This window comes from Oryctolagus cuniculus, chromosome 6, assembly GCF_051225735.1.
Source record: "Oryctolagus cuniculus isolate XC-2025 breed Fujian yellow rabbit chromosome 6, ASM5122573v1, whole genome shotgun sequence".
Lineage (NCBI taxonomy): Eukaryota > Metazoa > Chordata > Mammalia > Lagomorpha > Leporidae > Oryctolagus > Oryctolagus cuniculus.
The window spans coordinates 159,241,832-159,310,812 of record NC_142872.1 but is presented as its reverse complement, the minus strand read 5'-3'; the positions used below and the strand labels follow the sequence as shown (position 1 = coordinate 159,310,812).

At 58.6% G+C, this 68,981-nt stretch overlaps 1 protein-coding gene across 1 annotated transcript; it reads left to right on the top strand.

Annotated features, from left to right (window-relative positions):
• The first annotated feature begins 21,722 nt into the window (after positions 1-21,722).
• NDRG1 (N-myc downstream regulated 1) lies at positions 21,723-66,782 on the top strand. The gene is made up of 16 exons (XM_002710623.6): positions 21,723-21,880; positions 33,336-33,419; positions 34,669-34,704; positions 44,995-45,100; positions 47,133-47,253; positions 48,939-49,001; positions 49,790-49,850; positions 51,086-51,172; positions 53,003-53,059; positions 54,957-55,060; positions 56,259-56,315; positions 57,464-57,515; positions 58,567-58,614; positions 60,372-60,407; positions 62,468-62,519; positions 64,981-66,782. Exons 2-16 carry the CDS (start codon positions 33,357-33,359, stop codon positions 65,220-65,222), a joined length of 1,185 nt encoding a protein of 394 aa, XP_002710669.2. The 5' UTR covers positions 21,723-21,880; positions 33,336-33,356; the 3' UTR covers positions 65,223-66,782.
• The last annotated feature ends 2,199 nt before the right edge of the window (positions 66,783-68,981 follow it).

Below are 68,981 nucleotides of genomic sequence, written 5' to 3'. Positions count from 1 at the left end.
GGCAGTCACCCAGCTTATCAGCAAAGTGGAGTTTGGGCCAGAAAAAGCATCAGCTGGGACAAAGCTGGAAACATACAATTTAAGGAATACACTTTATGATGAAAATCAAACAGTTACAAGCATTAATGATCCAGTATAGTAGTGGCATTCACAAACCATGAATTATGGGAACCCACAAGAGAACCAGACATAAAGGCTTGGGTTTGTAGGAGAATTCGGTTCATCTGCCTTTGCTCTCAGGGCAAGACAGACCACAGTGGAAGCTGCAGAAGAAGTAGGTTAGAAGCTGTATTTGACTTCTATACTGACAACCCAAGATACACTTTCCTCTTCCTACAGTTATTGGAATGCCTGAAACTGAACATACTATTCCCCCAAAAAACTTTAATAAGCTCCAAAGTGTAAAAATAAAACATATTCTGACCCGCTGTAATAAAACTAGAAATTAATAAATTAAAGCTGGAAACAGAAAAGACTTTTCTCTTAGAAACTCTAAAAGTCCTTCTCTTTCAAAGGACTCTTAGGTCAAAAACCAAATACAAACCCAAATTACAAGATTGTCTAGAGAACAATGCATCGGGTTAAATGGAAGATAAACCGTGTTCTGGGGAAATAGGAGGTTCTAAATAATGATTACAAAATTAAAGAAAATAAATTAAGCACTAAACTCAAAAAAAGAAAGAACATTAAAATGACAAGAAGCAGGGTCAGCATTGTGGCTTAGTAGGTAAAGCTGCCACCTGCAGTACCAGCATCCCATGTGGGCGCCGGTTCTAGTCCCAGATGCTCCTTTTTCGATCCAGCTCTCTGCTATGGCCTGGGATAGCAGTGGAAGATGGCCCAAGTCCTTGGGCCCCTGCACCCACGTAGGAGACCCAGAAGAGGCTCCTGGTTCCTGGCTTCAGATCCACACAGCTTCAGCTGTTGCAGCCATTTGGGGAGTGAACCAGTAGATGGAAGCCTTCTCTCTCTCTCTCTCTCTCTTTTCTGTAACTGTGCCTTTCAAATAAATAAATCTTAAAAAAAAAAAAACTCACTAACAGGCATTAATGTAAAAATTTTAAATAAATAAAATACTAGCAATATACAGCAGCATATTAAGAGAATGAAATATTGCAGCCAGATGGACTTTATCTAAGAATTCAAGAACATGTTCAGTATTATGAAATCTTCTAACATAATTTATTACATTAATCAATCTCAGAAAATGTCATAAGATTATTTCTGTAAAAAGAAAACCATTTGACAAAATCAACAATAATTTGGATTTTTGAAAATAGTTTTCTGTATTTATTTGAAAAGCAAAGTGACATAGAGAGACAGACAGACAGCGATTTCTTCCTTCTACTGGCTTCACTCCCCACTGTCCACAATAGCTGGGGCTGGGGAGCCAGGAACTGCATCCGGGTCTCCCACATGGGTGGCAGGGGCTCAGGCACTCAGGCCCTCATCCGCTGCTTTCTCAGGTGCATTTTAGAAAGAGAAATTTTTGAAAGGAAGAAGCAAAATGATGATTGTGAATAAAATATGATTGCATACTCAGAAAATCAAACCATTCACATGAATAACCACCATATTTTTTGAAGATTTTTATTTATTTTATTTGAAAGGCAGAGTTAGAGAGAGAGGGGACGAGACACACACACAGAGAAAGAGATTCCATCTGCTGGTGCACTCCCCAAATGGCCACAATAGCTGGAGCTGGGCCGATCCGAAGCCAGGAGCCAGGAGCCAGGAGCCAGGAGCCAAGGAGTTTCTTATGGTTCTCCCTCGTGGGTGCAGTGGCCCAAGCACTCAGGCTATTTCCCAGGCACATTAGCAGGGAGCTGGATCAGAAGTGGAGCAGTCAGGAATTGAACCTGTGCCCATAATGTGAGGAGTCAAGTTAATAGTCATGGTGGTTATGGTGGCAATGGAGGTTGCAAAATGCTTGCTTTCCCCAAAGTTATCTTTAGCAAGGTCAAAAGTGCCTGCCTGCCCACTGCTTGGGAGCTTCCAATCTCAGGAGAATAGCAAGGGAGTGGCGATTCCATCCTTCTGAGTTCACAGTTTACTGTAAAGCAAGTTAGGTGCCCCACCCTTCTGACGGCTCTTGTTTTATCATGAACAAGCCAGACAGTATAAATTAGATTGCAAAGCAGGTCTTTAATGCGTTTGTCCCTGCCTCCTACTGATTGACAGGGTTTTTTTCCCCAAAATTGTGCTTAAAAACCCACTGCCACCAGCCACTTTGGGTTTTGCCTCTCTTGGAGCCCCCCACCCAGGCCACTCTGGCTGGGGGTCTCTGACTTAAATAAGTCTTGCTTTTAAATACATCTTGTTTTTCTCTCTGCCTTGTCGACTTGGAAATTCTCCTTCCACGTGAGACAAAGAACCGAGGTCATCTCTCCAGCACCGGTGACAGCAGCAGCACAGGCAGGACAGAGGTGGAGAAAAGATTACCTAGGTGCTTCTGCAGTTTGTAATTTGTAATCTTATTTGCCCTTTCTGGCTTGCTCCAGATCAAACAGAAGAGCCATAGGGAAGGGTGGGACAGGGAACTGGGCTCTCAGGAGGCTGCAATCACCACTCCCATGCCATTCTCATGATAAAGTTGGAAGCTCAAGGCGTGAGACAGGTATTTTTGTTTTGCTAAAGGCAGCTTTTGGGGAGAAACTGCAGTGGGATCATCACTGTGATCTTGCTAAAGATAACTTGGCACCCTCTCAGGGGGACTCCCTTTCCCTCCTTTTCCACCTGGCCCACCTCACTGCCCACTAACCCACACTCACGCTGTCCTCTCCTCTGGGGTCCCAGCACTCCCTGTCATTTGGAAATGAATTCCTACATTCAGTTCCCACAGAGTGCTACACCTAATGTGACTTTTTTTTTTTTTTAACTGAATGTATGACCCTGATGGGCAAAGCAGTGGAATAAAACCCTAGTAGCAACAGTACCAAAATGACAAAATTTTTACAGCCAAAAAACTATAAAAGACATAAGCAAGACCTTTTATATAGACCTATTATAGCTTTGAAAAAATAAAAAGATCAAACTTGTCCTTGGTTAGGTAGGTTCAATAACATGACAATGGCAATTCTCTCCAAGTTAATTTTTAAATTTAGGGTAATCACATTACAAAAAAAAGAAACATGTTTTGTTTTTAGTTTTAGAAGTAGACTAGATGATTCTAAAGCTTATAACAAATAAGGAAAAATCTAAAAAAAAAAGAACAATGAGAGAGGTCTTGGCTTATCAGATATTGAAGTATGGCATGAAGTTCAATGGTTAATCATTAATTAAACTAATGTGACATTGATACATAAATAGTTCTATGGAACAGGATAGAAGTGATGAATAGAATCAAATGCATTCTGTAATTTAGTGCAAATTCCTAAGTCAGGAGAGAAAAGACCAAGTAAAAGCCTAAACACATCTTACTTCATACCCTAAAATAAATTCCAAAGGGATAAAATATATAAATGTAAAATTTTAAAACATGAAAGTACCAGAATAAAATGTAAAGAAGACCTGTTTAATTAAGCCTCAAAACCCAACATTCATAAAAGAACTGAAATCTTGGGGCCAGAACTGTGGCATAGTGGGCTGGGCCTCCTCCTTCAGTGCCGGCATCCCATAGGGGCACTGGTTCACTCCCGGCAGCTCCTCTTTCAATCCAGCTCTCTGCTGTGGCCTGGGAAAGCAGTAGAAGATGGTCCAAGTCCTTGGGCCCCTGCACCCACGTGGGAGACCCGGAAGAAGCTCCTGGCTCCTGGCTTCGGATGGGTCTATCTCTTGTTGTTGTGGCCATTTGGGGAGTGAACCAGCAGAGCAAAGACCTCTCTCTCTTTCTCACTGCCTCTGCCTCACTGTAACTCTGCCTTTCAAATAAATAAACAAAACTTTAAAAAAAAAAAAAGCCTATACCCTTGGACCAACACGCTGACTTCCGAGAGTTTGTGTGCTGCAAATCCGCTTGGTTAGGAAGTCACATGAGCTGTCACAGCACTGTTTGTGCTACAAAGTTGGAAACGTGCAGAATGAGCGTCGAGAGAAGACTAACAAACAAACCCAGGACATTCATTCAACCGGACCTATGCAGACACCAAAACGAAAAAGCCTTCGTTGTGTGTTTGTTCTAAGAGCTTCGGGACCTGTTGGGACCTGAAGCCAGGTGCAGGGGGCCTCTACCGTCCACTAAGGTGTGCGTGACGGAAGTGGAGTTTGTTTTCTGCAGGTGTCTTAGGAAGGATGCAATAAACATGGCTGCCGTGGTGGTGGGTGGGAGATGGGAACAGGAAAAAGAGATTCGTGTGAGAGTAAGACATCTTGCCTGGGTACCTTTTCAACTGGCTTTGTTTGTAAGCTGTGAGAATGTGTTTCCTGTCCCATTCGCACAGAAGCCTCTGGGACTTTTCTTGGTGGGGAAGACAGAGGGGCAGGTGCTCCTGTGCCCCCAGTGACGAGCCTGCGTCCGAGGCCGTGGGTCCCGACCTTCGTGGTGGTGCTGAGCTGGCAGCGGGCACTGCCTCTGCATGCAGACAAGTCTTTCTCAAGGCGAGTACGTGAGGGACGTGCTGTTGGTGCAGATAACAGGGTTGGAGCAAAATACAGCCTTTCCCAACCACCAGAGGAGCCACCCAACCAACTGTGCTGACAACCACGGCGGCGTCCCAGAGTCACAACCAGCAGGGCCCCAGCAGGCTGCCTGCCCAGCCGGGCTAGGGCTGTCGTCTGTCAGGGGGTCCCTCCCCGCTCCCTCCTGGGAACACCTCGTGGCCAGTGAACTGATGACCGCATGAGCTGGGAGATTAGACCCAGGGGTGGCTGCCAGCTCTGAAACAGTGCACAGAAACTCCAGGGGAAGTCACCCAAGACCCCAGAAACTCAGTTTGCTAGTCTGTAAAATGGGTTTGCTTGTGCCTAACATGTAGAATTGTTGGCCGGGCAGGAAATCACATAAGCGCAGTGCTGAGTATTCTGTCCCCAGTTCTGGGCGACGGCGGGGAGTCCATGTGTCTCCATGTTTCACCCCCAGCTCTGACCCAGGAGAACTCTAAGAGTTATTACCTGGCTTTGCTAAGTCTGACCTGGCTTCCCCAGGTAATTGGTTACGCCCACATGGACTGGGTTTAAGCAGATGGCAAGAAGGGGCCAGCACCCCGGGTTCTAGTCCCGGCAGGGGCGCTGGATTCTGTCCCAGTTGCTCCTCTTCCAGTCCAGCTCTCTGCTGTGGCCCGGGAAGGCAGTGGAGGATGGCCCAAGTGCTTGGGCCCTGCACCCACATGGGAGACCGGGAGGAAGCACCTGGCTCCTGGCTTCAGATCAGCACAGCACTGGCTGTAGAGGCCATTAGGGGAGTGAACCAATGGAAGGAAGACCTTTCTCTCTGTCTCTCTCTCACTGTCTAACTCTGCCTGTCAAAAATAATAATAATAAAGAAGAAGGTGCCAGGTCTGGGGTGGTGACCCCCCTGACCCTGTGGGTGCTGTCACCCCTGAGGTCTACACCCAGGACAGACATCGCCAGTTGCTGTGACATGGGGAACTCTTCTCCATGCCCTACGGACCACCAGGCAAGGGAGGTGAAATCCATGCATCAGTTCTCGACAAGTGTCCCGAAGTGTCAGCCCAAGCTTGCCACCTGATTTCTCAGATTCCATCAGAAAGGAGAATGTAAATCACTTTAATATTTAATTTGGAAACGGCAAAGCAGACTGCCGATTCCAAATCGCTTATTTCCCAGGAGAACGGTTCTCCGTGGCGAGCGGGGAGCCAGGCAGCAGCCGTGGTCTCCTGCAAGGCCCTGCCCGTGTGCAGTGGCTGTCACCTGCCCAGCTCACCTGTGGCAGGTGTGTCTGTCCCCACGCAGGTCCAAGCACATTTACTTGGCAGGGGTCCCCTGTGGTGGCCCTGGGGGGAGGAAAGGGACAGAGGATATTAATTAAACACCTGCTGCTTGTGGGGAATCTTATTTCCTCTCTTCCTCTTGGGGGCCTTCTGAGGTAGCCATTACACTTCCTGTGGTACAGATGGCACATTTAACACTCAGAGTTTAAGTGGCTTCTTTCCAAGGTCCCAGAGCTAATAACTGAGTAAATGAACATAGTTCCTTTTTACCTTTTTTTAAAGATGTATTTATTTATTTGAAAATCAGAGTTACACACAGAGAGAAGGAGAGGCAGAGAGAGAGAGAGAGAGAGAGAGAGAGAGAGAGAGAGGTCTTCCATCTGATGGTTCACTCCCCAGTTGGCCACAACGGCCAGAGCTGTGCTGATCCGAAGCCAGGAGCCAGGAGCCTCTTCCAGGTCTCCCACATGGGTGCAGGGGCCCAAGGACTTGGGCCATCTTCTACTGCTTTCCCAGGCCATAGCAGAGAGCTGGGTGGGAAGTGGAGCAGCCAGGACTCAAACTGGCACCCATATGGGATGCCGGCACTGCAGGCGGTGGCTTTACCCACTACGCCACAGCGCAGGCCCCCTTTAAATTTTCAATTGATTTATTTGAAAGGCAGAGAGAGCGAGAGCGAGAGCGAGAGGTCTTCCATCTCCTGCTTCGTTCCCCGGGTGCCTGCAGGACAGGCTGCAGCTGAGAGCCTGGAACTCAGTCTGGTTCTGGCACTCGGACGCAGGAACCCAAGTTCTTGAGCTCCCCTGTTGCCTCGCAGGGTGCACATTCGCACGGAGCTGGAATGGAAGCGGAGACAGGACTCGAACCCAAGCACTGCAGAGGAGAGAGCAGGCATTCCAAGAGGTGCCTGGACCGCTGTGCCGCACGCTCCTCCTTCCTGCCTTTGGAAACCACAGACGTGAGACAGAACAGACCCCCGTACTACTCGGCTTTCTGTCAGCGGAGCAAAACACTTGAGAGACGCTCCCTGGGAAGCTGGAGATTTGGAGATTCAGTCCCAGACTGGGCGGCCCCATCGGTTTTGGCGAGGTTAGAGGGTGGTGCTGGTAGAGCTTGGGGGTGGGGGAGCCCTGGGGGAGCCGAGAAGGAGGGGCAGTGCCTGGGCCCCTCTCAGCCTTTAGAATGGAGCCTCCTCGGCTCTTATGGCCCTCGCACTAGGTCCCCCTCCTCAACACGGCTGTAGGATTAAGACTCCACCCTCTTGGTGCCATTAATTTATGACTTTGAAGCGCAAATGTCTGTATGAGTTTGGGAACCAGATCTCCTCCAAATCCTTGCACTTGCAGCCTAAACCCGAAGTTCTGTTTGCTCCTGTAACTTCAAGTGTTGGAAAATATCTGGGGGCAGAAAGCAGCAGGAATGTTGATTTGGATGTGCACGGTTGCATGGGTATAGCCTGTTTTGTTCTGATGGCTTTAGCACCGTGGAGCAGTCAGCTCAGGTCCCTATGGGCCACTCACATTTCCAGAAAATTCTCCAGTCTGGCAATCTGTGCCTGCCACTCCTGGCAGCCCTCTGTCCCCATGCGTGCAGGCTCACTGCTGGCTTAAACACCTGTGCCACGGCGCCCACCCCTACTCGCTCATTCTCAAATAAACATGAGTGGCTTCCTTGGAGTCCCCCTGGTTCCCTATCCTAGGCAGTCAGGGGCAGTAAGACCCTCAGCATCCGTCCGTGCAGGTGCAGGCGGTGTCCAGCCTCTGACTTGGGGGGGGGGGGGGTGCTGTGACGTCTGACACCACATCCCTCCCTGAGCCTCATGTTTTCCGTGTGGAGCTCCGGACCCCAAAGCCAGTCTGGACTCAGTTACCAGGCCTGTGACCAGTGTCCCCTGAATTGAGTAGGTTGTTGATAAACACCTTGGCTTCCATTTCTAACTCTTGGGGACAACAATCACTGACTTAGGGTATCCTTTATAAAAACTGTATTCATTTATTTGAGAGACAGACACACTAGCACACACGTGTGCACATGCATGCACACACACACACAGACTCTTTATTTTGCTGGTAAACTCCCCAAATGGCCACAACAGCTAGGGACAGGCCAGGCAAAAGCCAAGAGAGAGAAACCCCATCCAGGTTTCCAATGCGAGTGACAGGAGCCCTATGACTTGGGCCGTCACCACTGCCTCCCAGGGACTGCATCAGCAGGAAGCTGGAATCAGGAGCTGGAGCCGGGAGTGAACCCAGGCATCTGATGTGGCGCGTGGGTGTTCTAACCGGGGCCTTAAGCACCAAGCTGAATGCCCACCCCAGGGTTCTCCTTCACCAGGCAGTGCCTAGCCAGGCGCCTGGGAGAGAGGAGGTTCTTTGTTGTGTATCTCTTGTTTGCCTGTGGCTCTGCTGAAGGGGACAGGAGAGCCCCTGGCCACCAATAGAGGGTCATCTAGGGGGACTGGTGGGCACCAAGCGCACTGCCACTCAGTCACCACAGCCCCTGCCCTGGGCATCCTGTCCAGCCTCGCAGTAGGTCTCTCACCAGGCGGGGTATTCGCCCAGAGGTAGCACAGGGATGTAAGGGTCACCAGCCTGGGACCAAACCCCGACTCTGCCACCTGCTAGCTAGGGTTGGGGCTGAATTGTGTCCCCAGATTCCTTATGGCAGAGTCCTAGCCCACAGCATCTCCAAATGGGACCGCATTCGGGTCTTTAAAGAGGAAACCAAGTTACCCCGAGGTCTCTAGGATGATCTAATCCTAGATGGCTGTGTCCTTACAGGAAGAGAAGATCCGGCCACAGGCAAATTCAGAGGCCAGAGCAGGTGAAGACGCAGGGAGGAGACGGCCTCGCAAGCTCCGGAGGAAACCCACCTGGCTGAGCGTGTGACCTGGCACCCCCAGCCTGGGAGAAAACACATTTCTGTGATCCCAGCCACTGGCCCACACGCTGGGTGCCACTTTTCCCCGTTAAACACCCTCTTTCCCCGTTTGTAAAATCGGGATTACAGTACCATCTCCCTCGTAAGGACTCTCTGAGGTTGCAATTATGGGAGCAGTTGCAACAGGGCGGCACTGAGAGCCGTGGGAGCAGTAGCTGCTGTGTTGTTGATTGCCACCTGTCTGCTCTCTGCACGGCCCCGGAGCTCAGTGCCCTTGCCATCCGCGCCAGGGGGCTGGGTGCTTCACTCATAGGAGGGACTGTTGCTGGACAAACACAGGACCACCAGACTGATGAATGAATGAACGAATGCTGCCTCAAAGTGTATTGGGAGAAAACAGGGCTGCGATGTCATAAAGTAAAAACACACTTCCAGTTGATGTCTTGTTGCTATCTAATCGTAAATGTTTAAAGACAAAAGTAAAACTGCTGGTGGCAGGAATGTGCATGTGTCAGAGTGAAAGTGAGGGCTTTTTTGTTGGGGGTGGGGACAATGGTGCTAGCCCGCACCCCGCCCAGCAGGTGAGCTGGGCCAGAGACGCCTGGCCCCCTGCCAGAGGCTCACCTGTATTTTGGAGGCGGCCACAGCCTGTGTGTGGAACGTGGTGGACGAGCGGAACGTGACTGAGCATGTGGGCAAGTGTGTGCATGGTGGTGGAATCCTGGGAGGCGCTACCAGACACGCCTGCAGAGCCCGGCCGCCTGGGAGAACAGAGCCCTGCAGGGCTGCAGCCTGAAGCCAGCACACAGCCCCAGGTCGGCAGTGCTGGGGTTGTCCTCCAGGGCGGGGACTGCTAACAGGGCTGGGCCCCCACCTGCCCCAGGGCGAGACTCCTGGGCCTGGCCCTTCCCCCCACCCTCCCCCAGGGGCCTCTCTGCAAGTCACTGAAAGGGGCCGAGCAGGTCCCTGGATAAAGACCTATGTGGAATAACAGTCTGTTGTCTGCTCCACGAAATTTCAGAAGTGCAGGGAGGCACAAATGGGTGCTGTTGGGTATCTGCTGCTGGCCACTGCTGGGCAGTCAGTCCTTGGACCAGAAGGGCCTGTCCATCTGCAAACACCCCCACATCCATCTTGTTCCCTTTGGTCTCCTGAGCGCCTACCCCAGCTTGCCTTCCAGTTTTCCAGTCCCGAGTCCACTGGTTTCCTGGGGAAGATGAGGCGTGTTGGAGGTCAAGGGCAGCCTGACGCCTGGCAGTGGGCCCATCCGTCCTGGCCACTGAGCTCTGGGTGTCCAGGATACTGGTGACCAGGAGTTGGTTCTCAAAGAAGAGAGGAAGCCCCACAAACTGCAAATGAGGCTTCCACGTGACACGATCACTCCTGAGAACCTCCAGGGTCACCACAGGTCGGGGTGGCCACGCCATGGACAAGGAATGGGATCCTGGAGGGGCCCTTGTTTGGGTCTCGAAGGACAAAGCAGCCACGCACCTGTCTGCACACGGCCTTCTCTCCCCTTCTCTTGGCCCACGCTTTTTCTAGGCCTATTCCTCTAGGCTGACTTGAAAATCACTACAATGTCCCCCAAAATGGAAGTCCGTCTCCATCTGTTGTCCAGCAGAGTAGAGAAATATCTTCCCGGTGTTTCCTGGGGCATCATTGTCATGTGTTAGTTAAATTGTCCAGGCAGAACTTTCTAGACTCACAGATCAATAGAACTTTCTCTACTCGTGGAAACGTGTGCTGGTCAACCCAGTAGCCATTGGTTGTGGGGGTCATTGAAATGTGGCTGATTTTTCATTTCGTTTCATCTGAACTAATTTAAAGCAAGCCTCATGAGGCTACTCACTGTTATGTGACAATTAGGCCACACAGTTTTAGACACCCACCGGGGAGGTGTCTCCCTCTCCGCCCCACCGCCACCCTGTTCTACTCCTGTGTGCCTGAAGCCTGCTCTCTCTATGAGGGACCATGAGCTTTGCGCCCTGGCCTCTGTCTCCTTCAGGGATGCAGGCGTCCGGCTGCAGGTGTGTGGGTGGGGACCACAGACCACAGGTCAGGTGTGCAAGAGCTATCTGCTATGGTTTGTTGTTACAGAAGCTCAAGTCAAGGTTGAATTTCTCAAGGCAATGTCGGTAGCAGGGGCCTGGCGGGCAGTGTCTGAGTCACCGGGGCAGGGCCTTCCGAATGGATTAACATTCTTGTAGGCCTGTGTCCATCACTGTGAGAGCCGAGGCAGCCCCAGGACCTTGCTCTGTGCAGCCGCCTGACCTTGGCCTTCCAGCTTCTGGAATCTATAAGCCCAAACCAGCTGCACCTTATACATGCCCCAGCCTTGGGAGTTTGATAGAGCCACAGAAGACAGCCCCAAACAGTATCTGTTTCTTTATTTTCTTTAAGTCAGTGGAGACCTGCAGACCCCATTTTGCCTGCTAAGTGGAAAGTTCCATCTTGGTCATAAAGGGGGCATCCAGCTCCCGACACCTGTGTCGGGTTTCCAGGGCTAAGCATGGAGCCGCCAGGCTTTGGGGGTAACCCGGGCTTCCTTCCGGGCAGGATGCTGCCTGGGCACCAGGATCTCCTGAGAGGGGACAGGTTGAGGACACAGCAGCTTGTCCTTACCTCCTGGTGTCAGGGACAGGGCCTCTGTTGCTAACAGAACCCCAAACCCTGCCCCACCCCGGCGGAGGATTCTCCCCGCCTCTTCACCTTCCAGTTTCTCGGCTTCCCTTTGGTGTTCTTGGCACAGAGGGTACATGCCTTAGGTTTCACCCAAACAAAACCCAGTAAGGGCCGAGCCTCCCTTTGGGCCTGGCGATGCTAATCTCTGGGTGGAGACGGCTCCAGCAGGCCAGGGTTCTTCCCGAGAGCCCTGCTACAAAGTGAAAAGAAGTCCGCTATTTAACTCTGCCCACAGATTCTCCCTCCAAGGACTCTCACTCTACATGGAGAAGATGGGGGAGGGGCCAGGGCAGCCCGGTAGCCGGTGGGTTCTCGCAGGCCAGCTCTGAGTAGCCATGACCACCATGGGGCCTGCTGGGCGGCTGCCTTGGAGGCCCTTGGGAGGGGTTGGTGTTGGCATTGTCCATCTCAGAGACGAGGACGCTGGGCTCCCAAGAGGCCAGACGATGCGGCCAAGGTCTCTGGGGATGTAACCCAGGACTGACCGTCTAGAAGCTTCTGTTCCCACAGCCAGCCCAGGAGCAGGTGCTGCAAACATGGAGGAAGGAGAGGGGCAAACAGCCAAGTGCCTTGGGTATGGGAGGAGTCCTCAGTCAGGGCTCGAGGGAATGAGTCACAGGAGAGGGTCCTGGTGCTGAATCATCCAGGTGATTCTATTCTGGAGGGCTGCCTGCCTCCCAAAGCCTCACCCCCAACCCCCTAGCATCTCCTTTAATGGTCAATCCCTTTGTCACTCCTGCTCAGCGGCCCCACCCCACCCAGGGGGCGGGGAGAGGTGAGATCACCGGCCCCACCCCTTTCTCCTTTTCAATAGAAGTGCTCTGCTCAGGGCTAGAATTGCGGTGAGGCAGGTTCAGTTTCCTGAGACCTGGGACCTAGGGCCAGCTACACTCTGCTGGTGCCGGCGCCCAGCATTCCCCACCAGCCTTCCGTGCCTAGAGTCCCTTGCATATAGGGAGGCGCTCTCTAGGAGGGACCATGAGCTTTGTGCCCTGGCCTCTGTCTCCTTTAGGGATGCAGGCGTCCGGCTGCAGGTGTGTGGGTGGGGACCGCAGACCACAGGTCAGGTGTGCAAGAACTAGCTGCTATGGTTTGTCGTTACAGAAGCTCAAGTCAAGGTTGAATTTCTCAAGGCAATGTCGGTAGCAAGGGGAAAGAGGGAACCAATATGGGTTTGGAGGTCACCTGGACAGGGCAGTTAGGGACCGGCTTGGCAGACGCTTTAGCTGGGGCACCTTGGTCCAGAGACTTCATTCTTCGCCCTCATAACAAGAGGGTGACATAGCACAGGTTATGACAAGAGCAGGCACATGGCTTACCGCAGCCCTCTGCCCCTGGTTACGCATTCTCTGTTGCCCTTAGCCGTGAACCCATAGTCCAGGACTTGACCCTGTCTGAAACTCACCTGGCCCATTTGCCAAACAGACATGGGGTAACCCCTTCTTTGTGGCTGGGGTGCTCCCTGCATGAGAGGACGCAAGTAAACTCCCTGGCTCAGGGGAGCCATGTGGTCACGGCAAGCTGACCACGTGCCTGCTTCTCATTCTTTCCTCTTGCAAGCCTCGAAGGCCAGACATTCTGCGTTCCGGTCAGTGGGGCTTCCAGAATAGACAGAGCTCCAAGAGAAGAGAACACCAAGCAAAGATGGAGGAGGAGGAGGAGGAGGAGGAGAATACAGGGGAGAGAGCCGCAGAAGGGGGCAGGGGAGGGATGGACAGTGTCCCATTCTCAGGGAGTTTGATGGGAACAGGCCCTAAGCTTCACGCAGGCCATGCAGGGAGCAGCAGTCCGCCATCCTGGAGCGTGTGGCAAACAGCAATGCCTCCCCATGGGACGGGAGCGAGCTGCTCAGAGCATTCAATAGGACACAGCCTGCACTCACATTCACTGACGGCCACCTGCGTGCCTGTCGGGAGATGCTGACGGAGCTGGGTCTCCCCAGAATGAGCAGGGGTGGCTCACCTCACCTCTGTGAGCCTGTTGCCTTGTTGTTAAATGGGGCTATAGTACATGCTTTGCAAGGTGGTTGCAAAAATCAGAACTGAAGTGCTTAGAGGGCCCCGGAGAGTGCCTGACACGCCGCAGGCGTTCCTCAAGTCTTCATGGATTAAAATCCGTGGTGCATAATTCTTTTCCATACTCTCCATCCTCTCCTTTGCTCAGTCTGTAGCAGCCGAGGACCACGCAGTTCAGAGAGGGGCGTGGCTTAGCCCAGTTCCCACAGCAAAACCCAGCAAGTTTGCAGCAATGCCAAGCTTGCCTTCAAGTCCAGGAATGGGAAATGGCTGCATACATGGAGTTAGAAGAGAGAGGATGGGCTAGGATTTGTGTTTCTCATGGAGGAGCAGAGCGAGGACGAGCTCTTGAGAGGGTTTCCTTCATAGCAGGACCTCGCATCAGAAGTGGAGCAGCCGGGACTTGAACCGGTACCCAGATGGGAGGCTAGTGCCACAGGTGGAGGCTTAGCCTATTATGCCACACTGCCGGCCCCTCTACTGACTTTTTATAACTTGCTTTTTTCCCATAGCCATACATGATGCACAGCTTTGCATTTAAAAAAAAAAGAATCTCACTCGCCATCCTTGGAGGCCGCATGTAAATACGTGAAATAGATGATATCAGCCTTGTCTGGCCTCATCAGCAAAGCACATGCAAATGTATGGGGATGGCAATGAGATCCCAGCTTCCACCTGTCGCTTGGGAAAGCATCCAGAGGCAGAGACAGGCCCACACCCACCTGGTGGACCCCACCTTCCTCTGCCTGTGGGAAGGCAACTGGCAACATAGTAGCAAAGGCCTTGAAGGAGATACACTGACCCACACACTTCCCTTCCTGCCTTGACCCAATAATGGTACAGGAAGTGGGGTAGCATGTGGGAGGCTGGCCCCTCCAGCAGGAAAGTGGGAACATCCAGCAGGACCAATAATTTGTGAGAGGTCCTTCCAGTGACCGAATACATACCCCGTGTCCTGGATAGGGCCATGGGGGTGGAGCTGTGGGGAGGGCTTCCAGGGGGGCGGCCATGACCCCTGTTGGCTCTTTGGGCCTCCCTTTTTATAACTGTTCTGCACTTCAGCTCTTTGCATTTTTTCTTTCACACGTGTTGTATTCTGTAATAAGAAAGTAAAGAAATATGTAGGCAAATTTTTTTTAATGCAAAGCAATTAATTTAATGCAAAAGCAAGTTATAAAAAGTCAGTAGAGGGGCTGGCGGTGTGGCATAGTAGGCTAAGTTTCCACCTGTGGCATTGGCCTCCCATCTGGGCGCTGGTTTGAGTCCCAGCTGTTCCACTTCTGAGCCAGCTCTCTGCGATGGCCTGGGAAACTAGTAGAAGATGGCCCAAGTCCTTGTGCCCCTGCTCCAGTGTGGGAGACCTGGAAGAAGCTCCTGGCTCCTGGCTTTGGATCAGCACAGCTCTGGCCATTGCAGCCATTTGGGGAGTGAACCAGATGGAAGACCTTTCTCTCTCTCTGCCTCTGCCTCTCTGTAACTCTGCCTTTCAAATAAATAAATAAACCTTAAAAAAAAGTCAATACAGTATAAGATTTTTAAACACTGTCATCAAAAATCCCTATTTTTAAATGCTGTTATAAAATTTAAAAATATATTTACACACACACATACATACATACATGCATATAGACCCACAGAACAATGCCTACAGGCACAAAAAGCACCATATTACTAGAGATTATTTCTGAGTGCTCATTTGTTTGAAGTTTTGTGATGCCTATTTTTCAAAGGTGTGAATGTACGTAGTTAGTGATTGCCTGAATGGTCTAATAGTTCTACACGGACCATCTCCCTCTCAACTGTCGTACGACCATTTGGGGAGGATTTCCCAGTTGCTAGTGTGCTCAGGACTGAAGCATTCTCTGCTGGCACTAAAAGCTCCTGCATACAGGAATCTAACTGATTGACCTCCATAAGCTGGGAACCCCTGGTTTGTTTTAGGTCCCGCCCCTTGGGGGGCGGAGCATCAGAGGCCACACCCCTCAGGCGGAGCTGGGTGGCCCTGTCCTGCTGTTTGGACTGCAAGGGCTATATTTTCTCCTCTCCTGGCATGCCCTGGTGCTGCCTTTGCCTCCTCCTTCCTACGCAGTCATAGCTTGGGTGTTTCCAGGAAGCCCCACAGCCTCCCATGCCTCCAGATCCCTGGCCAGCGACCAGGCGGTCAGTGAGCCAAGCCTGGGCTGAGAGTCGGATTTTGTGTGTGGTGTTGGCCAGCTGTGACCTCGGCTTCCTCATCGGGAAAGGGCTGCCTACAGAACAGGGGGCACTCCCCCCTGAATAGCCCCTGTGCTCTGCACTCGGAAGGAAGGTCAGTAGGTCCATCCTCCACCCACTCAGAACTCATTGAACACAGCCGGATTTGGAGTGTTTGTGGGGTTCTCTCTGCACCCCCCATTTGGCTTAGGAACAGGGTCGCCATGTTTGCATTGTCTTGTACCTGAAGACAACGTTAGCTGTTCTGCGCTCCTGCCCACCAAGCCCTGGGTATGCACCTGTGTGTTGTTGGATGGCTTGCCCCTCCCGGAATGTCAGGGGGCCCGCACAAAGAAGCTGTCCCTTGCCCTCGGTCGTGGTGCACATCAGACACTTCTTGCTCGCATGTGTGTGGGGGGTGGGACATTTCACTCTGTGTCCAGAAAGAGGCAGACCCGGGCAGGGCCCAGGAGCATCAGTGCTGTCGAGGAGCAGGGGATCAGGGAGCTCCTAGCGAGGGGTTTCAGGATTCAGTTCAGAGAGCAAGCGTGACAAGTATAAAACAGGAGGGCACCCGACCCGCTTCCTCGTCTTCCTTGTTCTAACAGCAGTGGCCGGATGGTTGCTGACCAGCAGGGACTTGACCTCCAGGTACAGCCAAGGGCAATCTGTCTGAAATGTAACGTGACATAAAGCATGCAACATCAGGCCATAAAATCCTCCTGCAAGTCTGCAAAGCCGGATGCGGGAGCGCAGCTTCCGGCCGACTGTCTGCACACAGAGACTCCATCTTCCACCGCCCCCAACTCCCCTCTCCGCTTCCCCCTCCCCTGCTCTCCCTGCCGCCCTCCTTCCATCTAATTAAGTACCACTTGAGTCTCGGGCACCCTGTGAAAGATGGGGTGTCCCCGAGATGGAGGAGCCACGGTCCCCCAGCAGGGAGCTCCACTCTGCAGTGGCCAAGCAAAGATGCAGAGGGCGGGAAGGGGCCCAGCTCGACTGGATGAGGCAGGCAGGCAGGTTTGTCCGGAAAGTGCAGGCCAGGGGCAGGGCATGCAGGGCCAGCAGGCTCGGGAGGCGTGGCCGCCAAGCACACAGGCAGGCCCTCAAGGTCCCAAGGCTCTCCAAGGAAAATTGGGGAAACCTCCTGGGATTCCCACCTTCCCACAGGTGCGAAGGTCTCTAACTAATTTATGTGAAATTAATGACAGCCATGATATTTCTTGAAAAGATTTATTTATTTATTTGAAAGGCAGAGTTACAGAGAGAGGGGAGGAGGAGAGGGAGAGGGAGAGGGAGAGGAAGAGAGAGAGAGAGAGAGAGAGAAAGAATATCTTCCCATCCACTGCTTCAACTCCCCAAATGTCTGAAACGGCCGGGGCTGGACCAGGTTGAAGCCAGGAGCCAGGAGCTGCATCTGGGCCTCCCACGTGGGTGCAGGGGCCCAAGCCCTTGTGCCATCTGTTGCTTTCCGAGGCACAATAGCAGGGAGCAGCCAAGACTCGAACCAGTGTCCACATGGGATGCCAGCATCACAGGCAGCAGCCTACCCTGTCATGTCACCACACCAGCCCAGAAAGCCATGACATTTAATCGAGAAAGAATCTCTCTAAGAACAGAGCCAACACCAAGAAGGGCTGAGAGGTGGGAGATGCTGAGACAGACAGCCCACTGCTATCAGGCGGGGTTGGGCCGGGCCAAAGACAGCAGTCCAAAGCCCAGACCAGGTCTCCCATGTAGGTGGCAGGGACTCAGCTACTGAGCCGTCACCTGCTTCCTCCCAGGGTGCACACTGGCAGGCAGCTGGAGTGGTGGGCAGAGGCAGGGCTCAAATGTAGGCGCTCTGGTGTGGGGTGTGGATGTCCTAAGCCAGTGCTCTGGGCCTCTTTATCAGGGCACCAATGCCATTCCTGATCCCCTGAGGGCCCCACCTCCAAACATCATCCCACGGTGTGTTCGGTTGAATCTAGCCATCGAGACCATAGCAGTCCCATGTGACAAGCCCACGTGGGTAGCTACGGATGCTGCTCCATGTCCCAGGAGTAAGGAGAGCGTGGCCAGTCACACACTGGCTGTTCAAGTGACAGTCACTTCCACTCACCTTGCCAACCCAGGTCGTGCTGCTACACGCACATTTAAGGAGGGATGGGCTTCCAGTGTGTGTCCCAGATGGGTGGCTGAGTGCATGGGGACAAGACCGCTCCACCAGAGGACCAGAGTGGAGGTGAGAGGGGGGAGGGCATGGAGAGGGAAGCAGTGCCCCACTCCTGGGTGGGACATCCTCGTGGCCCCTTGCCACAACAGGAAGGGGACAACGGAGTCGGCGGGCAGCAGGAGCCTTGCCAGGTTTCAGGAGGCCAGACCCGTGTTCAAGGTGGCAGCAGGTGGTGATAGGGGCTGGAGGGAAGGGGGCACAGTGGGGAAGCCGGGCGGAAGCTGCTGCGGGAGTTTCCCTGCTCACCTGCTACAAACATTTGCCAAGTCCACGTTCAGCGTGTCTGTCCCCAGTCAAACACACGTCCACCTAGAATTCCAAGTTAGAACCGAATTTAGGAGGTGGGGGCTTGGGGTCACGCTGGATTAGGATGGGTCCTCCAGGTGACATCTCGGGCATCCTTATCAGAAGAGGAGAGGGCTCATGGAGGGACACAGGAGGACAGAGGTCTCTAGAGACTGGAGGGACGCCAGGCACGGCCAACAAGCGCCAGGGGCTGGAGGAGGAGGGAACCACTTCTCCACCCCGGCTCCCACCTGGACCTTTGTTGGTGTCTGGCCTCCTGACCTGGGCAGGAATGTGTTTCTGGTGACACCCAGACACCCAGGTAGTGGGGATTCGTCACTGCAGTTCTAGGAAAACACGCCAACCAGGAGCTGGAGGAAGCTGATTTTCGGGGGCCAAAGCTTGTGCACCCCTTCATTCCCACTCAGTGAAAGGCTTGTTCCGCACACCGGCACAGCCTAGTTACTCTCATTTGCAACTGCTTCCTTCCCCAGTCTTTTCCACGTTTGTAGCTGGGTGTTCCAGGCCAGGCAAGCTCGCGGAGAGCTGGGGTGATCTGTAACACATCCTGAGCCTCAGAGCGAGGTCTCTCCACAAGGGGTCAGGCAGCAAGTAAAAGAATCTCCCCTGTGCCTGCAGCACGACTGGGCAGAGCGAGGAGGGCTCAGAGAAACATTTGCATCTGCTGTGCACGGGGATGCCTTGTGGACGGAGCAGGGAGGGGTGGGCCGCGACCAGGATGGTGTGGACTGGCGTCTTATCCAGAGCCTTCTCTGCTCCAGGCACTGTTGTCAGCTCCTTCCAGGCATCACTAACGCACATGTATCACTGGCAATGACCTCTGTTGGAGGGAGACGGGTGTGGAGGACAATGCTAAGATGCAAATGATTCCCAAAGAAAGAGATCGAAACTTGGCTTCTGGGGAGGGAACAAAGGCTGCTGTTTTTCCCAAACTGTGGGACCAGGTCCAAGAGGAACCAGAAGAGGAGATGAGGAAGTGGGCACCATTTGTGCAGGGCGAGTTTTGAGAAGCCTGGGGAGGAAGGAGTGAGGCGGCCTGGGCCAGGGCTTGGGATCCAGAGACGCCTCATTTAGCGAGGGTCCCTGACCAAGGGAATATGCAGATGGACATATTGACTGGAATGACTCACACTAGAGAGACGGGTGGATGCTGGGGAGAGGGAACCCTGAGGGAGCCCCCTACCGGATCTGGGGAGAGACACTGGCCGTTCAGGTGGGAACAGAGTTTGGGGATGCAGCAGTGGGCTCACTGCCAGGGCAGGTGTGGGAAGACCCCAGCTTTTCTCGCTCACTTCCCCCACGCACACGGAGGGGTGGGAATTGGCCTGAGGTCCCAAGAACCCACAGGCTCCAAGGAGGGTTGGGAATAGATAATTCATTTAAATTATATTATAATAATTCTAGCATGAACTTGAAGGTGTTGACAAATAGAAATTTCCAGCGAACTGGAGTTCAGAAAATCCAGTCTCTTCCCGTGATGGATTTACAGCACCTGTGCCTTCGCTAAGCAAATCGAATTCTGCTGCTGACCAGTGAGAAGGATAAAGCATCCCATCAGCTCCAAGCGACGGCAGCCGGTTCAGCTCCGAGAGCCTTTGATTCCTCCCTCGGCGAGGGCTAGGGCTGCGGAGGGGCCGGCAGCTCTCTGTTCTAGGGGGTGACGCCGCCACGGAGGGAGCACCCTCTTCCTGTGTGCGTGCACACAGGTTGTGACGGTGAGTGAAACAGGAGACAGCGCCTCATCCAGACACCTTTCCCAAGGTGGGCAGGGCTGGCCTTGGAACGGAAGCCTCTGCTGGGGACAGTTCCCCTCCACCGTCCCCATCCTCCCTGCCCGTGTCACACTCTTCCACCCCTCCCCTTCCAGAAGGTTGGGCTTCCTAAACACAAAACCCACCTTCCACCGCGAAAGGTCATCACAGCTTTGAGCTACAGCTCTGGGCGGCTCTGTGTGCCCAGGTCCCCAGCCTGGAGGAGAGCCAGGGCTGCTGGAGGGACCCGGTTCACAGCTCAGCAGGGAGTGGGGTGGGGAAGCGGCACCTGAGTTTGCCTGGGAACTGGCCCTGGGCTCAGTGGCAGATTATAAGCTGGGCAGGCGGCTCCAGGACCGGGGACCAGCACAGGGCTGAGCTGTGCCTTGGGGCCTGAAGGAAGACTTCCTCAAAGGGACAGGAAGTGGCCTCTCCTGGCAAGCAGCCCTTCTCCAACCCACACACTAGGGCTTCCACTGGAGCAGCTGCTGTACTTCTGAACTTGACACTATCTTTGGCATGTAGCAAAGCAGAGGTGCTCAATATACCTTCGTTGAAAGCCAAAACAGAAGTCACCGCGGGGAAATGAAGGGGTGGAAGAAAATTGTCACCCAGCCTGTCGGGTCTGGGAGTGTCTTTGGACAATAGGACGGTGCCCGAGGTTGCCAACTCTGTGTTCATCCCCACGTCCTCAAATCTAGAACGGAGCCTGGAGGTAGCAGGCGCTCATCAGGATTACGGAGCAAATGGACTTGGCTCATCTCGCTGTACGGATGGGGAGACTGAGGCCCAGGGCTCTTCTCTACAGAGACCAGCTCATAGCAGCAGCTCAATAAAGACTTGTGGGAGCCAGCACAAGTTAGTGTCAGGGCCCTCGGAGGTCAGCTTTGGGGCAAGTTTGGGCTTGAGGGGTTGGGGAGGGGAGAGTTTGTCTTGGGGTCTAGCCCTGGGCTCAGTGGCAGATTCAAGCTGCCACTGGGTGGCTGGCCTGGGGACAGGACCCTGCTGAGCTGTGAGTGCAGCCGCAGCCCGCAACATATCAGAAACCACTGGGGAGCTTTTAAGGAACCCCAAAGTCTCCTCTCTCCTGCTCTCTTGAGATTCTGATTATCCGGGCTGGGCCCTGGCATCCACCTTTGTTAAAAAGAGAAACACAAAAGCTCCTCTGGGGCCGAGAAATGGCTGCTGTCGGGCCGGCGCTGAGGTTGGAAAGGGGTCGAGAACCTCCACGGCTCGCCCCCTCATCCCGCCCTCGACTGGGGCTCAGTTTGTGGGGCAGGGAAGGGAAAGTGAGGGCGAGGGGAGGCGCCGGCCTTGGGGCGGGGGTGGAGGCAGGATTCGCGAGCGCCGAGGCTGCACGGGCGGGCACCCGGTGGTAATCACAGGGAGCCGGCCCGGCGGAAGCGCCTTGGGAAGGCGGCGACTGGGGGCTCTGGAGCCGAGCACTGGGGGAGGTGGGGCGAGTCGCCCGGAGGGGCGCCAGGGCGTGGCGCCGCGCGGTTCTTAGAAGGAGCTGTGAGGCAGGGATGGGGGCCAGCGGGGACGCACGTGCACACGCGTGAACGCCCACGCGCGCGCGCACACACACACTCGCTCGCCAACGCACCCCCGGCCCTCGGGACGCAGGTCGCGCGGCAGGCAGAGCCGAACCTCGGCCCGGGGGCACCGCTCGCTCCCTGCCCCCCGCCGCCGCCGCGCCCCGACCGAGGCTTGCGCAACAGGCGGCGGCCCGGGCGGGCGCCCGCCGAGCGCTGCCCCGGTGCGGCCCGGCGCGCCCGGGTGGAGGGAGCGGGAAGGGGTGTGTCCCCCCGGCGTGCGGCCCGGGAGGCCGGGGCGGGGCGCGCGCGGAGGCGGGGCCGCGGCGCCTATAAAGCCGCCCTCGGCCGGGACATAAACAAACCGCGCCTGGCTGCCGGCTCGCGCCCGCGGGTGCACACCCATCCTCGCCGCTCCGCTCGCCTCCCGCTGGACGCCTGGGCACCGCGCCTTTCCTTTCTCCCTCTGCCGTAGGTAAGCCCGTCGCGCTCCTCGTCCCGGGCCCCGCGGGGGAGCAGACAGGGGCGCTGTGGCGGCGCCCGAGCCGCCCTTTGTGGCTCCGTGGGTTCCAAGAGCCAGCGCCCCGGAGCTCCCCGCGCGCGGCCACCCACCCAGGGCGCGGGCGCGAGGGGACTCTGGGGACTGGGCTTCGATGAGGGGACAAGGGCGTGGGGAGCCATCCCAGTTCGCCTTCGTCCTGGCTGGGGATATGGGCGTCCGCGGGTCTGGAAGGAGGCGGGAGCCAGCCTGGGAACACCTGGATGGCGCTTCCTGGCGGCCTCTCCCGGTCGCGGCTGGCGGCGCTGGCCGGGGCGCAGGAGCTAGGTGGAGAGAAAGAGGCACAGAGCCCACGGAGCGAGAGGTTGCGCGCGCGGGTGTGGGTGGGTTGGATAGGGGTGAGCGGCTCCTGGGTGTGTGGCTGCCCAGGCTGGGCCCCGATGGGTGTGGATGCGAGGGGCGGGTGCCGACGCAGCCCCGAGACCGGGGTCCTGTGTGTGTGTGTGTGTGTGTGTGTGTGTGTGTGTGTGTTGGGGGAGGGTCCGGGGTGTGTCGCGGCGCGTGCGACGCGCGCGGGAGCCAATGTCCGCGGGCACCGCCAAGCAGCGTGCGCCCCCCGAGGTGGCCCGGGGTTGGTGCTGTGCAGCGCAGGGGAGGTGGCCGGGGTGCCGAGGGTCTCGCGGGCGTCTGGCGGCCCCCTGCGCTGGCCGTAGCAATGCGTGGCGTCATTTTCGCCTCCGCCCACCCTCCCCCGCTTTCCTTCCTTGGCTGTCTCTGGGCCCGGCCTCTCCTGCCCTCCCTAGGGGGAGAACAGCTGGAGTTGCTCGGCCATTCCCGGGAGATGCGCTGCTTCGGCCTCGCGGAAGACTTTGGGGCAGGACGAGGGGCCGCGCGGCGAGCTCGGGGGGACGTGCTGCCTGCGCCTCTGTCCTGTGAGGAGCCAAAGCTAGGAATTCGGGGGGTCGCGGCCTCACCCCACGGCCCCACTCCGCCTACAGAGCCCACTCCCTCAGAGCAGCACCCCTCCTGGCTGGAACTGGGAGGAGGCGCCCAGCAGCAGGTGGGGGAGGGAGGGCCGCCTTATTTGGGGCCCGGGAGCACCCCCTTTCTAACAGATGACCCGGGCACTTAAGAGCGGCTCCGTTAAGCTACTGGAGAAGAGCAAAGCTTGCGAGGTCAGCCAATGGCCATGTCGGAGGAATTTGGACAACCATCCAATGCCCCTTCGCGCGCTTGTCCTCCCGAGAGCCTCCAGTAAACATGCTATCTACATGCAAACCCCAGGCTTGCTAGGAAAATGCAGTTCCGACAGACCCAACCCAGCTCCCCATATAGACTCCCAGTCTTTACTGAGTGCCACAAGTGGGCACTGAAGAAAGCCAGGTGCCCAGAGGCAGGTCCCCAGCGCCTGCCTGCCAGGGGCTGCTGCTGGCTGTTGGGGAGACCGTGCGGGTGCAAAGGTGGGCGGTTTGTGCTGTGGCTGGTGGTGGTGGGGGGGTGTCGGGAAGGACAGAGTGGGGGAGGGACGGCTGTGAGTGGTGGAAAGCCTCAGGAGTGGTGCTCGGGTGTGGGTATAAGGAGCGCCCCCTGCGGTGTCCCCCAACCTGTGACTTCTTAGCCATGCGGGACCTTGTTTCCCGCTACAAAGTGGGCTGCACAGGGGTGGGGGCTGTGCCTGCCTCGCCCTGCAACTTGTCACCCGGCCCAGGGCCTGGCACGCAGAGGACACTTTCACAGGGCCAACCCGGACGCTTCTGCCTCCTGTGACCCAGCAGGTGGAGTCCCGAGGAGGGAGCCGCCCTTGGCAGGTGGAGGTGTGGGGTTGGGCTCTCCAGGGAGTTTGGCACGTGCCTTGGGGTCTTGCCCTCCCGAGGTCGTCTCCTTGAAGCCACAGGCACACCCAGGACTGCCGACTGTTGGCTTGGTTGCTTGGCATGGAACAGAATATCCACACGGGTGCTAGTCCAGTCCAACCTCTTTGCATCTTCCAGGTGGAGGGAGGGCTGTGCCCAGTCCTGGTGGGAACCGGAGCTCCCCCGGGAGTCTGTGGTCTGGGCAGAGGCCGTGTAAGGGGTTCCAGACTCCATTTGGGCCCGTCTGCTTCTGAGGGGCAAACTAGTGTCTTGTAAGGAAACTTCGGAGGCAGAAGGTGAGTTTTTGTTTTTTCTTTTAAGTTTATATCAGGTATTTAGAGATGAGCAAAATCAGGCCCCAGGGGAAGAGACCCAGGGTCTCAGCCCCTGGCAGGGGGCCTTTCGATGGATGGGGGCTGCCAGGTCCAGGTGATGGATGGCAGGCTCTGCCCCACCCCCTTCCCAGGGAGCATTGAAACCGCTGGCCTGAACTTGCCCCAGCGTGGACCGGAGAGAAAGCTGCCATTGTGTTTGCTGGTGTTTTCTTCCTTGGGACTCAACTCCAGAGAATCCTGTCCAAGGCTTGACTCAAAGGCCCTGGCCTGGGAAAGAGAGCCAACGTGATGACTCAGCATCTGAGACCCCAGCAGGGAGCAGTCTGACTCAGCAGGGAACAGGCTGGGCTCAGGCCTGGAAGCTGGAGGGAAGACCCGAGGGTCAGGGTCAGACACCCCCCCACCCCCCGCCAGTTTCTCCAGGTCACCTGCTGCCTCCCGCATCCCATTCAGAACTTGTGGGAGCTCTGCCTGGACTGTGTGACCCCACTGAATGGGTGAGGAAGCCGAGGCTGGCCGGCTTGAGGGCTTGTCTGTAGCCACATGGCTGCAAGTGAGAGAGCCGGATTTTGAGCCCAGAGTGAGAGGCTCACAGCCTTGGTGCATTTCCGGGACCGCATGCTGTGGTGTGAGGGGGGGAGTCAGACCAGAACCGGAGAGAGCAGAGAACGCTGTACCTCAGTTTCTTCTGTAAACTGAGAATACCAGGTGCATCTCATCAGGACGAAGACAGGAGGGCACTGAAGAAAGTTGGAGGGCTGGAATTAAAGATGCTTATGTTGATGGTGCATGGATGTTGATATCCATGCCTATGGGGGTCTTCAAAAAATTCGTGGAAAATGCATATTATGGGGGCCGGTGCTGTGGCATAGTGGGTAAAGTCTCCACCTGCAGTGCCAGCATCCTATATGGGCACCGGTTTGCATCCTGGCTGCTCCTCTTCCTATCCAGCTCACTGCTGTGGTCTGGGAAAGCAGTAGAAGATGGCCCAAGTCCTTGGGTCCCTGCACCCACATGAGAGACCTGGAGGAGGCTCCTGGCTCCTGGCTTCGGATCGGTCCCGCTCTGGCCATTGTGGCCATCTGGGGAGTGAACCAGTGGATGGAAGACTTCTCTCTGTGTCTCTGCCTCTGCCTCTCTGTAACTCTGCCTTTCAAATAAATAAATAAATCCTAAAAAATGCATATTATGACATACTGCTTGGATTTCAGAATTTTTTGAACCAAATGAACTTAATTTTTTGAAGATTTATTTATTTTTAGAGATTTATTTTTAAAGTTATTTACTTATTTGAAAGAGTTACAGAGAGAAGAGGAGAGAGAGACACATACACAGAGAGAGAGAGAGAGAGAGAGATCTTCCATCTGCTGGTTCACTCCCCAGATGGCCGTAACAGCTGGGGCTGAACCAGGCTAAAGCTAAGAGCCAGGAGCTTCATCCTACCTGGGTGCAGAGGCCCAAACACTTGGGCCATCTTCTGCTTTCTGCAAGCCGTCAGCAGGGAGCTGGATCGGAAGTGGAGCAGCCAGGACACGAACCGGTGCCCACGTAGGATGCCGGCGTTGCAGGCAGCGGCTTCTCCTTGGGTTCCATTTTCCTGTGAACTTTGGGAGCTGTTAGTCCATGTGAATGAGAACAGGTTCTAGCATGCGCGATGCCCCATGGAGGTGTTTGTCTCCCAACACCCACATAGAAACACTCACCAGGCGTCTCAGGGCCTTTTGTCCTCAACCTTCCGGGCCTGTGAAGAGTGCCTGCTTGCGAATGCTGGACCCAGGGTTGGTTTTTCGAGATTCTTCCAAAAAGCCAAGCTTACCCCAGAGGCACCCAGAGCCGAGCCCTCTCCTCTGGACTGACTGGGGATGGGGACAGGAGGGAGGAGGCGGTGGCCATGTCAGCTGTACTTCCTAGGGCTACCCTTTCTCCAGGGTTGGTGGCTTTGATGAATATCTTGTGTCAGGCCAGTGTGCCCTGTGGCTCAGCGCCTCACCTCATCTGTCGAGGTAGGAGGCATTCTTCCCACTTCTCAGCCCGACCAGGCCAGGGCACACACCTGCCCCGGTCAGCGTGAGCGCGTTGGCCCCGCCTGTTCAAGCGCCAGCAATGCCCTTTCTGCCCTCCCCTTCCTCCTCTGGGCCTGCCCCTTAGAGTGAACTGGGCTGTCCCTGTTCATGTCAGGTGGCCTCCTTGGCCATGTGCACCTGCTTTTCTGCTCGCTCTTTCTCTTCAAACGCGGGCATCCAGCCGGCCTGGAGGGTGCTGGCCTAGGCTGGTTGGGAAGGGAGGGGTTCTGTAGAGGAGGTGGAGGCTGCCAAGACACAGGGCCCCCACTGATGTCTGCGTGGAGCGCAGTGGAGCCCCCCACGCTGGGCCCCGTGCACGGAGGAGGAGCGGACCGTGGAGTTGGGTCCACCAACGGTTTTCTTTCTACCCAGAGTCCTTGACTCTCCCTTCCAACTTTTGCAGAGCTGCCCTTTGTCCCCAGGGCCCTTCGAACCCCTGCTGGGTCCCTCCTAAGGTGGGGCCCCTGACAGCCTGGGGCCAAGCGCCCTGCTGCACTGTCTCACAGGTCGTCCGCTCCTGCACCCACACGGAGCCTTGTACAAGCTCGCCTGTTAACTGCCCACAGAGAGCTCTGCTTCGAGGGAGCTGTCCATCCGCCCCCATCTTCCCTCCCGCTGGCTTCCAGAAGCTTCTGAGCAGCCCTCCCTGGACGGGGCTGCTGCGGGGTTCTTAACAGAGAGGGGCCCTTCGTCCCCCTTCTCCTGCTGCCTGCAGGGTGCCCCCCTTTTCCTACTACCTGGGTCTGGGCTGGGCCCCCACCGCGGTCTGTGTGCTGTCCCTGGTTCCCCCGAGGCTGGCTAACGCGGGCTCCCACCTGTGTGATTTCAACCAACGATTTGAGCATCTGGCCTGCAGAGTCAGACCCATCCTCCCACGCGAGCGCCCCCCACCCTCCTGGGACTTGTCTTGTCCCCTCCCTGTGGACGCTTGCCAAGCCCCAAGGAGAATCTGCAGAAAGATCCGACCCCTTGTACCACGGAGAATGGGGGGTGGGGGTGGGGGTGATGAGGGATTCCTGACACCTCCCTCTCCGCCCCTCTCCCTGACCCCCTGACCTTTGGGGCTTCGCTCAAGTTGGATACAGGCAGACTGAGCCCCAGCCTCCCCCCCCCCCCCCGCCGGGGAGGAAGGCAGCCCTGGCAGAGTGGAGCGAGCGAGGGGTGGTTCCGTTTCTCTCTGAACGTCTGGTCCTGAGTGGTGGGCTCCAGGCAACGATGGGACCCCGAAGGCATTCCTGGTGGGGGTGTCCCCCCCACGCCATCGTGGCACTGTTCTACTGATCATGATCGCTCTGAGGCTTTGAGAACCCTCTTGTCAACTTCCTGTCCCTGGCAGAGGCGGGGGAGGGGTGGACTTGCTGGCTGTTCCGGAAAGCCCCCCTGTTGGTTGCATAAGAGAAACACTGGGCCTGGAGCGGCTCCCTCACTGTCCCCGGAGCCTTCCGAACCCCTGGTAGTCAAACCTGCCCAGCAAAAGGAGACTAAAGCAGGTGTCCACAGCAGGGGCACGGGGTCTCCAGGGCAGCCCCTCGGCGACTTTCCTCCAGTTCAGGTGGAGCAGGACTTTCTGGAACCTTCTATGGGTTGTTGTGCTCGGGAGAGTTGCCCGGCCACACAGCAGCAGTGCGCATTGATTTCTTTTTTTTTTTTTCCTCTCCTTCAAAACTGCTCTATAAAGAGCCAGTGTGCTGGAAAGAACACCAGCTTTCATGTGGCTTCGAAACCAGACGTGTCGTGCAGGGGGCGAAATCTGGGCCAGTTGTGACGACCATGGTCGATGCTAAACTTGTCAACAACCCGTGCTGGCCAGCCCCCCCCCCCCCCCCGCCCCGCTGCTGCTCTTTCCTGCCTTCCCTGAACCCCGCACCTGTCCCCACAGCCAAGGAGGGAGCTGCATGCCCTTGCCTCTCTGCCCGGAGGAAGTCGGGGCGGGGTAGGGGTGTGGCTGTAACCTGGGCACAGGCACGTCCACCCTCGCCCAGGGAGCTCTTTGAGGGGCAGATGAAGCTGCCTCAAGGTGCTGCACCTGCTGGGTCAGGAGGGCACTGGGGGAAGGAGACCCTTGTGGGTGTCGTGCAGGGGAAGTAGACCAGTCTGAGCTGCTCTTGGTGGCTCCGTGGTGACTGTAGGGTGGAACATGTGACTGCTGCAGCTGCCCTGCACCCCCTCACAGTGTCCCAGCCACATGCGAGCCACCTGCAGATCCTTGCTCCTGGACAGGGGGTGCAGGTGAGCTCCCTGTGTTTAGGGTGACGTCACTGTCGGCTTTGCCTTGCACGATGCCTGCGGACGTGGGGCACGTGGCGCAAGTGCTCCGTGCCTCCGTTTTCCTGTCTGTTCAGTGGTGCCTTCCTGCTGGTGCTGCATGAAGGGGTCTGGGGCCTTGCAGGTGGAGAGCTGAGGCCCAGAAACGTGTTGGCTTGCTCAGAGTCACATAGCAAGAAGGTGGCATGCCTGGGGCCCTCCAGCCGGTGCTCCGGCTGCCCACCGAGGCCTCGGGAGAGGCTGAGGCTCTGTGTGTCCTCTCGGTGCCCCGGTCACTGGGTAGTGACTTGGATGGCCTGAGACGCCCGGGTCGCTGCCCTCCCTGGCCCCGTTGTGTTCTGCCCTTCCCTTGGCTTTGCTTGGAGCTCTTGAGGTTCAGGTGATGACTGACTGTCTCCCAGGCTGCTGAACCAGAAAGAAGACTTGCCCGGCCCTCTTGGCCCGTGGTTACTCATCCACTGACTGGGCTGATTCAGAGGAGCCCCTGAGGGTGGTGGCTCTCAGGGTCTGAGAGCCAGAAACCTGTGTGGCATTTGCTGCATATCTCCTGTGGGTGTGTCCTCCTTGGGGATACTCACCATGTGTCAAACGCAGGCCGTGTCCTCGCACGTGTCCTGGGAGAGGGAGGGCACTGGTTAGGCAGCAGTTTGCCGGATCCTGTGGGCCGTGACTTGGCTCCCCTGGAGCCGGGAGCCGGGAGCTGGGAGCTGGGGTTATCATGCCCATCTTAGAGCAGATCAAGCCAGCAGGTGGGAACTTGTTCAGGATGCCAGAGCTAAGAAAGGGAGCACCCCCCCTCTTTTCCTCTGGCTACCCTTCACGTCTCTGACCTTGGCCTTTATGTCTCTTACCTTGGTGGGACAAGTAGCTGAGGGAGAAAGGGTATTAGAAGCCAGGCTCAGAGCTGGTGGAGTGGCCTGGAGCCCTGCTGTTAAACAGGTTTTAGTAGGAGATGCACCCTGACCTAATTTTCTTTCTAGAGGGGCTTCTTAGGGGGCAGAGGTGACCTGGGAGACATGGGTCAGCAGGTCATTGGCCGAGGTGCAGCAGGCGGGCTGGGAGTCAGCTCTGCATTGTCCTGCTGTGTGTGGCTGCGCCCAGTCACCTAACCCATCCCCATGGAGCTGTCGCTCTGGCCCTTTCCCGTCCTGGGAACTGACATTATTTATTTATTTGAGAGAGAGTTACAGACAGAGAGGGAAAGGCAGAGAGAGAGGTCTTCCATCCACTGGTTCACTCCCCAGATGGCTACAATGGCCGGAGCTGGGATGATCTGAAGCCGGGAGCCTGGAGCTTCTTCTGGGTCTCCCACGCAGGTGCAGAGGTCCAAGCACTTAGACTATCTCCTGTTGCTTTCCTAGGCCACAGCAGAGAACTGGATTGGAAGAGGAACAGCTGGGATACCAACCAGCACCATATGATATTGATGGCACCACAGTGGGGAGGCTTAGCCTGCTATGCCACAGTGCCGGCCCCGGGACTGACACTCTGTAACTAGGACTTTCTAAGGGCAGTAGTGGGTGCGAAGGCCTGGAGTCCAGGGTGGAGTTCATGCATAGGGAAAGGCTGGGCCTGGCCTGTTGTACCTGCTGAGTTGAGGCCAGGAGCCTCTGGGTTGCCGGGCAGGGAGGGACTCCAGCATATGATGGGCAGTGGAGGAGGCCACACATCTGGCCAGCTGCATCTTGTGCCAGGATGACCCTTACAAGGACCCTCACGCTGTTGGCAGTGACTGAATCCCAGACAAGAAGCGCTAGGAGGAGATTGCCGGACATGGATGGTGGTGTGTGTATGTGTGTGTGTGTGTGTGTGTGTGTAAGAACGAGGGTGAGAAGGTGTGTGAGCAAACCAGGACTGTGTGTGAGTCTGTGTGAGTGCGTGTATGAGCAGACACGTGAGTGCGTGCACGGGGGAGAGTGTGAGGCTGTGAACATGGCCTTGAGTGGGTGTGTGCGTGCTAGATTAGGAGCTGGGCGTAGGACTCGCACCAGGAACTGTCATGGTGCGCCGTTCCCCCTGGGGCTGGCTGTGTACCCAGGGCGCATGCGACCAATCTGTAGTTGTTCTCCATATCACAGCGGCGTGATTGGCAGGGGCCAGCGGAGCTGCTGAACCTGCCCCGCTCCACAGCAAACAGTTCCCTGGCCTGTGCGTCAGCAGTGCAGGGTGGCGTCGCCGCTGGAGACACAGGAGGCACCGCCCTGGTGGGACACAGGGCCGGGCTGCAGCCTGCAGAGTGGGCTGCCTGGGGCAGGGCTGGGCCTGCTTGCTGCTGCCCACTTCACAGACCTGGTAGGAAGTCGGTCCCAGGCCACGCAGCCAGTGTGGGTGACTCTCGGGTTTGGCTCCATGTGGGGTGCGAAGAGCCTGCTGCCCGAAGAATATCGGGGTTTCAGACTCTGCTTCGTGGCCAGACCTCCCGCGTCAGGAGGACGCGGAGGAGCAGCTTCTGTGGCCTGTGCGGTGCAAGGTGCAGAGAAGCCCTTGTGTGGCCCCAGGAGAAGGCAGCCCGGGTTACTCGGGGGTGGGATGTGGTGGCCTGCACCCGGCAGAGCCCCTGGCAGGATGCTGGTGTTTTTGAACACGCAAGCTCCCCCAGGGGACAAAAGTTGAGGCTCCTCTGCTTTACTGGCTTCCTGGATGGTTGTGGATGTAGACCGGCAGCTGTGCCGAGGCTCCGACGCCATTTGGGTTGGTTCTTTGTGCCAGCGGCTGTCCCGGATGCTGTAGGAGGCTCAGCAGCTCAGTGGCATCTGCCCACTCCATGCCGGTAGCAGTCCCCCCGTTGTGACCATCAGAAGTGTCCCCAGACATGGCCAGATGTCCCCAGGGGAGTCAGAAGCACCCCTGCTTGGGGCAAGTGCCGCGGTGGCCTCAGTCCTCAGGGGCCGCACCTCCCAGCCTCCCAGGACCCTGAGTTTGCTAAAGAAAGGGGCTGGGCCAGGTGTGTCCCCCCCCCCCCCCCCGAAAGCAGATCGGGTGAGAACCTGGTGTTTCTAGAAGACTCGGTCACTTTTCAACTCGCTGCCTCTTTGGGCTAGGAAACTAAGCTGTAGGAAGGTCGGGGGGAGGGGGGAGTGAAGGTTTCTCAGCAGGTGCACGTCTGGCACACCAGGATGGCTGGACGTGTCTCCCTTGTGTTCTGAGGGAGGGGATGGCCTGGGAGGCTGACCGTGTGATCTGAAAGCCAAGGGGAGCAGACTAAACCGGGCTGAGCTGCCGCCCGTCGTCCTCGGGCAGGTGGACTGGCTTCCAAGTTGTTTCACGCTCATGGCTTAGTGCCGGCTCAAGGGCAGGCTAGAGGAGAGCTTTGCTCTAAAACCGCCCGGCCCATCTGTGCAGGGATCGCACTGTGGCCGGCCTGCACCTGGTGTGATGCCAGCAGCGAGAGGTGGACAGGGAACCGGGGGAGGCTTCCTGCCCGGGGAGCTCACCACCTGGGCCACCCGGGCCACGTCGGGGAGGGCGGGCTCCAGCCTGCCCTGCCCCCCCAGGCTTCCCGGCCGAGCCCAGGGTCAGAGGCTCTGTGAAGCGCACAGTCCTTAGGCTCTCAGCATGTGGCTTGGTGAGGCCAGAGTTTCTGGCCAGCCCCCTCGGCTGCGTGGGTGAGGTGTCCCACAGGCCAGGGTCTCGGGACCACGAACGCGCTGAATTAGCAAACCCAACAGACCCTGGCCTTTGAAACCCCTGCCTCTGAGCTGGAGGCTGCCCAGGAATGCTGACAAACATAAAACCGACTTTGTTTTCGGAATGTTCTGGAGCCCGGACTCCAGGGGCCTCATAAAGGCAGCCTTATGGGCTGCTTATCTGCTGGGGAGCTCTCTCCAGGCCGCAGAGTGGGGCCTCCAGTGGCCAGCAGGACCCGCCCACGGGATGCCACGGCCGCTCACTGACCTCTGCCTCGTGTCGCACGGGCCCTCCGGGGCCTCAGAGGTGCCCTGGACTGGGGCGCCGAGGTTCAAACCTTCCTCAGGCAGCCGGGAGCCCTGGGCCCCCACTCTGGAAGGGGTCAGCTGTTTCTCACGGAGTTCGCCAGTTTAGGTCTTCCTCTGCATAATGGGTGGGCGGCCCGAGCCTGTCCCTCCTGTCACTTCCTTTTTTTAGGGGGGAGGGGTCGTCCCCAGGCATTGGTGGGCACCCAGCCCTTCCCTTCTTGTCTTGATCTGAGGGAGTCAATGCTGCTGGCCCTGAAGCCCACAGGAAGCTCGTGGGGCCGTGACCAGGGGAGAGTCCCACACTGCCCAAGCCCTGCCCTCCAAGAACGGGGTGGTGGCGGCTTCCCATGCCCATCCTGGCTCCGCGCCAGTCCACCTTTCATTTCCTGTCCTGCACCTGCCTAGGTCAGACGAGGAGGGGTCATGAAGTGCTTTCTGCCTCCCAGCTCTCTCCTTTCAGAGCCCCAGGGAGCACTCAGGGCCTGTCACCTCTGGCTTCACATTGTCCCTGTGCCCTGGCCCTCTTCTCTCTCGGTAGGCAGCTGGGGGGTCCTGTACAAAGGCAGCTGTGGGATGCGAGTGTGTGTGTACACACGTGTTCTCTGCACTGGGTCCATGTGCGTGACCTTCGGCTGTCAGTCTGGGACTGCCTGACGCGGGCATCAGTGACGTGGGACCCATTGCAGAAGGCTGCAAGGAGCCCCCTGGGTGTGGCGGGTGGACTTGGAGTTGCTGTGGGGACCCAGTTTTGAGTCCCGGTCCATCCCTTTAATTGGAAAGGTAGCTGTGTCTGTGACCCCACAGGGATCCTGGTGTGGGGCAGTGGGCACGAGGGCCTCCCCGACACTCGTGATGCCTGTGCAGGGTGGACGAGCCGCTGGGCAGAGTGGAGCCCGTCTCGCTCCCTGGGCTCGGATTTGCTTCCTGCAGGAGGCGTCTCAGCAGGACGCGCTGACCTCTGGGCCTTTATCTCCTTACAGGCAGTGAGAGCAGAGACAGACATGTCTCGGGAGCTACAAGACGTGGACCTCGCGGAGGTGAAGCCTTTGGTGGAGAAAGGGGAGGTGAGTGCAGATGCCCCCACATCCCGTGCACATGTGTGCACACACGAGCACTCTCCACACATGCCATGCACACATGGTCATGCACACAGAGGCACTCTCTACACACCATGCACACATGGGCATGCACACAGAGGCACACTCTGCACACTGCACATACATGGGCATGCACACATGGGCGTGCACACAGAGGCACTCTCTATACACCATGCACACATGGTCGTGCACACAGGCACTCTCTACACACCATGCACACATGGGCGTGCACACAGAGGCACTCTCTACACACCATGCACACATGGGCGTGCACACAGAGGCACTCTCTACACACCATGCACACATGGGCGTGCACACAGGCACACTCTGCACACTGCACATACATGGGCATGCACACATAGGAGTGCACACACTTTTTGTACACACCATGCACACGTGGACATGCACACAGAGCGTACACACCAGGCACACATGGGCATGCACACAGAGGCACACTCTACATACCACGCACACATGGGCGTGCACACAGAGGCACACTCTACATACCACACACAAATGGGCGTGCACACAGAGGCATTCTCCGCACACACCATACACACACGGGCATGCACACATGGGCATACTCAGCACACACGCACATGGGCACACAGAGGCACACTGTGCACACAGCAGGCACACATACATACACAGTATACATACACAAACACACACGTGCACCAGATCACAAACATACATGTACTGCATGCTGCTCCCTTGAATGCAAAGGGTGGGCCAGCTGGGCCACCACACGCCACAGCTCTTGCCCACACCTCTCCGTGGCTCCTCTGCCCACATGCCACTGCTCCCGCTTTTGAAGGAAGGGCGTGGAGCCAGCGGTCCTCCGAGCACCCACACAGCCGATCTCCCGTGGCTCAGTGCATCCCACCGTGCTCTGCTTTTACAACCCATGTGTTGAAATCCTTCCCTTGAGTCACTTCGCGTTTCCCCAGTGGCAGTGTGGTCAGCAGTTGCTGTTCTCTTTCCTGTGCCTGGTGTCCCCCCGCCCCTGCATCTGGCCAGTGCCAGTGCATGGACACTTGTCCCCAAGGCTGCTGTCACGGGGGAGGGGGGTGCAGTGCAGCGCACCTGCTTTTCGGCACATTGAGACAGAGAGTGTGTGTGTGTGGGGGGGCATGTGTGGGTGATCAGGGTAAGGTTCCTGCCTCGTTTCTCTGCCTGCAGAAAGTGACGAAACCCACCGTCTCTCTTTCCACAGACCATCAGCGGCCTTCTGCGGGAGTTTGATGTGCAGGCAAGTAGAGCACGTGGCCTCTCGCCCCTCCCCACCCCCTCTTCTGTCTGTTGGTTTGCAGCAGCGGCGGTGGTGCAGGTGGGGGTGGGCAGGGCAGAGGCGTAAGGTGGTACACGGAGCCGGCTGCCTGCACCCAGGCGCTCTTCGAAGCTGGCCTGAGTCCTGACTGAAGAAGAAGCTGCCGGTTACTTCCTGTGACAATTGGACAGAGACTCAACCCCGTGTGGCCACCCCGAGCCTGGCGGAGCTGGGAGCGTGGGCGGGACAGTGGGGCCTGGGGTCTCTGATGGGAAGGAGTGGGGTTAGAATGTTCCTGGCTTTCCTGGGAGAGTGAAACCAGCCTTCTCCCTGGTTTATGGCTGAAGCGTGCCCACTCCGCGGAGGGCCAGAGGAGCCCAAGAACAAGCTGTTGCGGCAGTGGGCTGGGCAGGAGGGTCAGAGCTGTGGGAACCAGAGGTCCTGGGCTCATGGTCTGCAAGCCTGGCTGGGCCCCGTGCTGTGCTGAGCTTATGGGCTGCAGGAAGGAGGGCTGCTCACTCAGGGTGCCCTAGGGCAGGCTGAGCCACGCCCACCTGACCTTGACCTTGGAAGCAGGGGCATCTGCAGCCTGGAGCTACTCCCAGCAGCCTCAGCTCAGTGTCTCCACCCTGCTCCACCTTCTCCCTCCCAAACCGCCCTTTCCCCAGCCCCCCCTGACGCTGGGCTTCTGGCCTGGTGTTTGGAAGGAAAGGAAGGCATGGGAGAGGGCTTGGAAGCACAGGATCGCGGGAAGGCATGGAATCCCGCCTCCAAGGCGTGTGGACCTCTGGGGCTCGGGCATGGCTGGGCTGCACCTGTGCTTTCTGTCTGGCCACCTGGTCTCCTCTGAGGACAGCCCATCCTGCTGCCAGCGTGGACTTAACACAGAACGTACTTAGGCAGCCACCGCCGCGCCCGGGCCCTGGTGCCCAGCCAGACCTGCACTGCCGAGGACAACCCTCTTAACCCCGACAGTGCCCTAAGCTGGGACCCACGGCTCCATTCTTAAGGCACAGGACCCCAAGGCTGTACAGCTGTCCTGGGGCCCTGCGGGAGGGGACCCTAGAAACCTGCTTCCACAGTCTCCTCCCGGGGTCGGTGTGGGCCAAGGGCAGGACCCGTGGCTGCTCAGTGAAGACGGGCGGGCCACACCGTGACCTGGCGCTGAACGCTGCCCACCCCGGAGAGGTGCGTCCAGCCCAAGTGCTCCTCCCGCAGGTTGCGCCCTCTCCGTGCATCTGCAGTTGATGGATTCGGAGTGGGGCTGGCATCTCCTGTTTCGTGACCGAAGGAATTGAGCCGCCCAGACAATGGAACTTGCCTGAGGTCCGGCCGGGGCGGAGGCGGCCTGCCACCTCCCCCAGAGCGTCTTTTTTTCCGCTTTTCTTTCTCTGTGAAAGAATCAGCCCGCATGGATTTAATCTCTGACTTTCAAACTGCGGGCCTGTGAGCAGGTTGCTCACCTGTTCTGAGCCCCGTTCTGCTCTTTGGACTTGCGCTGTGTGTCTGGGCACTGTTAGGAGCCTGACTTATTTCCTGTCGTCTCTTGCACTCACTGGGTCTGGGTAGTTCTGGGTAGGGCTTCTAGTAGCATGCATTTACAGCTGCGCAGAGCCTGCGGGTCACCAAGGCTGGGAGCCACGAAGCTGGGGACGTACCCAGGGCCACCACTGAGGTCTCCTCCCCGCTTCCCCCCACCCCAGGCAGGTCTCCTCCCTTCCTCCACCTGCCACCTCCCCTTAGTGACAGCTCTGCCACCTGGAGTGCCCGCAGCTCAAAAGCCAGGCCACCGTCTGCAAGGGTGCAGGATGAGAGCCTGGGTGGGTGGAAGCGCCCCTTACCCTCGGGGGCCGGGAGCCCTGAGCGCCAGCTTCCTGCGGGAGGGGGAAGGTAACCAGAGCAAGAGTCTGCTTCTGGGCTTGCCCTGGGGCCCTGCGGGAGGGGATGTCAGGGGAACACAGGCTCCCAGTCCGTAGGACCCGTAAGACACTCTTGTGAATGGGAGCAGGAGAGGGACCTGGGTGGGGGTGAGAGAGGAGGAGCAGGGTCCTGCCCACCGCTGTCCCTCTGTGTCTGGCTTGCACGGTCTCCTGTGACTCAGTCCATCGGCTGCACCTGCTGGCTGGTGAAGGGTAGGGAGGGCCCAGAGCTGTCATTTCGCTGGCCATGTCCTGCACGTGGAGCACGGCTCTTGGTCTTTAAGGAGCATGTGGTCTTGAGGTGGCCTCCGGTTCCTCTTCCTTACACTGGTTTAAGAGGAAGGGAGCCGGCACCGGGAAGCGATGTCCCTGGGGCCACCCTGGCCTCTCCCTGTCACCACCAAGAGCCGCCTATTCTGCCTGCAGGGGTGCGATGGTGTTGGCGAGGTGCCGGGGGCTTCTGTTGAGTGGCTGTCCTCACAGTTCGGGTGGGGAAGCAGACAGTGTGGTGGGGGTGGGAGTCGCTCCAGCTCTGCCTGGTGGGGCAGGAGCTCATGTCTCGCTGTGCTGCTCACGGGCTGGGGTCTCCTCTGCCCCCTGGCTGGGGCTCACTGTCGTCTCCCTCTGTCTCAAGGATGCTAGGCAGTGGGGGTGTTGTGGGGGGGGTAGGAAGTGACAGGTGCCAGCCCTTCCTGGTGCAGCTGGGGAAACTGAGGGGCTGAGAAGAGGGGGAAGTCCTTTGTCCAAGGCTGCATGGAATTCTGGGATGGGCCTTGCTTCCAACATTGTCCACCCCAGGGGAGCAGGAAGACAGGGGTTCAGCCGCTCACTCCATTAGCTCTGTGGACTGAGCAGTGCTGTAAGGGGGCAGCCCCGGGTCGGGGAGGGGGCAACCTGCTCACTTGGGGCTGGGCTGGAGCACTCCAACCTCCTGCCGTCACAGAACTGTCCATGCGGTGCCTCCTGCGGCAGATGCTGAGTCTTCCTGCAGGGGTGTTGGGATCGCCCGTCCCCCTCAGGGTCAAGGCTGCTTCCAAGAGCCAGGAAGAGCAGCCTGCGAGCCCAGGGTGCCAGGGCGAGGCGCTCACCCCCTTGGGCCTCAGTTTCCTTATCTGTGAGATAGAGTGCAGAGAGAAGGGTGCTGGGCTGGGCCAGATACCACGCTCCTGCCCCCACCCCGCTCTGTGACGTAACGTCCACCATCTTTTTTTTAAGGATACCAGTCCGGGTGAGCATTTCTTCTTCTTTTTTTAATTGTGATTTTTCAAAAAAAGGATTTTTTAAACTTACTTTATTATTAAACTTATTTGAGAGGTAGAGAGACAGAGAGAGAGAGAGAGAGGGATTCCAGCCTTCTCTGCTTCACTCCCCGAATGGCTGCAACAGCCGGGGCTGACTCAGGCCGAAGCCGGGAGCCAGGGGCTTCTTCCTGGGAATCCCACATTGGGTGCAGGGGCCCAAGCACTTGGGTTGTCTTCTGCCGACTCCCCAGCTGCACTAGCAGGGAGCTAGATGGGAAGCAGCAGCTGGGACTGGGACCAGCGCTGCTGTGTAAGATGCCACTGTACAGCTGTGGCTTAACCTGCTGCGCCACAGTGCTGGCCCCTGAGGTTCACCAGAGTCTGAGCCACGTTCATGTGTCCGGCCCCAGAACATTCGGGCCATTCCATCCATCTGCTCAACTGACGACCTTGCCAGACTGAACCTCAGCGCCTGTGAGACTGCTTCCCACCCCTCCCACTGGGGCAAGGGCCCAAGCACCTGGGCCGTCTTCCGCTGATTTCCCAGGCGCACCAGCAGGGAGCTGGATCAGAAGTGGAGCAGCCGGGACTCGAACTGGCGCCCATGTGGGATGTGGGGGCTGCAGGCAGTGCCTTAACCTGCTACGCTGCAGCACCAACTCCTCACTTGGCATCCTCGGGGCTCGGCCGTGTTGTGTGCCAGCGTTGCCTTTGCGAGGCTGAGTATCTTGCCGTGGGTCGACCTCGTCTCGCTTGTCCGTCTGTCCGTCCGTCTGTGAGCCGACACTCAGGTGCTCCCGCCTTTGGCTCCTGTGCACCGTGCTACTGTGACTGTGGGCACACATCCGGCATTGACTCTGCCTTCAGTTCCGTGGGGAGTGGGATTGCTGGAGCGGGAAGTCTGGAAATCTTGGTTATTGGTTCTGAGAAGCCTAGAGAGCCGTCTTACTCCTGAGAGGGTAATCCCTCCTGGCTTGGTCACTTGCAAAGCCTGCCCCCGCCCCCAATGTACTTTGCATCCCACGACACAGGGCAGCCTGTAGAGCAGGCTTTGCCCAGGAAAGCAGAGGTGAGAACAGGTTTTCCCGCGCCGTGCGCAGGCCTGGCTGAGCCCGCGGGCCCGGAGTGCAGTCGGGAGGTGTGTTTCCCTGGTGCGCCTTCCTTTGTCTGTTAAGCAATGCCCACTTTGTGCCTGGCGTTGTCTCAGGTGCTGGGCAGACAGTGGCGAGCCTGGCAGGCAGCAGCTTTCGGGCCCCGGAGCGTGTGCCCCAGACTGAAGGTTCAACACCCTGGAGACTGGTGGGCACCAGGCATAGTTCTGGGTGTGTCCGCGCCGTGTTCCTCTGACGCCCGCAGCAGCCCAGCCCAGCAGGTGGAGGGCCAGGGAGGTGACCTGACCAGGCTCACGGGCTGCCAAGCGGCAGGGCTGTGTTTGAACTTGAGCCCTTGTGCTTCAGGATTTCGTGTTGGAAACCACTGCCTTGTCTGCGTGGAAGGGAAAAACACAGCAGCAGGTGCAGCAACTCTGGCTGTGGCAGAGTGTGGTGCAGGCTGAGACAGAGTTGGGGGACCCTGGGCACAGCCTGAGGCTGAGGGTTCGAGGACAGTTGGAGCCATCGACAGAGTGGAGGGAGATGAGGGATGGATCATTGCAGGGAGGGGAAACAGCGCCTGCCAGCCTGGATCCTGAGCCTGCCCAGCGAACGTCCTGTTAGCAACCTGGGAGCTGTTACTAGGGGCTCCACGCTACAAATGAGTGACAGCATTGGCGCTGAGATGTTGTATAAAACTGTGAGTTTGGGTTTGCTTCCTGGGTCCAGATTCCGGTGTGATGGAAACACTGCGAGTCTCCCGGCCTCGGGTGTGGGGTCCCCCAGGCATCAGTGTGGCCAGCGATGCTGTCTGAACCCATGCGCTCCTGTGTGCAGGGCTGGGAGCTGCAGATGGAGGAGGGTGCAGGACGTAGCACCCGGGGGCTGGCCAGCATGCCCCGACGTGGGGACTCACACAGACCCAGTGAAACCTGTCGCCTGCCGGCCTCTGATAGGCCAGCCCTGTGGCGGGGGCGCCCCCTGCCCTCTCGCCGCGTCTTCTGGGACCTGTAGCATCATCGTTACTTTCAGAGTGCTCTCGCCCACGGAGCTTCCCTGTGGTTTGAAGCCTGCCAGGGCCAGTCTGGTGCTCACGGGCTACACCCTTCGAGGCTCACCTTGGCCATTTGTGTTTCAAATCGCTGCCCCACTGGGCTTGTGCTTAAGCCCTGGAGGGGGAGCTGATGCTGGGGCCTCGGGGGTCTGTCACGGTTGCCTTAACAGCTGGTGGCTCTCGCCTGTTCATGTGGTTGGTTTGGCCAGTTCTTTGGGAACTGGGACTGAATCTGAGCTGCCTTGTTGTATGTGTGTGAAAAGCAGGTCTGCACATAAAAAAAAAAAAAAAAAAAACTTTGTATTTCAAAAGCAGAAAGAGAGAGAGAGAGAGAGATCTTCCATCTGCCAGTTCACTCCCCAGATGCCCACAACTGAGAGAGAGAGAGAGAGAGAGAATCTTCCATCCGCCAGTTCACTCCCCGGATGCCCACAACTGCCAGAGCTGGGCCAGGCTGAAGCCAGGGGCCAGGACCTCCATCCGGGTCTCCTACGGGGGTAGCAGGTGCTCCCTCCCTCAGTCGGAGCTCAGCAGTGAGCAGCTGCTGGCGGGGTCTCCCCGGCTGTGGGCGTCCAGAGCCGGTGGCTTGGCAGCCCTCTCTTGCGAGCTGGCATCCCCGAGAGTGGTTCGGGTTGTTCTGGCCTGGGTGACGTTTCCGGACAAACAGTGGGCTCGGTGCTTGTGAGGTTCTGCCCGCTGCTCCCAGGACGCTGCAGCAAAGCCCTTCCCGGACAGATTGCGCAGCGTGTGGGCTGGGCGGGCCGCAGGCCTGAGGTGTCGTGGCCGCAGGAAGGACCTGCGAGGGAGGGGGGCTGTTTGATCCGACTGCTGAGAGTGCGCTGGCATCAGGTTAGGGACAGTCAGATCTGCAAGTTTGAGGAGTGGCGCGGGTGGGAGTATTTCGGGTTCCAGCTTATTTTCTTTGGCTAAAATTTTCGTCCAAGACGACCAGTGTTGGCAGAGACCTTTGGGGCGGCCCAGCCATACCCCTTCTCCTCCACACGGGGAGGCCGTTTCCAAAGCCGCTGCATGGTCACCGGTGTTTCGGGGCTTGCTTCCCGGGGCGGGGCGTGTCCCCTGCTTGGGGACGAGGACCGCTCTGAGGATGTTAAGTACTTGCCAAGGGGTGCTGGCGAGGTGGTGCTAAATTGAGATGCCTCTGCCTCCCCCAAATGTCTCCAACAGAAGTCGTCCCCGCCCGCGTCCCTTCAGCTCTGATCTCCCCAAAGCCTGGGCTGAGGCTTCTTCCCGAATCTTTCTGTTGGGTCTCACGGCTTCCTCCGAAGGGAGCCTCGGTGCTGGTCCAGTGTGGGATCCGCGGCCTGCGGAGGGCCCGGGGTCCGCCTGGTGTCCCCTGGTGACGAGGTGAGGGCCTGGGCAAGGCCCGAGCTGGTGCCAGGGCTGCGCCGTCGCACGTCCGCCGCCCGCAGATCCTGGCTTGCGGGCCGGGCAGTTGCCTGTGGCCCCAGATCCCCTTCCTGTTTCTCATCGCCGCCACCTGCATCTCTGGTTGTCCAGCTAGGCTGAACGGGTTTGGTTTCCACAGGAATCCGTGTTTGGGGGTTCACCGGGGCGCCCCGGGAAGCAGCGCTGTTACCCACGGCAAGGTCCCCTGAGTGCTGGCACCCTCGTGCCCTGCTCCGGAGCCCCGGTGGTCGGGCGTGGCTGAGCCGGGTCCTATCTGGCAGGGGCCGCTTGTTTTCCCTGCCCTTGAAGCAGATGGGCTCGTGGCCCGTCCTGAGCCTTCGTTCATTCCCTTCCTTCCACATGCTTGCTCCGTGCTCCTTGTCCCCTGATGGGAAGTGGGCAGAACTCAGGAGCCTGGAAGGCCGTGCCCCTCCCCAGCCCCCTTCCAGCAGGGACTCTGGGCCCAGCGACAGCTGGCAGGAGCGCTCATCTGGATTAGCGAGGCTTTGGGCCCTCCCCCGGGCCTCTGCTGGGGACATTCCCCCAGTGGGGTGAGGAGAGCATGTCTGGCCCACCAGGTGCTCAGGGTGGGGCTCAGGCTCGCATCTCCCCAGTCTGTCTGGGCCAGGCTCTGTCTGGCTGATGTAACACGGACCTGTCTCCTGGTGTTGCAGAAGGGGTGCTGGGAGCACAAGCAGATGACCCCCAGGACAGGGCACGCAAGGGGACACGCGGCCCTGCAGGTCTGCGTTCCTCGGGCAGGACAGCGGGTGGCTCACCCCGGCGGGGACAGACTGTGCCTGTGGGGCAGCAGAGAACAATGGTGTTCTGAGTGTTTCCATTTGCCTCATTCAGTCTCGCACAATCTTCCTGGTTTTGGCCAATGGGGAGCGGGCACCAGGGCTGGCTCACGGCCCTGCAGTGGGTGTCAGCGTGCAGGTGCACGGCTCAGGGTGGGGCACAGGGGAGACCACGCCACTTGCTGGACCTGTCCAGAATTCTAGAACACAGAGGGCCGGCTGGCGGGGACCAAGATACTCTTGTCCCCAGGGTCCCCGGGGCCCAGTTGCAAGGAGTCTAATGCACATTGCACCACAAGCTGGTGGCCTTGGGGGAGTGCTCTCAGTGTCTTCGTCTGTAAGGTGGGCTTCTCCGTGGCTCGGGGGGTCAGGCCCCGGCCTGGCGTCTGGTGAGGAGACCTCAGGTGCTTGGGGAGGCGCTGCCCGTGCTGAGTGAGCAATGCTGTGGGGGAGGGGAGCAGAGGGCGCTTGCTAAGGGGCTCCCAGCCAGCTCAGAAGCACTGTGGCGGGTGAACCCTCATGGCCCAGCACACCGAGCAGGGGATGTGCCTCCCCAGGAGGTCACACTCGGCGTCCCCGTGAGAGTCTAGGTCTTGAGTCCAGCAGGTATTGAGCGCCTGATGTATACAGGGCCTCTGTGCCAGTCAGTGAGACCCAGGTGGCCCTTTCCTTGTTGGACTGCCCCAAATGAAGGCATACAGTTTGAAGGCCTGCACCGCTGCCCACCCCCGAGGGCTGCCAGGGACATTGTGGGTGCAGCGGGGCCCAGCGTCCTGTGTGTGCCACGCTGTGTTCCAGGTGGCCCCTCCACAAGGGAGGTGACAGGGCCTGGGAGGCTTGGAGGGGGCTGGCCCTCGTCCACAGGCCCAGGGGACACTGCCTGGCGTGGCCTATTTTTAGAAGGAGCCATGTGGGTGGGCTGGGCAGACAATGAAGAATGCAGGCCCCACAGTGGCTCATTGTTCCTGGTCAGGCCCCATGGATGATCTGTGGCCCCCGCTGGGGGCTGGCCCGTGGCTCCAGCGTCTGGATTTTTCCAGGGCCTGGTGTCAGCAGGAAAAGAGGGTGGGGGCAGAGAGGAGGCAGGGAGACAGGGCTGGGCTCTGGGATCTCGGGGATCCAATCTAGGGTCAGGGGGGAAGGGGGTGACTGTGTGGGGCCGGGGTCCTGGGCCACCTCTGTGCGCGTGGGCCCTGTGGCCTTGCAAATAGTTCTGCATCACTGGGGGGCTCAGGTCACTCTGCCCGTTCCCCTGGACCAGGAATCGCGGGCTTCACAGCAGGGTGTGGGTTCCTACAGAGAGTGCAGCCTGGGGGTTAGGACCATGTTGACCCTTCTGGATCTGCCCCTCCCTGGGGGAGCGTGGCCTGGGGCTGTGGGAACCTGGGGGTTAGGACCCTGTTCACCCTTCCGGATCTGCCCCTCCCTGGGGGAGCGTGGCCTGGGTCTGTGGGAGCCTACCCTGGTCCCCCCACCCATGGGTTCACACCGAGAGCCCCGAGTTCCCAGCACTCCCGGGACCCTCCCCACCACCCTTGCCAGGCGTGAGTGCCTGTCTTCTCAACCCTCTAGGGACCAAGGCGGGTGGCACGTAGTAGGTGCTTGATAGAGAAGTGGGGTGGCACGTAGGAGGTGCTTAATAGAGAAGTGGGGGATTGGCTGAAGTTTCGTAGGGGAGAGATGGGTGGTTCCGATCCCAGCCCGTGTAGGGGAGTAAGGGGTTTATGTGCAGTTGGAACTTGTTCCTATCACTGGGAATCCCAGGTGGGGGGTGCCGGCTTCTCTCTGTTTCCAGCTCAGGGCTGGTTGGATTTTCCTGTACCCCGTGTCTGTGACCACCTCGCCCCCCACCCCCGTCTCCCACGCTCCCGACGGCTCCTCTGCCTCCTATCTCCATGAGTTTGCCTGCTCTAGAATTTGTACAGGCGTGGCCTGGAAGCCTGCAGGCTGCTTCTGTGATGTAACGTGTGTCCAGTCATCAGTGCTTTGTTGCACGTCACCACACCTCTGGGTGGGCGGCCCGCATTCAGTTTACCCATATTCAGTTGCTGAGCCCTTGGGCTCTTGCCACTTCTTGAGTGTTGTGCCTAGCACTGCTTACCTCGTGGTAACAACATGGCTGCTGTAGATCCGGTCCTCCCAGCTGTGCTACATCAAGTCCAACCCACTTCACCAGTAGCTGGAAGTGAGTGTGGTTGGTCCTGATGGGCCTGACCCAGCTCATGCCCTCGCAGCTGGGAGGTGGAACCCAGGCCTGGCCTTGGCCTTGGCCTGGGAGAGGTGGGGGAAGGGTGAATGTCAGTAGGATGAGCAGGCAAGAGTTGGGTGCACGCCCAGAGGAAACGAGGAACTCGGGGGTGGATTCTGGGCAGCCCTAACCCTGCAAACGTCACGGCAGGTCTGATACCCTGTGAGGCAGGTGAGGCGTGGCTGCAGGGGATCAAGGACGCTCGTGTCTCTGAGGCCCCCATTTCTCAGGTGAAGACTCGGCGCTGTGCAGGGAGGGCTGGGAGCAGCCTGTCCCCTCGTCCAGTGCCTGGACCGGGGGTGTCTCCTCTACCCCACCCCCCACCCTCTGTTGACTCCCACTCCTTTCCCTCTCCACCCTTGCTCTGGGCACGGCTGCCGGCCACAGCTCTGGTGGCCGGACAGCAGGTGCACCCGGGGCTTCCTCAGCTGCTGGGTGTGAGCCTCAGTAAATGCAGCCACGCCGCCGCCGTGCAGCCCACGTGACAGGCCCCGTGTCTGCTGTCTCCCCAGGAGCAGGACATCGAGACTCTGCATGGCTCCCTCCACGTCACCCTGTGCGGGACCCCCAAGGGAAACCGGCCTGTCATCCTCACGTACCACGACATCGGCATGAACCGTGAGTTTCCAGGAGCCACGGGCGGGGCTCGGAGGGGTAGAGGGAGGGCTGGGGTAGGGAGCCGGCTGTCTCCTCTCCAGGGACTTTCGGAAGTTAATGTGACAGTGTGGGAACACGGGAGCCCTCCGCCGTCTGGCTGGCTTCTGTGGCCGTGACCTAAGTTAATGTGACAGCGGTGGGTTGTGTCTAAGAGCTGTGCAGTGGCCACCCTAATCGCTTTACGACCTTTTTCGTCACTCCCCAAAGGAACCCTGAACCCCGCGTCTGCGGTTCCCTAGTCTCCCGCCCTCCCCAGCTGCTGGGACTGACCGCTCTCTACTTTCCATCTCCGTGGTCTGCCTGTTCTAGAATTTTCCATCAGTGGAATCCTGTGAGCTGTGGGCTTCTGTGATGTGTCCAAGCTTCCCCCGTGTTGCAGCGTGTGTCATCCGTGCTTCACTGCACAGCAGTGCACCTGCGGGGGGCTGGCCCACAATCAGTTTATCCGTCTTCAGGTGTTCAACCTTCAGGCTCTTGCCACTTCTTGACTTGGGAGTGTTTGGATAGAGAGTTCCAGAGAGTTCCAGAATTTGTTACCACATACATTCCCCGCTTTCCCAAGATGGGAATGCATGAGATCTACTTAAAAAGCCACACAGGAGCCAGGGACACCCACAGCCAATGTCAGAGTGCTTGGGTTTGAGTGCCGGCTGTGCCTCTGATTTCCAGCTTCCTGCCGAGGGTGATGGCTAAGTACCTGGGTGCCCACCACCCCAGTGGGAGACCCAGATGGGAGCTCCGGGCTCCTGGATTCAGCCTGACCCAGCCCTGGCTGTTGTGGGTATTTGGGGAGTGCACCAGCAGATGGAAGATCTTTCTCTCTCTCTCTCTTTCTCTCTGTTGCTCTGCCTTTGAAATAAATAATAATAAAAAAATTCAGATGGAATGGAAGTGAATCTGTTCACTCAGGAGGCTCTTACAGACCTTCCTGTCCACGTATCTTTGGAAACTTAAGTGCTGCAGATTGGACGCTTGGTAAATTTTGCTTTTTGATGGCTAGATTACCTGATTTACATTTTCCTCCCCCCTGCTCATTAATCACAGTCTTGAGGCTGGGGATGCCATGAGTCACTGAAAACCACGTTTTCTCTTCTTCATCCTCACTTCTGCTTTATCTCACGTCTGTTCCCCTTGGGGCCGTCCGGTGCTGGTGCTGGTCCCGGCCCGGTGCCGTGACAGGCATTGTGTCTTGTGGACTCTGGCGTGGAGATGGAACTGCCTGCGTCAGTTTTCTCCCCGTTGTAGAGAAGTGAAACTCTAAAGTCCCCGAGATCCCTGAGGCATCTGCACGGGGTCCGCTCACTGCTGACCCCTGGAGCAGTTTGGTGGGCGTTCTATCGCACAGGTTCCACGTGTGGTTCAGGCACCCGGGCCCCTCCTCCCTGTGGCTCTGCATCTGGGAGGCAGATGGGAGATGGCAGAGACACTCCTGGGAGGGTGATGGGAAAAATGATAAGCATCATGGCTGTTTGTTGGCCAGAAGCTGATCACATGACCAGCTTTGATTGCAAGGGCATCTGGGAAATGTAGTCCAGCCGGTGCCCAGGGTAAGAAGAGACACGGTTTGGTGGCAGCTTTGCCTCAAGCCCTCAGCAACTGGCAGAGTCTAAGGCTATAAGTAAAAAAGGGTCCATGCTGTATCTACTAAGCTCTTCCTTGTTAGAAAATCAGTGTGTTTGCACCGGCCGGTAACCAAGGCATGAGGGGCCAGGAGAGATTGTCAGTGAAGCAGCCCAGCCGTGCACCAGGGCCATGGAGCCAGTCCGGGAGCCCCTCCTGGCACCAACCGCCAATGCTAAGACAGCTGCTCATTGATCACCTCCGCTGCGTGCCCAGCCCTGTCCTTGACTTTGTCACCAGCAGGATGTGGGAGTGGGGTCCGCCTTCCTTCTGGCACCTGCCGGGTAGGAGTGAAACTGACTGCTCCGTGCCTGCCCCCTCGCCGGCCCCCCACCCCTTCCTCACCTCATTCCCTGTCATCTCGCTCCTGCAGACAAAACCTGCTACAACCCCCTCTTCAACTACGAGGACATGCAGGAGATCACCCAGCACTTCGCGGTCTGCCACGTGGACGCCCCCGGCCAGCAGGACGGCGCTGCGTCCTTCCCCGTGGGGTGAGAGCAGGGGCTTCGTGCGTGTGCGTCGCGCACTGGGAGGGGCGTGTTGAGCGGCTGTTCTCAGCGAGTGTCTCATTACAGTGAGGTGTGAGCTTTCCCGTTTCCTTGGGGTCGAACCGACGTCACATATGGGTCACAGTGTTGGCCGTTTGTAAGTGTAAGTGGCCGTGGCACTGCGTCCATTCATTCGCCCATTGTTGGGCAGCCAGCAGCGCCATCCAATGAAGCTCCGTGCCCAGCACGCACCATCATCTCCCTGCTGCCCCGTGCCCCCAGCTGAGACTGGCTTTGTGACAGATGTGCCCACCCTGGCAGGCCTGACCCGGGACAAGGCCTTGGCAAGGCAGAAGCTCAGGCAGAAAACCAGGGAGGGTAACCCCACGGCAGGCCCCTGTCGCAGGCCGCCTGGTTGTCTTCAGTGTGGTCTGGGTGTCATCTTCCCGGTGTGCCGAGTGTGGCCGATGCAGCCCTCGCTCGTTCACCGCCTTGCTCAGGGGTGCCCTGCTTGGGGCGGGGGGGGGGGGGGGCTCTGGGCCTGGCTGCTGACTTCACACAGCTGTCTTTAAATCTGCAGCCTGTTTGCTCTGCCCAGCCCCCACCCAGCATGCAGTGGGCGTGGCCTGCAGGGTCCCATGGCGCAGCCAAGGTCAAGCTCACTGACCACCAGGAGCAGGTTCCTGGGTTTGCAGCTTCCAGAGGCACCTTCCCAGCATTGGCCGAGAGAGAGTTTTTTATTAGCTCTTTTTATTATTAATAATTAACCCTTATCAGAGAAGAAGGGGCTGGGACCACCAATTAAAAGCTTATCAAAACCGTGAGATAGCTTGACGGTTAGCCAGCAGGTAAGCTGGGGGTCAGCTGGCCCAGCCAACCGTTTGGGGCCACCCTGGGAGTGGGTGCTCAGTGGAGCAGAGGCCCAGGTGCAGGGTGTGTTTCTCCAAGGTCGCGGGCGGGAGGCCCTGCTGGGAGTTCCTGCCTCCTGTGCCACCGGGGTGGGGGTGCGGTGGGGATCCCAGCCCCTCTAGGGATGAGGCCAAGGCAGCAAAGCAGGGCTGGGGCGCCCGGTCAGGCCCCTCCTGTCCTGGCTCTGGGACCGCTTACTACACAGGAGGAGCCCCCTTGCTGTGCCCCCAACCCTAGGGAGCAGGGAGGAGCTGTCAGAGGCCCCGGAATGGAGCTGGCTTCCTTCCTGTCTCACCCTGGGGGCTGCTGGCTCCAGACAGAGCCGAGGCCACTTCAGAAGGGGCCTGAAGTCTGCTCCTCTTCCCCCTCCCCGCAAGTCTCCCTCAATGTAGTGCCCCCACGCACACACACATCCAGGCCCCTTCCAGATCTTTCCAGGCTCTTGGACGTGCTGGTGTTCTGCTTAGAATAGATTTCCTGCACTCTACACTCATCAGACGCTCAAGCCCCCCTCCTTCAGTGTCACTGCTTCCAGGAAGCCTTCCCTGACTGCTTGATCAGAATGGTCTCCCTGCCTCAGTCTCCCCTCTTTGCGTGCGACTGTCCCAGTAGATGTGTGGGGGGAGCCCGCGTCCAGGCATGCCGCTGGGTGCTCAGAACGAGAGGGGAAGGGCCCTGGGCCGGGGGGGTGTGGGTGCAGGGCCGGGTGGGTCCCTGTTGCACGACGCACTCCTGCCGGGGCGTGGGTTCCCACTGACGCCGCTGGGTGTCTTGTGCAGGTACATGTACCCCTCCATGGACCAGCTGGCTGAGATGCTGCCTGGAGTTCTTCACCAGTTTGGGTAAGAGGTTACAGAGAGAAGGGCAGCCCTCGCTCCTCCCTGTCCCTTGGCCTTGCCCTGCCTGCCCGTCCCGCTCTGGGCTGGATGAACTCGCTACGCCTTGTAAACTCTGCTGCCCGCCCTGTCTTCAGCCCTGTCCTCCTCCTGGTGGGACGTGCTCGGGCTGTTTCCTGTGGCCGTCACTGCCCGCCGGAGGCTGGGTGGTTTCTAGAGTTTTCTGGCTCCCGGATCTGGAGGCTGGGCGGTCTCAGAGCACGGCCCTGGCATCCGTCACCTCCCAGACACCTCGCCTCCGAGTACCTCACACGTATGAAATCCCCAGCATGTGACTGTCCGGGGCGGGCACCCCCAGCCCAGCAGAGGGCCCTAGGGCTGCGCGGGACCCTGGGCGTGTCAGCTCAGCGCTGCCCCCCTTCTCCCCCGGGGCTCTTGGGTAATGCCGATGCCTCGTGCATGTGCCCAATTCGCTTCTGTTCCAAGGAGTGTTTGCCTCCCAGGCCAAGAGCGGGATGCTGTGATTGGCTTCCCGTAAACGTGAGGCAGGCCCTGGGAGCCGGGGAAGGGAGCCGGGGTCTCCAAGGTCACGGTGTCTGGAGTCTTGGGTCCTCCAAGACCCAGCCTGGCGGTGTGCTCCCAGTCTGTGCCGCTTGTCAGCCACCCTCCGCCAGCGCTGCGGGCTCGGAGGGGGACGAGGCTCCTCAGTGACCGGGGCCCCGGGAGTGTCATGGTGAGGGGGGCGGGGCGGAGAGTGACAGCTCCCGTCACGCCTTCTTCCCTTCCGCTTCCAGGCTGAAAAGCATCATTGGCATGGGAACAGGTGCGGGCGCCTACATCCTGACCCGGTTTGCTGTGAGTCCTTTGGCATTGTTTTGAAGTTACATGATGCATGCAATTAAGTCAAGACTTCAGAGAGAAAGGTGGGGGAGCACCAGAGGGCCCCAAGGGAAAGAGAAGTGACCCCGAAGTCCATTTCCCAAGGGGCAGCCCTGCTGCCCGCACAGTGTTTGCTGTGGCTCCTCCGTTCCATGTGCGGGTGCAGGCGCGGTGCCCTCACGCATGCAGGCAGCCATAGCTTCTATGCGCTACACTCGTCCTTTGTCCTACGCTTTCTGTCTGTGCATTTTTATTTTGGTTGTTGATGACAACAAAAATCCGGAAGTGGGCTACTTCAAAGGAGAAGACGCTTATTTGGTTCCCGGTTCTGGAGGTTCAAAGAGCGAGGCAGGATCAGGCTTGCTCTCGTGAGAGTGAACTCAGGGTCCCACAAGGACCGTCTGAGCCCTGCTATGGGCAGCACGGCCAGGGCCACCTGTTAGCCCCCCGAAGGGCCCACAGCCTCCAGCATTGCCATTGGGGGGGGGGCTCGCCTCCCGTGTGGGAACCTGTAGGGACTTCCCCACTTCCTGTCCGAGGCAGGCTCCTCCAAGCACTTGGCCGTCCACATGGACAGTGTCCTCCCACCGGGGAGCCTGCTGCAGCCCGCGTCTATGATAGCCACCTGCTGTTTTGTGGCCAGGGTCCTCTTGTGTCCTAAGTTACTCGTGTGAACCCGATGGCTGCCCGGGTATTATTACTACTGTGGGCCCGCAGGGTCCTTTGCATCCTTACCACGCAGTTGTTTAAAAATGGCGCCATCCTCATCTCATCCAGAAATGGACATTTTGCCTGCCTGTCGCTTGCTGGGCTTTGCTGCCCATGGGAGAGACTGAGCCGAGTGTGAAATGGGGCTGTAGCCTAGGTGCCTGTGGGTTTCCGAGGAGTAACAGCGTGGTTACTGCTGCCCCCTGTCTGATGTATGAGGCTGGCGGGGTTCTATACCCATTTGACAGCTGGGGAAGTGGAGGTCTAGCCAGCCAGGTGGAGTGATTTGCCCAAGGCGGGTCTGTGCAGGGCATCTGCTTTGCACTTCTCTTGTGGGGCTGCCGCTTCCTCCTCCCTCGGGGCCCTCAGTCTTGTCCAGGGTGGGGGCCTGGTGCCCGGCCCTGACCCTCTTCCGGGTATTACCCTGGGAGCTGGTTTGACCATGGGAGTGCCGAGTGTTTCAGGCCTCCGGGCTGGGTCTCAGCTCGCGTCTTGAATTGCAGCTCAACAACCCCGAGATGGTGGAGGGCCTCGTGCTGATCAACGTGAACCCCTGTGCCGAAGGCTGGATGGACTGGGCCGCCTCCAAGGTGAGCCTGGGGCCCCGGGCGGGCGGGCGGGCGTGCGGGTTCCCAGCCTTTGGCCGGAGGAGCCGTGGGGCTGCAAGGCCTGTCCGCCCCCTCTCCCACCCCTGCCGCTGCCTGCTGGTGCCACGGAGTGTTGGGGTGATGGGGAGCTGGCGCCTGCCCTGTGCTGCTCACCACTGTCCATGCACCGTCCCCTGATCCTCCGTCCCCACCGGTGGCAGCGAAGAGAAGGGAACTGAGGCCCGGGTGGTTGAGGACATCGCCCAGGGACTGGATGTCCGTGACAGTGACCCCGTGGTGCGTGGTGCTGACCAGCCCTGGCGCTGGGGCTCCTGGTCCAGGGTGGGGGAGGGCAGAAGGGGCGTGAGCGGGCCTGGGAGCTCGGCCCTGGCTGGAGTCCCGAGGTTCCTTGTTTATCTTTTAAAACTGATCATTGTGGGTTTTTTTTTTTTTTTTCATGGAGGCCCCAAGGAGTGGGGAAGTCATTCCAACTGAAACAGGACAAAGCTCTGTTTCAAAGGCTAGGGCGGAGTGGGGCTGGCTTCTCACTCGGAAAGGGTGTTTTTGCCAAGTTTGGGGTGGCTGCCCAGGACGGATGCTTGAGGGGGTCATGCCCCTCGCCCCCTCCCAGCCCATTCTGGCTGCTCCCATGGTGCCTTTCTCTTTCCCGACCGTGGTGCCAGAACACGGAGCCCTTCCCTCCTGCCTGTGTGACCTCCGGGAGGGGGGCCCACTCCCTGTTTTTCATTTGATTTTCCCAGCAAGGGAAGTGACATTGCAGTCAGCCCGTTTGGCTCCCGGCTGGCCGTTCCGAGCCAGGCGAGGAGAAGCTGGCATCAGGGGGAGCCTGTGGAATGCTGGGGGCTGTAGCCTCCGAGTGGGGCCATCGGCCACAGCTGGCTTGGAGGGGACATGGTGGGGTGGGGGAAGGGCGATATGGGAGGCGGGTAACGGGGAGCTATGTGGATCCCAGGCTGCAAATGCTGTCTCGAGGGCCTGCTGCATGCTGGACCCCGGGGTCCGCCACTGTCAACACGTGCAGTGGTTCCTGGCACCCCAGTTAGACGAGAATCTGGGCTGCGGAGCTCTGTAGTGTGCACAGTGCCGCTGGCCTGGGAGGTGGCAGTCCGGGCTGGCCAAGGACCCCAGGCCTGAGCTGCTCGCCCCTGCCGGTTCCTGCCATACTGCGGTCGCTCGGCACACATTATTGAGTGTGTCCTAAGGACCTAGCATTTAGGGACCTCCTGCAGTACAGATAGAATCTTTGGAGCTCTTGCTGTATACGAAGCATTTATGTAGCTCCCATTGCCTACCTAGCAGTGCAGAGCTCCTGTTGTATCCCTGTTTGTGGAGCTCCTGCTGTATACCTGGCCGTTATAGAGCTCCTGTTGTATACCTAGAGTTTGTGCAGCTCTTGCTATCATCTACCATTTATGGAGCTCCTGCTGTATACCTGCAATTACCGAATAGCATCTGTGGAGCTCCTGCTGTATACCTAGCCTCGATGGTGAGAGAGGAGCTGGTTACCAGTGTCTTAGGGTCTGAGATAGGAAACAGGCTGCGAGGGAGAAGTTGCAGGGTGGTGTAGACGGAACAGCTGGGAGCCACACGGGTCCTGGGAGGCGGAGGAGGGGAAGTCGGGTGTGATGAGCAGTGGGGGGGCCTTCTCTTCTCAGGGCTCAGATTTGGGAGCAGGGTGGGCTGGGAGCTGCTGGGGTCTTTCTTTAGCCCCTGGATGCCAGGCCCACACCGGGCAAGTGCTACTGCATGCCCGGGCCGTGGGTCTTGCCGACCCACATTTGCTGCTGTTAACTGCCGGCTCCTCTCCCCCAGATCTCCGGGTGGACCCAGGCCCTGCCCGACATGGTGGTGTCCCACCTCTTCGGGAAGGTGAGTAGTGCAGCCCGGCGCCCTCGTCCACACACAGCAAGTGACTAAGTGTTGTCTGCAAGGGGCCATGGGGCTGCTTGCATTCCCGGGTTCTGGATGAGGAATCAGACCAGAGAGGTTGAGCGACTCGTGTCAGACCTCACAGCCATCCAAGCCTCTGCTCCTGCCTGCCCCCGGCTCAGCGGCAGTCTGCAGCGTCGCCCGCCCGTGGCAGGCAGAGCCTGGCCTCCCGCAGCAGGCATGGTGCCAGTCCCGTCCTCTTCCTCCTCGTCTCCTGGCCTTGGCGCCGGGGTTGTGTCTCCAGCTGGGGCTGGCAGCCCCCGAGCAGGGGGTGCTGTGGGCTCTGATGCAAGCCCAGGGCCTGGAAAACCCCTCAGTTGCCTGAACTCGAGCTGACCTGCCCTGTTTGCTCTGGGTGGCCCGAGCCTGGGCTAGCATGGGTGACGCCGCCGGGCCACAGGCACTCCGCTTTGGAGCTGGCGAGGTATGCACGCGGGGATCGGTCCTTGCACCGGTGACCTGCTGCAGACAGCTCAGAGCAGGGGTGGGGAGCGTCCAGCAGAAGGCCCACAGGATCATTCAGTCCAGCCCTGCCAGGACAACCGATCGCAGGCTCGAAATTCAACAGATCTAGAGCAGGCTGATTTTTAAGCTGATGATTTTATATGGCCTGTAGATATTATAAATATCCAAATGGCCCGTGGCTGAAAAAGGTTCCCGGCCCTGGTGTAGAAACCCAAAGACAGATACGCACACGGTTCTGGAGCCACAGCCCTGAACTTGGATGCGTGTGGGACTCCAGGCGAGATCCCTGCCCTGCTGCTGGCTGCCCTGGCTCCAGTCTCTGCCCTACCTTTCCCAGTCACCTCACCCCCAGACCCCCAAGTACACCTGCCAAGACCCCTTCCCCACATCAGCCTGCATCCAGAAGTCCCAGGGCCAGATCTTCTGGGGGCCATGCGCGTCTCCTTTCTCTTTCCTTCTTAGCTGTTCATGTCGGTAACGCATAGGAATTTGGGGGAACTCAGAGCCAGCGTGTGTGTGTCCTTGGAGGCGGTTAGGGCACCGAGAGTCCTCCCCGATGGCACCCCAGGTTCCCTGGAGACCGCCTGGGCTGCAGGGGTGCCTGCCAGCATCCCCAAGTCGCTGCAGCTCTTTTGACCTGTCTTGCCTCAGTTTTCCCCCTCGCTTCTCTCTGAATAGCCAGTCGGCGTCCGTGTCGGGAACAGCGCAGGCTGGACCTCGGCTTGCTTGCTCCCTGTCCCACTCTGTCAGCCGCTAACGCGTCCAGGCCTTTTGTACGCACTGCAGCATCTGCCACCAAGCACGGGGCTCGCGGAGCAAGCTCCTCACTTGTGGGCTCGCCCCAGATGGGATCCCAAAAGCAAGCTGAAGGCGGGCCGAGCCGGGCTGGCCGACACAGGGCTCTGGCCGGCCCTCAGTGGGAGCCAACGGTGTTCTCTTTCCAGCAGCTTCCTGTTGCTTGAGTCGGTTTTGTTTTTCAAGCGTGAAAAGCTGCTTTTCAGCTGTGGCCGTTAGACGTGGGCGGTGTTTGCCTCTTGCAAGAGGGCTTTTGAGTGGCAGCCTCTGGGGAGTCCCACACTGGGGCTCAGAGAGGAAAGTGCTGTTCTCAAGAGAGGCAGTGAGGGAGCCAGGGCCCCCGCCAGGAGGTCCCACGTTAGGAGCCCCCCAGGGCCGGCCGTGACCTTCCCAGTGGGCTCAGCTCCCAGCCCAGCCAACCCCAGTCTTTCTGGAGCCATCCCTCTGGCGCTGCCATGGTCCTGTGCATTGGGCATCATCATCTTTGAACCTGAGTCCCCTGGGCGGTGCAGGGGGAGTGGCCAGACCAGGGCCCCAGCTCCATGAGGGCCACCCTCTCCCGCTGCTCTCCCTGCAGGAGGAGATGCAGAACAACGTGGAGGTCGTGCACACCTACCGCCAGCACATCCTGAACGACCTGAACCCCGGCAACCTGCACCTGTTCATCAACGCCTACAACAGGTACGGGGGGGGGGGCACTCCCTCGGCCACGCAGGCGCCGCCGCCCGGGCTCCTTTGCAGGTCTGGGATGTGGCGCGAGGGAGCGGAGGGCTGTGACAGCGCAAGCCCTGAATTTGTGCAAAGAGATGAGTAGATGGGGTGCTTGGAAAGACCCCGGAGGTGGGTGCGCCAAGACCTGAGCTACCAATCCTGGCCTCTAGGGGCGCAGTCATGCGTGAGTCAGGCCACAGCTGAAATTCAGGAGAGGCCAGGCACAAAGAGAGCTGGGAGGGCCACAGAGCACCTTGGAAGGGAGGGGGCAATCCAGGCGGGCTTCTGGGAGGCGGGTTTGTCATTCCCAGGAGGAGGAGGAGGGGCACAGTCTAAGGCAAGAGCTAAGTGCTCCTCATGAGCTCAGTCAGGGCCAGGGTTCCGGAATCTTCCAGTGGGTTCACTTAGCCTGCTAGCGCCACTCTGCCAAAGAAGGAGGCAGGAGTGAGCCCCCCGCGGTCGCCTCTCCCCCAGTGTCAGTAAGTTGACTTGGTTCAGGCTTGCGGCAGAATTCAGGATCAGTGTCGTTGGAGGAGCCCGCCAGCACCTCAGAGCAGGAGGGCTGGCCACAGGCAGACACTGGGAGCCCCGGGAGAGCCTGCGACATGGCCCGAAGGTGCTGTTGTGACAGCCGTTTTTCTGCTGAGGAGGTGACGGCACAGAGAGGGTGCGCGTTCAGCCCGAGGTCACATAGCTCGGAAGTGGCGGGACAAGATTTGAATCCGCTCATGAGCTGGCAGAGGGCTGCTCACGGTGCTGGGAGCTGCAGGGTGGTGGGGAGGGAGCGAGGGCGTGTGGTGCAGGGGAGAGGAGAGCTGGCCACACTGGGCCGCATGCCACGACAGACGGGAGCCATGGAGGTGAAGGCAGGACTCCCGTGGAGCCTGGGAGACCATGAGGGAGGCTGGGCCTCCAGCCTCTGACAGGTGGACAGGTGGCAGAGGACGTGGCTTGTGCTCCTGTGGAAATGTAGGATGGCAGCACACAGCTGGGACAGGACGAGGCCAGCTCCTCACAAGCGCCGAGTCCTGATGTCCCTTTAATGGCGTCTGGGGACCCCGAGTGGCCAGACAGCTGGGGGGACCCCACCCAGCTGGGGATGTGGGGCTTGGCCTGCAGGCCCTCGCTCTGGGGTCTGTGGATGCTAACGATGGCTGTGTTGCCGTAGCCGGCGGGACCTGGAGATCGAGCGGCCGATGCCGGGAGCCCACACCGTCACCCTGCAGTGAGTCGCTTTTCTCTCTTTCTCTCCTCCACGCGCGCTGCCTGCCCTCGTTTGCTCACGCCTGATGCAGGGGCACCCTGGGTACAGCAGGATGGCCTCACCCAGTGGCCCCTGGGTGGCACACTGTGGTCGGGGACACCTGGGAGACTCCTCTCCGGGGACCGAGCACTGCCCAGCCTGGCCCGGTTTCTCCCTGCGCAGGTGGCATGAGTCCCCAGCACGTGTGTTGGTGCCTCCTGTAGCAGAGGTGGACTTGTGGCCACTCTTTGGATGCCACTTATTAAGCACCTACCATGTCAGTGTCCATACTGGGCTTTGCCTTCCAAAGCCTAAAAATAAAAATGAGTGACATAGGATGCACTAATTTTTTTTTTTATTTGACAGATAGAGTTAGACAGTGAGATAGACAGAGAGAAAGGCCTTCCTTCCATTGGTTCACCCCCCAAATGGCTGCTATGGCCGGCGCTGCGCTGATCCAAAGCCAGGAGCCAGGTGCTTCCTCCTGGTCTCCCATGCGGGTGCAGGGAGACCAACCACCTGGGCCATCCTCCACTGCCCTCCTTGGCCATAGCAGAGAGCTGGACTGGAAGAGGAGCAACTGGGACTAGAACCCGGCACCCATATGGGATGCCGGCGCCGCAGGTGGAGGATTAGCCTAGTGAGCCACGGCGCCGGCCCTAGGATGCACTCTTAAAAGCGCTCTGTGAATTTGGAAGGGAAAGACAGGGCAGACCCAACTCAGATTCCCTGGTATCAGTGGTGTCTTTTTGTGGCTCCTCGAGTTTGCCACCTCGTCTGACGTGTGTGTACCTGGTGCTTGTCTTTCCCTTGTCACACATGCCATTCTCATGTCCGTCTTGGCTGCCAGCAGAGCCCCGCTCATCTTTCCCAGAGAAGATCAAAATTAAGAACATCAGGGCACAGAAGTTACCTGGCTGAAATTCATACTAAAGTGTACATGACTACCAGCGCCTCTTATCCTAAGAGCAAAGCAGAAGGCATTGCAACAATGAAGCAGAAAGATCCCGGGTCCTGGGGAGGCCAGCATACCCTTGTTAGGACTCCGCTTCCGGCCTGGCAGGTGTGGGAACGTGCGAGTCAGTTACTTGAACCTTGTGCCAATCCCTCCTCTTCTCTCCCTCCCCCAGGTGCCCTGCGTTGCTGGTGGTTGGAGACAGCTCTCCTGCTGTGGATGCCGTGGTACGTGGGGAGCAGCGGCTGCGGTCAGCGGTTCACCCAGTGACCCCAGCCTGGTTGAGTTTCTGTGCCGGTCCCTGCCCTGGCGCCAGGTGGCATGTTTTCAGTGCTGGGCTGGGCCTCTGGGCACAGCGCCCAGCCAGCGGCCTCTGTCCCTGGTGCCTGCAGTCCCTGGTTGCTTGGCAACGGTCCCAGGCCCCTCACCGGCCAGTCTGCATCCGTTATCTCGATTCCACGCCTGTGGCCTCTTGGGAAGCAGGTGGCTCTGCCGGGCCACAGGGGTCCTGGTTGCCTGGCAAGAGCCAGAGGCACCCGGACCGTGCGGCTCAGGCAGGCCTCTCGCACTCCTTACTGCCCACCTGCGCTGCTGTGGGGGCAGAAAGAGGAGCCTGCTTTCCGCATCCCTGCAATGGGGGGATGGGGCTGTCGAGCCACGTCCCAGAGCGGCGCACGCCGGGTGCGGTGGCAGCCGAATGGAGCATGCTGGTGTCCGTGTCATAGAAGCTGGCGTGGTATAGCCAGCCTCGCTCTTCCTGGGGGCCGAGCCACTGGGATGGGCCATGGCTACATCAGCCAGGACAGATGGCCCACATCAAGGGAGGCGCCGGCTCTGCCTAGCGTGGCGAGTGGGCGCGCTGGCCGGTGCTGAACGCCACTTTGAAGTGGGTCAGACCGGTTTGGCGGATGTGATTTCATAGGAGGAGCAATTGTCAGGGCAGGCGTGTCTGACGGCGGCTGGGGATCCAGGCAGCTCATGGAGCAGGTGCTTGTGCGGCCCCGGCCGTCTGCACGTCAGCCGATCCCCTTCACACACCTGGGAAAGGAGACGCTGTCCCCCCTGTATGGATGGGGAAACGAAGTTCAGGAACTTGGCCTGGGTCACACAGGTGCCCGTGTCAGGACCAGGACCCCTGCTTAACCCTGAAGGCCACCTCTGTGCCAGTAGGAACGCTGCCATTGTCGACAGCGGCACAGTGGCCGGGCAGGGAACGGTATTGGCTTGGAGCGGGCTCCAGGCAGAGAACTAGCAAGTGTCTTTTTCCTTCTTGTCCAGGTGGAGTGCAACTCGAAACTGGACCCAACGAAGACCACGCTGCTCAAGGTACACAGGAAACAAGGCGGGCGGGCAGGCAGGCGGGCAGGCGGGCATTCTTAGCACCTCCCGGGTTCTCTGCAGAGCAGCCCTGGGCCGATGGACCCGTGGAGGTAGTGATTACGTCTCAGGCTGTCTCTGTCCATGGGAGTCAGAGCTATTGGTCCCCGGGCTCTGTGGAGGGGAGGACTAGGAACGGCTCAGCCGGGACCCGCACGAGGGTGGCGCCAGGATGTCCCTCCCAGAAGGGCCTCTGCTTGCCCAGTGCGAGCAGATGTCTCCCTAGGCCTGTCCTTAGGCCTCTCCCGCAGGCCCTCTGAGCACATGGCGCACTGGCCGTCTGGGAGCTGCCTTCCAGAAGGATCTGTGGCCACTGCTGCAGGTGCCTTGTCGGTGACTACCGACTGCACGAGAGCAGGGCCCTTGCTGGGGCTCCCCAGCTGCACGTGGGGTGGGTGGGTGCGGTCACAGTCCCCTGGGCAGAGTGGAGTGCCCCTGAGTGGCCCGAGCTGGGTGTTGGATTCCTGTTCTGAGCAGGGCAAGGCCCCACACTGGGCCCTGGGGACGCGTCTTCCTTCAAGACTCCTGCCCCGGGAAGTGGTGAGATTGCAAAGTGCTGGGCCTTGGGGCTGCACGATGTCTGCACCACAAAGTAGCACGCACCAGGCTCCCTCAGACGAGAGGGATCCCGTCCCTCCTGGTTTCGGAGGCCTCTGGACCAGAGCATCACAGGGCCGAGCTCGCCCCAGGGCTCTCGGGAGGAGGCTGTGTGCTCGCCTCTCACGCTCCTGGTGGTCATGGTCACTAGCAGTTCCCTTCCTTGGCGCCCCTCCCCCCGAGGTGCAGCTCCAGGACCACATGGCCAGCTCCCCGAGTGGCTATGTCCCCATGTCCCTGTCCTCTTAACGACATCACCAGTCCTTGGATTCAGGGCCACCCTCATCCAGTAGGACCTGGAGTCTGTCTGCAAAGACCCTTGTTGCCAAACAAGGTCACAGTCACAACTACTGGGAACCGGGACCTCAGGGTGACTCTGGGGAACACAGCTCAACCCTCAGAGAAGGGGAGGTGACTGGCTGGAGTTCCCGGATCAGACCGCTTCAGCCTGTTTCTGGGCAGACTTTGTCCCTGCCCGAACCGGCCCTGCCTAACTCCCCACCCCCACTGCCTCCAGAGTTAAAGCCCCAGCACCCCATTGCTTTTGGTCCCCTGGAGCAGCCTGGCGGCAGCCATACCCCTTCCTACCTTGTCCCCCCCCCCCCCACATCTGCAAGCCCTCCACCCCATCTCCCCCCCTTCTGATTGATAATCACGCACCTCCAGGCCTCCTGAGGTGGGCTGTCTCCCAGCCTGCAGGTTTATCAGGGGCTTTGGGAGTCACGGCCTTTGTTGGGGTGGCAGTCGGGAGCCCCAGCAGGCCTGGCGCCCGGGGCCCCACCGTGCCCTTGGGAGGGGGCCTGGCTCAGATCGCCCAGGTGCTGGCCAGGATCCTGCAAGACCCTGCGGTTCTCGCCTGTTGGCCCGGTTGCTGTCTCTGGCTCGGCTCTTGGCAGGGCAGGGGGCGGGGAGCCATGTAGTGATCTCTGGGGCCCCTCGCAAGGCACAGACAGCGTTTGCCAAGGAGACTGATCTAGTGCTGAGGGCGGGGTGACTAAGGCAGCAGCCGCCTTGCAGGGGTGGGGGGAGGTGGGGGAGGTCCCGTCACCCACCCCGGTCCCCCTGGGCAGGGCAGTGGCTGAGCACTGACCGTCCCCTCTCCATTCCAGATGGCGGACTGCGGCGGCCTCCCGCAGATCTCCCAGGTGAGCGTCACCCTGGCTTTTGCTTTGGACCCCCTGCCTTCTCCCGGCCGAGTGCGGGCCCCCTGTGACCGCGGGTGCCTCTTCCCTCCCTGCCTGTCTCACGGGAAGACCGTGCGGGCTCCATCTAGTCTGTGCTGGGTGCTCGCTTGCCGGCAGTCATTGCATCGCCCAGAACTCGGCTCCTGAGGGGCCCCGGGAGACGGGGGGTGACAGATCTGCCCAGTGGGCACAGCTCGTTCTCGTGGTCCAGGGTCCGGGTGTTTCTGCCCCAAAGACCACAGCCAAGGCCCCGCAGGGAGCTCAGGCCCAGAGCGGAGAGATAGAGGAGGTTCAACCACACAGATGTGTGTGTGTTTGCACACAGACATGTGCAGGTGTGTGCACACACGTGTGTCTGCATGTGTGCACGCGTGTCTGCATCTCCCCAATCACTGACGCCTCTCCAGGACCCCTCCCAACCCAACACGCGGCTTCTCACCCACGTTCCTGGGATTTTGCGTCCTCATACTCTTCTATCTGCACATGAAATGTTGTGTGACTTGCTTTTTTCTCCCCTCAAACACTCTGCTGCCTTCTCTCTTCTTCCTTGGCCTACTGAAATGAGAACAGAGCCAACCCTCGCCATAATGAAAGTAATTTTAAGTGCATGGCAGGAGCTCGGTTAGCACAGGCTCCAGGAAAGCAGCCCAGGGAGGCCCAGTTCTGCTGTAACCCCTCAGTCCTCAGCCCTCAGCCCTCGGGCTCTCGCAGGCTGGGTGTCTGTCGGAAAGGGGTCTTCCCATCCTTGGTCCAGGTAGCTCCTTGCGGCAGAAGTCTGCAGAGCAAGCAGGTTATCTTAGAGTTACAGAAGGGGAAACTGAGGCGGAAGACGGGAGCGATGTCCCCACTGCCCAGAGAGCCCGGTTTCGGCCCGGCGTTCTCGTCCCCAAGCCCAGGGTCTTGGTTCTTCCCCCATCCTGAATACGCAGAGGTGCAGGTCCTGGGGGCAGTTTGCACCTGGTCTCTCCTTGCAGTGTCATTTGGCTCCTGTGAGACAGTGGCAGGGCTGGTGGGGGTGGGGGCGGCAGCGCCTCTGTCCGTGACTTCTCTCCGTTGTGGGAGAGTGGGACCCAGGGCACTGCAGCTGGGTGGTGGGATCCACTGAAGGCTGCACACGTGGCTTTGCTCCCTGAGGAGTCACCTCCTGGTTCAGATTAAATTAATCACTCGAGAGTAACTGGTCTCGTTAGTTGATGCAGTGGCTTGTCTGTCTACTTAACCAGTCAACCATCTGTCCTTTCTTCCTTTCATCTTCCCTGCCCTCCTTTCTTCTATGAATCTTTTCTCTTGGTCTATGAATTTATCCAAAGTTTTTTCTTCCATCCATCCATCCCTTCCTCCTTCTCTCCTCCATCTCTCCATCCATCTCTCCCTCCCTCCCTACATCCACTCATCTGTTTCTACATCCCTCCATCCACCCATTCAACACCATCCATCCCTCCATCTCTCCATCCATCCATCCACTCATCTATCCATCCATCCATCCATCCATCCATCCATCCATGCATCCATCTCTCCATCCATTCATCCACCTATCCACTTCTCCATTCATCCATCCCTCCATCCATCCATCCATCTTTCCTTCTTTAAATTCTTCTATCCGTCTGTTCATCTTTTTTTTTGTCCACCTCTCCATCACACTTGCCCCCTGCCAGCCAGCCACCCTACTGTTGAGGCCGAGGTGAGCTGCCCTGAGGGCCTGGCTTCTGAGTCTGGAGAGGCCTGGATGACTCTTCACTTAGCTAGTAGGACTGGGCTGGATCATTACCATCCGAGGTGTGTTCAGCTGTGAGATGTCCCTCAGGTGGCAGCGGCCTCGTGAGGAGGTGGTGAGGAGTACGTGAAATAAAGGCATGACTGTCTGCCCCTGGCCAAAGCTAATACCAGCCTCCATCATTCCCGTGTGTCTGCTTTGTCCCCTCAACATGTAGTGGCCCCTGGCCCGGGCCATGCTGTCACCTGCAGGGGCTGTGGCCTGTGGTCCACCGGGCCCCAGCCCTGACTGTTGCTCTCCCTTGCAGCCGGCCAAGCTCGCTGAGGCCTTCAAGTACTTCGTGCAGGGCATGGGATACAGTGAGTATGGGACTTCCTGGTAGGCGGTGGCTCGGGGCAGGGGTGGGGGCGAGGAGTGCCGTGCCCTGAGCCAGTGTCTCCTGGGCCAACCCTGGTTCTTTGGGGCAGAGGGGGAAAGGCCAGGCAGCGTTCCGAGGCCCATGTCTTGGGGGCCAACCATCACCGTCGTGTTTTGTTTTCCCTCCTTTGGGGCTAGACGTTGTTTCCACCAGAGGTTCTTGGAGGTTTGGGTGAGGGCTGTCCCCTGAAGCTCGGGGGTGACAGCAGTGGGAAGGTGCACACCTTGCTCGTTCTGATCCCACGCTGGCTTCTGAGCCCACCAGGGTTGGCGATGCGGGTCGTGGTGGCGATAGTGGTGGAAGGTGAACAGATCTTTCCTTTGGTCTCGTAATCCTATGAGATCTGATTCTGCAAATGATGGAGCCGAGTGGGTGTGGCACTAAGCGAGAGCACAGCGGGGCTCTGTGACAGCTCACTGAAAACCGGAACTCACTTAGGTGGGCGTTGGTTGCCCAGGTTCACTACGGGGCACGGCTTGGCTGAGTCGCAGGTGCGGGGACTGAGCGGTGAACAGGTGCACCGTGGGGGAACTTGAGATTTCTTGCTTTGTGGTTATAGCTTATTACTCAGACACTGCTGGCCTGTTTTTCATAAGTGCCATCCTGTGACCAGGACCAGGCTGGTCCTGGTTGGCGTGGGTGGGAGCTGGGCTCCCTTGCCTACCGCTTGGAATCCCAGTGCGGGTGCCCTGCTTGGCTGGGAAGACTTGGACCTCCAGCCTCCTTAGTGTTTTCCTCACACCGCTTGCCTGTTTTAAAATGGCAACAGCATTGTGTGCTGAGCCCAAGCCTAGTCTCCTTTAGGAGCCGACCCAGAGCTGGGGAGTGGCTGGGTCTGCTCCGTGTGCCTGGGGCGGGGGCCGCCGTACCGTGCCCTGCTCTGCAGAAGCCTCCTGCCCGCGCACCTGCTGCCCCCGTGGGCAGTGTGCAGGCAAAGGCGGTACCTGGAGAAAGCCGCCGGCAACCTGGGTTGGCTTTTTCAGGGTGGGAAGTCTGGCTTGGTTGCCTTGCATCAGCCTGCTGTGGGTTTGCGTGTTTCTGAAGGGGAGAGAAAGCAAAAGTGGGGCCCTGCTCCCCCCCAAACCAGCAGCTATTTCCAGGAAGCCGAAGCACCTGCACACCTTGGGGGAAATAGCAGGGAGAGCTCGCGCCCCAGAGGCCTTGACCAAAGAGAAGGAACATTGTCTGAGTGCCTACTCGCGACGGCAGCCTGTGTGGCTAGTCCCCGGGTCCCCCTGACAGCAGTGCCTGGTGGCCATGGCCTTGGGAGGCCAGCAGAGCTCCCGGGCTTGGAATTGAGACATGGAGGGCGCAGGGAAGAGATGTGAGCCAGGGATGGGAGATCTGTCCCAGCTGCTGCTTTCTGGGTCCGAAGCTCTCTGAGAAGGGAGTTGGGTCGAGCGGGAGGAGCTCCGTGTGTGAGTGGCCGCCGGGGACAGCCAGCCTGTGCACTTGACCTCTGCTTGCCTGGTGGGCAGCAGCCGCCGCCGCCTCATTCTCACAGCAGCCGCACTTCCATGGCCTGGGCTGCTCGCTTCCTAGGGCTGCTCTGACCAGTCCCACAAACGGGGTGGCTCGGTTCTGGAGGTGTCGGGTCTACCCGCTGTGGTGCTGCTACGGTGGCACTGGGGAGGTCCCCGCCCTTGCCTCCCCCCGGCCTCTGGTGGATCCCCCAGGCCGCCGCCTCCCTGGCTGGAGCTGCCTCGCTCTGACCCCTCTGCCTCCCTCTCCACCTGGCCTTCTCCACTGCTGTCTCCATCTCTTTTTCTCTTCTTAAGGACAGCAACCATGGTGGTCAGGGGCCGCCCTAATCCAGAATGGCCTCCTCTTAACTAATGATACTTGCAAAGGCCACGCATGTGCTGTGGTGCCACAGGTGGACGTGGCTGTGGGGGAGGGGAGGCGCTCCATTCTTGGCCAGTGCCTGGGGGCTGACGGGCTTCTTCGGGTAGACGATGGGCTGCAAGCCCGTGTAGCCCTGGTGGCCTACCTGTGACATGGGAGGATCCCCCTGGCTGGCCTAGAGTGCCCTCCCGGCCCCTGCAGTTCCCGCCAGCATGGAGGTGGGTGGGGGGAGAGCGGGTTGCAGAGCGGCCCGTGCTGGGCGGCCCATGTTTTGTCTCCGTTTTCTAGATGGGGACTGGGAACCTAGGGAGGGATGTTCCCAGAGTCACACGGCTGTTGACCAAGTGGCTGGAGTGAGAGCCAGACCCACATCTGAGTTGAGGTCACTTCCCGTGTGGTCACCACAGGGGACACAGGGAAGCCTGGAGGTGGCTTGCAGCAGTGAGGATTAAGGCAGGCCAGGAGGAAGGCACCATGGCTGGGGGGCAGGTGTGCCTGGCCCTTCACCTGCGACAGAGGCCGCCCGCCCCCTAACCACCTGTCTCCTGTCTCCCCAGTGCCCTCTGCCAGTATGACCCGCCTGATGCGGTCCCGCACGGCCTCCGGCTCCAGTGTCACCTCCCTGGAGGGCTCCCGCAGCCGCTCCCATACCAGCGAGGGACCGCGCAGCCGCTCCCACACCAGCGAGGGCTCCCGCAGCCGCTCCCACACCAGCGAGGGAGCCCACCTTGACATCACCCCCAACTCTGGTGCCACGGGGAACAGCGCCGGGCCCAAGTCCATGGAGGTCTCCTGCTAGGCGGCCTGCGTGACCCCCGTCACCGCCCGGGACTCTGCAGCTCCTCCCCTCACCCACCCCTCCCTGCCTGCCACCCCCTGTAACTCCGTATTAACCCAAAGCTTATTTTGTAAGCGTGAGCTCTGGTGGTGACAGATGGAGTCTGGCCAGGGTGGGGCAGTGGGGGAACCTAAGGAAAAAGCATCGCGGTGTCCTGATGTTGGTGCGCAGTGCCCAGTCCTCCCTCGCCCCCCCACTTGGCGATGCCGGAACAGAAACCACGTGGCCGCAGGCACTTGCAGGTCCATGCCTCGGCCGAGCTCCAAGGGGCCAGCAGAGTCCTGCTGCTTCCTCAGCAGCCCAGGACCCACTGGCCGGGCTCTGGAAACTCAACCCTTTTCTGATCTGGGGTAGGGGAGTGTGGGTACCGCTTTTAAGTAGGCAGAGCAAGAAGGCAGGGGGAAAAAAGGTGGAATTGACATGACGCTGAGACGTGGAGGAACAAATCTTCGTAGCTAACTTGGAGAAACTCGTTTGTCAGGTCAGTGGCCCTGTGAGCTTTTGGATGCGGGAGCATCTGGCCTGTCTTTCTGGCATGCTCTCCAGGTGCCGTGAACATGGGCGGGGAAGCCACGTCTCCCAAAGAGACCGTGTTGGCCAGCATTTGGGGCCATGGTTTTTTTAAGGTTTTAGCTCTGCTACCTGCCGCCCCCTCCGGCACCCCCTGCCCCAGCCTCTGTCCCCACCCCACATACACGAGTTGGGGGTGCTCTTCTGTTCCCAGGGGAGGATGTCTCTGAAATGCAGCCAAATGTTGTGACACAGTGGGTGCTGGCTGGGAGGGGTCGGGGTGGGGCTGGCTGGGGGCTGCTCCCTGGATGTGGAGGATTCTTTGTGGCTGTGATGGAATCCAGTGGTGTCGTCATTCAGTGGCTCCTGGCCTGTTTCCCAGAAACCTCGTGATTGAGTTAAATCCAGTCTCCGATGTTCGGCCACTGGGGTTGAACCTGAACTTGACCGCTGGGCGTTGCTGACCTGGTACTGTTGCGACTTTGCATAGAATTTCTGTCCTTGTGGAGGACGGGAGCTCCAGCGGGCAGTGGTTGAGGGAATACTAGGACTCTGATCCGTGGGACTCTGCTGCCTTCCCCTCCTCCCAGCCCCTCTAACCTCTGCCGAATGGGGCGGCACCCCTGACATTCTGGCAATGTCGGCGTAGCTGTCAAGTTCCTGTACTACTGCCTTTTGATTTTCATTTTGGCTAACTATGGATTTTCTTATAGGAAGTGTGATCAGACCAAATCGAGCATTGAATCAGCTGCTGGGGCCTGGTGATTTTTGGGGACCCTAGAATTAGTAGAAGGAAGTGGCCAAGCTTCCCAGGTGACTGGAGAAGCCGTGACTCAGTTTACCTGCCACCTACCCCCCGGGGGGCGGCCCCCTGCTTCGTGCAGAAAGGTTGGGGGTCAGGTCCAGAGTGGCCCAGCATGGACCAGAAACCATGTGTCTAGCCTTTCCAGAGGAGTTTCTTAATGAGATATTTGTATTTATTTCCAGACCAATAAATTTGTAACTTTGCAATGGCTGTGTCTTTTTTTTTCTCGACCTGGGAGAGCGGGTATGTGATGTTGAGATCCAGGGATGTGTCTTTGCATGAAGGGACTACCAGGCCTGGTTCCTGGGGCCTCCTGCCACCTGCCCCCTCCCCCCTACAGCGACATTCTTTGCTGTAGAGCAGTTCTGTCCTTGGAAAATACAATAGTATCCACATACGTAACTGGCACACTTCTAGTGGCCACATTCGCAAGAGTAGAAATGGGTGAGACTGACTTCACTAGCCTATTTCATCTAGCCCACTGTTTGCAAAGTACTACAGTTGAATATCCCTTACCTAAGATGCTGGGGCCAGAGGTGTTCCAGAGTTTGAGCTTTTTCAGCTCTGGGAATATTTGCCGGTTGAGCATCACCGCTCTAAAAACCTGATCCCAAAATGCTCCCAACATCCCTAACTTTCGGGGTGCCCTGTCATTCCTGTACCATTCCCGTAAAAAGTAGGGAGCAGAGGCAGACATGGTGCCTAGATGGGGCTAGGACGCCCGTGTGCCCTGCCAGTGCCACGATGTGATCTGCAGCTCCGGCTCCCACCTCCTGCTAATGCGCAGCCTGGGAGGCAGCAGCTGGTGGCTCAGGTGACTGGGTTTCTGCCACCCCCACGGGAGACCTGGATGGAGTCCCAGCCTTTACCTAGTCCTAGGTGTCATGGGCATTTGGGGAGTGGGCCAGAGGATGTTATGGCCTGTCTCTACCTCTGCCTCTCAAATAACTAAATTGGTTCTTTAAAAAAAAAAAGCAAATACATTTTTATTTTTTTAAAAATTTATTTTATTTATTTGAAAGAGAGAGGGAGAGAGAGAGAGAGATCTTCTCTCCACAAATGGCTGCAAGGGCCAGGGCTGGTCCAGGCTGAAGCCAGGGGCTTCTTCCAGGTCTCCCATGTGGGTGTAGGGGCCCAAGCACTTGGGCCACCCTCTACTGCTTTCCCAGGCACATTAGCACAGAGCTGGATCAGAAGTGGAGCAGCCAGGATTCGAACCGGTGCCCATGTGGGATGCTAGCATTGCAGGCGGCACCTTAGCCCGTTGCACCACAGCGCGGTCCCTGGCGTGTTTTTTTCATACTAAGAAATCCACTGTGTTTCGCATTCCCGGTTAGGTCTCCCTGCAGACGGAGTCCCATCTGAAGTTCTCAAGAGCTTGGACAGACAGTGCTAAGAGGATAAAGCTCTTCAACCCAAGTGAGAGCCTCTTGTTTATGTCTGCAGAAAGGCCAGGCCTCTGATGACCAGTGACAGCCAAGGTAGCGCTTTGACTCCTGTACCTTTAAGCAGAAAACCGTGGGCAGTGTTTGGGTACCACCGGGCTGGAGGGCTGGATCCCAGCTTGGAGCTCCTCGTGTGAGTCCTGGCTCTGCCTCTGATGCAGCTTCCTGCCGAGGTGCATCCCGGGAGGAAGCAGGTGAGTGGCTCAAGTACCTGTGCCCAAATAGGGGACCCGGATTGAGTTCCGGGCTTTGGCCTTGGCCTGGCCCAGATCTGGCTGTTGCGGCCATTTGAGGAATGAACCAGTGAATAGAAGATGTCTCTCTGTCTCTCGACCTTTCAAGTGAAAATACACCCCGCAATCATGGACAGGCTTTGGAGTAACCTCCCAGTGTCTTCAAGGTTTTGTTTGGGATTGGCTTACACCAATTTCAGAGGCGTTCCCAGCATGGGGGTCAGCGTGGCACCAGGCACGGAGGAGGGTGGGCGTGGTCAGCCTTCGTGAGAGGCTACGCAGGGCAGGAAATGAGGCTGGAGAGAGGACCCTGGGGAGGGGCTGGCAGAGGGGAAGGCTGGCGCCTTGGGCTGGGAGGTGATTCCTCCGATAAGCCAGAGTCGTCTTATGACCCCACGACATACCAAAGGCTACTACAGGTACCACTTAGAGTGCAGTGGAATGATCCGAAGGTGGCACCTGTGTGCCTTGGTATCACGGGCTGCTTTCTTAGTGAAACGGAAGGGCAGGCCAGCAGTCTGCCCTACTGGTGAGTGCCCGGCCCTGGCTGCCTCAGCATAACGCTTCTCTCATTCCAGCTGGTGACATCGCTGAGGTCTCTTGGCCTGCACGTAGACAGAAGGAAGTGCGAAATTGCAGGTAGAGCTCAGGGCAAACAAAGCTGCCTTTGTTTCCCCATGCAAGGATGTGGCCCCTGAATTCTGTGCGAGGCCCCAGGTGAGGGAGG

Bases quoted from the DNA above. Each gene is read 5' to 3' on its own strand.
- NDRG1 (XM_002710623.6), top strand. From the start codon at position 33,357: ATGTCTCGGGAGCTACAAGACGTGGACCTCGCGGAGGTGAAGCCTTTG. The intron at 55,061-56,258 runs GTACGGGGGGGG...GTGTTGCCGTAG, and splicing joins TTCATCAACGCCTACAACAG to CCGGCGGGACCTGGAGATCG. The intron at 60,408-62,467 runs GTGAGCGTCACC...TCTCCCTTGCAG, and splicing joins GCCTCCCGCAGATCTCCCAG to CCGGCCAAGCTCGCTGAGGC.